General features: G+C 36.7%; 8 protein-coding genes, 1 long non-coding RNA gene and 1 pseudogene across 12 annotated transcripts; 5 read left to right on the forward strand and 5 right to left on the reverse strand.

The window, feature by feature from the left end:
- Positions 1-623: 623 nt before the first annotated feature.
- LOC103964074 (auxin-responsive protein SAUR72) lies at positions 624-1,043 on the forward strand. The gene has a single exon (XM_009376964.2). It carries the CDS (start codon positions 624-626, stop codon positions 1,041-1,043), a length of 420 nt encoding a protein of 139 aa, XP_009375239.2.
- An 11,341-nt stretch (positions 1,044-12,384) lies between these two features.
- On the reverse strand, positions 12,385-15,291 carry LOC103964075 (annotated as a pseudogene).
- Positions 15,292-15,430: 139 nt separating this feature from the next.
- Positions 15,431-19,187, reverse strand: LOC103964024 (omega-hydroxypalmitate O-feruloyl transferase). The gene is given in 4 exon segments (XM_009376899.3): positions 15,431-15,900; positions 15,903-16,650; positions 18,111-18,574; positions 18,723-19,187. Coding segments are annotated over 3 exon segments (1,302 nt in total). The 5' UTR covers positions 18,552-18,574; positions 18,723-19,187; the 3' UTR covers positions 15,431-15,787.
- A 3,178-nt stretch (positions 19,188-22,365) lies between these two features.
- LOC125479738 lies at positions 22,366-23,658 on the forward strand. Its single transcript, XR_007260214.1, has 2 exons — positions 22,366-23,342; positions 23,471-23,658. It is a non-coding gene; the product is annotated as an uncharacterized LOC125479738 (long non-coding RNA).
- A 1,528-nt stretch (positions 23,659-25,186) lies between these two features.
- Positions 25,187-29,603, reverse strand: LOC103964027 (DEK domain-containing chromatin-associated protein 1). Of its 2 annotated transcripts, none has more exons than XM_009376904.3 (11): positions 28,803-29,603; positions 28,688-28,721; positions 27,782-27,861; positions 27,605-27,664; positions 27,367-27,474; positions 27,207-27,287; positions 27,041-27,121; positions 26,123-26,633; positions 25,876-25,973; positions 25,755-25,785; positions 25,187-25,667 (listed from the first exon to the last, which is right to left on the reverse strand). In XM_009376904.3, the coding sequence occupies exons 1-11, from the start codon at positions 29,280-29,282 to the stop codon at positions 25,480-25,482; spliced, it is 1,752 nt and encodes a 583-aa protein (XP_009375179.1). In that variant the 5' UTR covers positions 29,283-29,603; the 3' UTR covers positions 25,187-25,479. The 2 variants fall into 2 exon arrangements, with proteins under 2 accessions (XP_009375179.1, XP_009375178.1); XM_009376903.3 differs by having other exon boundaries at positions 27,367-27,477.
- Positions 29,604-31,027: 1,424 nt separating this feature from the next.
- On the forward strand, positions 31,028-33,842 carry LOC103936169 (60S ribosomal protein L7a-2-like). Its single transcript, XM_009346014.3, has 7 exons — positions 31,028-31,170; positions 31,931-31,978; positions 32,087-32,288; positions 32,799-32,968; positions 33,088-33,216; positions 33,310-33,402; positions 33,512-33,842. The coding sequence occupies exons 1-7, from the start codon at positions 31,168-31,170 to the stop codon at positions 33,641-33,643; spliced, it is 777 nt and encodes a 258-aa protein (XP_009344289.2). The 5' UTR covers positions 31,028-31,167; the 3' UTR covers positions 33,644-33,842.
- A 913-nt stretch (positions 33,843-34,755) lies between these two features.
- On the forward strand, positions 34,756-37,771 carry LOC103936168 (SWI/SNF complex subunit SWI3A). 2 transcript variants are annotated; one of them, XM_009346013.3, is made up of 7 exons: positions 34,759-34,941; positions 35,170-35,717; positions 35,815-36,309; positions 36,576-36,745; positions 36,862-36,908; positions 37,100-37,263; positions 37,407-37,771. In XM_009346013.3, the coding sequence occupies exons 1-7, from the start codon at positions 34,854-34,856 to the stop codon at positions 37,584-37,586; spliced, it is 1,692 nt and encodes a 563-aa protein (XP_009344288.2). In that variant the 5' UTR covers positions 34,759-34,853; the 3' UTR covers positions 37,587-37,771. The 2 variants fall into 2 exon arrangements, with proteins under 2 accessions (XP_048444986.1, XP_009344288.2); XM_048589029.1 differs by lacking the exon at positions 37,407-37,771 and having other exon boundaries at positions 34,756-34,941; positions 36,576-36,732; positions 37,100-37,194.
- Positions 37,772-43,457: 5,686 nt separating this feature from the next.
- Positions 43,458-44,807, reverse strand: LOC103936167 (HVA22-like protein e). Of its 2 annotated transcripts, none has more exons than XM_009346012.3 (5): positions 44,611-44,807; positions 44,489-44,515; positions 44,195-44,317; positions 43,914-44,118; positions 43,458-43,693 (listed from the first exon to the last, which is right to left on the reverse strand). In XM_009346012.3, exons 1-5 carry the CDS (start codon positions 44,655-44,657, stop codon positions 43,682-43,684), a joined length of 414 nt encoding a protein of 137 aa, XP_009344287.1. In that variant the 5' UTR covers positions 44,658-44,807; the 3' UTR covers positions 43,458-43,681. The 2 variants fall into 2 exon arrangements, with proteins under 2 accessions (XP_009344287.1, XP_009344286.1); XM_009346011.3 differs by having other exon boundaries at positions 43,458-43,702; positions 44,611-44,804.
- Positions 44,808-46,674: 1,867 nt separating this feature from the next.
- On the forward strand, positions 46,675-49,089 carry LOC103936166 (palmitoyl-acyl carrier protein thioesterase, chloroplastic-like). Its single transcript, XM_009346010.3, has 6 exons — positions 46,675-47,268; positions 47,450-47,583; positions 47,751-47,864; positions 47,969-48,146; positions 48,267-48,335; positions 48,636-49,089. The coding sequence occupies exons 1-6, from the start codon at positions 46,846-46,848 to the stop codon at positions 48,897-48,899; spliced, it is 1,182 nt and encodes a 393-aa protein (XP_009344285.2). The 5' UTR covers positions 46,675-46,845; the 3' UTR covers positions 48,900-49,089.
- Positions 49,090-65,826: 16,737 nt separating this feature from the next.
- LOC103964032 (heavy metal-associated isoprenylated plant protein 7) lies at positions 65,827-68,111 on the reverse strand. The gene is made up of 5 exons (XM_048589941.1): positions 67,955-68,111; positions 67,572-67,827; positions 67,286-67,491; positions 67,083-67,170; positions 65,827-66,544 (listed from the first exon to the last, which is right to left on the reverse strand). Exons 1-5 carry the CDS (start codon positions 67,961-67,963, stop codon positions 66,075-66,077), a joined length of 1,029 nt encoding a protein of 342 aa, XP_048445898.1. The 5' UTR covers positions 67,964-68,111; the 3' UTR covers positions 65,827-66,074.
- Positions 68,112-69,526: the final 1,415 nt, after the last annotated feature.

Here is a 69,526-nt window from a genome sequence, read left to right on the forward strand (position 1 = left end):
ATATTCTTCTGGCTCCTACCTTAAATTAACTCCAAAATATATGTTTAGTTGTCTTTTATTTACTTAATTTGCAATCAAACATGTGTTGATATTGTTATTTATTTCTATATTAATTATTTGCTCTTTGACATTATCTTTTTCTCCACTCCACTTACCCTAGCTAGCTTACGTTGCAGTTGAAAGACAAAAATAAGTGGCCCTTTCCATTGTCTCCACATGATTTCCTTAACAATTATTATATTTTTCAAAATCTATCAGCCTGTAAGAGTTGACAATCCCCCGTATTATTAAGAGTATTTATATGGTGATGGGGCTTTGTGCTTTATAAACACCTCCCTCGGACCTTCATCTCATTTCCCAACCTCTAAAGCATACACAAGTATATGCATATACAAATATATATATATATATACACACACACACATACACACACACAAGCACACATATATATATACAAGTCTCTTGTGTTTGGTCCTCAGATTCTTCAGTCCATAACTTTGTATTTTCTTGTTAAAATTCATATATATGGATATCGTAAAGAGAAAGTGGAAGAAGAATATGATCGCCAACGCATGGAAGAGATGTAGTTTACAAAGAGAAAGCAGCAGCAAAGTACTCAACTTATGACTAAGAGCAAGTCATGCCACTGCAGTTCCACTACTAGGAAGAGCAAAGGCCAGGTAGCTCCGGACGGGTGTTTTTCAGTCTACGTTGGACCGCAAAGACAACGGTTTGTGGTGAAGACGGAGTTTGCAAATCATCCGTTGTTTAAGATGCTGCTGGATGATGCCGAAATGGAATACGGTTACAACTGCGACGGTCCGATTTTGCTTCCTTGTGATGTGGATTTGTTTTATAATGTGTTGGCTGAGATGGAGAGCAGTGAGGAAATTAGTACTCCTAATTGTGGGTTTGTTAAGGGTTATGGTTCGTTGATGCTTTGCAGTCCTTCTCGTCGTCTAAATTCGAGCATCAACGACGGTTATGGTGGTGCTTATAGGCTGCTTAGCCCGTTGAAAATGCTTAAGATAAACCAATTTTAATCATGTATATATCATCGTTAATACTTAATGGTGATTAATTTTGTGCAAACATATGTAATTCAAGTGCTTCAAAGAAATGCAATACAAGTAGATTAATTCAAAGAACGACGGCTAAGTGTGCTTTGGTCACAAAGACATCGATTTTCTTTGTTCATTAATGCTTGCTTTCCTTGCTCATTAGTTTTGTGCAACAAAATTTGGCCCTGCATCATCCTTATCCAGGTTTTGTTTTGTCCATTTATCTTTTTAATTTGTAGGAAATATTTTAGTTTATTAAGATATAGTATTTGGATTACTTCCCTGGTTGTCAACTGATTGTTGGCTTTTGCTGCTAGTTCTTTGTTATATAACTAATCTGGTTTTGTTTGGATTATCTTATTCACACCGGTCATATGAATATCAGTTTTTCAATTCAAAATTAGTAATGTAATAGGGCTCATTTGAAAGTGCTTTTAAAATGACTGAAAGCGTTTTTAAAGAAAATAATTTTGAGTTCCAGAAACATTTGAAGTGCTTCCTGAAACTAATTATGTGCTTCTTTCAGAAAGTAGTTCAAGTGCTTTATCAGGATTCACTTGCATGGTTGGGTTCCAGAAACATTTGAAGTGCTTTTTCAGGATTCACTTGCGTGGATTCAACTAAGCATTGATCCTAAAAACATTTTCTCTAAAAGCGTTTTCAGTTATTTTAAAAGTACTTCCAAACGAGTTAAGTGAATACTCTAGCCCAATAGTCATGGTTAAGATGTCTGTAATATTCTCTGCACTACGAACGAACTTGACAACAATTGTTCCATTCAATACCTTCTCACAAATGAAGTGATTGGTGCTCAATCTCAATGTGTTTTGTTCGGGCATGATACACTGGATTGGATGCAAGTTTGATACCACTATGATTGTCCCCAAATAGAATTGTTGGCTTGTCAATAGGTAGATAAACGTCGCTCACAAGTCGTCGAAGCCAAACACACTCTTGAGCAGCAAGTATTGAAACTGTATACTCTGCTTCTGTAGTAAATAATGAAACTGAATCCAGGAAAGACTTTGTCGCATGGTATTATTTATTTGGGTAAATTACATTTTCATACCTCAGGTTTGGGGTCTGTTTCAATTCCTTACAACATCTTTAAAACATTTCACTTTCATACCTTAAGTACTATTTTATTTCAAAATAATACCCCCGTTACATTTTTCATCCATTGATCTATTAAATGTTGACGTGGCTGCCACATATATGCCACGTGGCTGCCAAATGTCTGTCACATGGCAAATAAAATATTTTTTTAATTTTTTAAAAAAACTTGAATTTTCTCAAAAAAAGAAAAGAAAATTGAAAAAAAAAAAAGGTAAATTACATTTTACCCGCTCAAGTTTTCGCTCGATTTTAATTCTTTACAACATCTTTAAAGCATTTCAATTTCATACATTTACTATCGTTTTATTTCAATTTCTTACATCCGTTAAGTAAACCGTTAAGTGATGACCTGGCAAATATGGGATCCACATTTGTGCTGACGTGGCAGCCAAATTTGTGCCACGTGGCAAAATAAAAAATTTATGCATTTAAAAATAATTAATTAAAGAAAAGTTAAAAAAAAAACAAAAACCCCCAGAAACCCATCCCTTCCCCTTCCCTGCAACCCCCATCTCCTCCCCCAACCGATCCCTTCCCCTTCCTCGCAACCCAAACCCCCCCATCCTACCCCACCCCCACCTCCCCACTACCCCTCACCCCACCCCTTATCATGCGCACCCCTCACCTGGTGCTCCAGAATCGATTATTTCGCCTCCGTCGCGAACACCTGCACCCCATGGACAGATTCGGCTGACTCAGATCCGGCAGTCACCATTGCCATGACATTCTTGTTCTCATCCAGAGCCTGCACCATGTGCACCACCCTGGGGTGCCTCAGCCTCACCAACCTTGTCGCATCAGCAAAAATGATCTCCAAAAACCCATCTTCCGTCGTATTAGTCAATCCAGCGCACACTGCGCGCCTCCGACAGAGCGACGCATACGGTGGGGTCAGGCGTGAGTTTTTCTGTGGGATCTGGGTGTGAGTTCTTCTGGGCGTCGGGTGTGGAGAGAGAAGGGAGATCTTAAAAACCCCAAAAGGGTTCTTAGATAACCGCTGTATTAATTGGCAGATCGAACGTCGCCGTCCCGCCCTGCTAGGATTTCAAGGTGAATGTGGCAGCAGAGTCGGGGTTAGGATTTGTGGATATTTCGATTTGGAGGTCAAGGGCGAAGGGTGCGACAGAAATAGGGTTTTTTTAGGCTTTTGAGGATTTGGGGGCGCAGGGTTTAAAGAAAGGGAAGTCAACGGCATGGATCGGTTGGGGAGGTGAACAGAGTAGAGGAGAGGGGTGGAGGGTTGCGGGGAAAGGGATGGGTTTCTGCGTTTTTGTTTTTGTTTTTATAAACTTTTCTTTAATTAATTATTGTTTAATGTATATATAAAAAAAAAATGCCATGTGGCACAAATATGATTGCCACGTCAGCTCTTAACAGACCAATGGATGGAAAATTTAACGGATGTATTATATTGAAATAAAATAGTACTTGAGGTATGAAAGTGAAATGTTTTAAAGATGTTGTAAGAATTGAAATTGAGCTTAAACCTGAGGTGGTATAGTGTAATTTACCTTTTTTTTTTTTTTTTTTTTTTTTGAGAAAATTCAGGTTTTTAAAAAAAAAATTAAAAAACAAAATTTTTGCCACGTGGCACACATTTGACATCCACGTCAGCACTTATCGGATCCATGGATGGAAAATGTAACGAATGTATTATTTTGAAATAAAATAGTACTTAAGGTATGAAAGTGAAATGTTTTGAAGATATTGTAAGGAATTGAAATAGGCCCCAAACCTGATGTATGTAAATGTAATTTACCCTATTTATTTTTGTCTACATATATATCATTAGTGGCGAAGCTGTTAAGGCATAGAGAGGGACGGCCGCCCTTCCTCTAGCTGGGAAAGAAGCTTAGAAATCAGAGTTGTCTCTATGATTTTGGGGGCTACGAAATTTGTAAAAGGGCCTCTTTTAAAGATGGTTTTTATTTTATTTTATTTTTTTTCACAAAAAAAAAAAGTAGGACAATGTATTGGTGTTAGAAAGCAATAACTTAAATCAAAACAAACTTTAGGATTCATTGATTGTATGCTTACAAATGTCATTAAATAATAAGTAAAAAGGGTTATAAACATAACATTCACTAAATAATCAAAATCAGTTCAATCTTAAACAACCAAATAAGAAAAAAAAAACTTCAAATATTCTAACTTTAAGATCTATAACATTATTACATATAAAGATGATAACACAAATTTTTAGGGACCCCTTCAAACTTGGGAATGTTGTACGATTGCACCTTTCGCTCCCCTTCAACCCCACCTCTACTAGAAATCTTAGTTTGTTGTGCTGCCGCCCTTCTGGCTCTGGTCTCGCGGGATCTGCAGACTGCAGTTTTCCATTGCTGCTGCGTGCAGCTTTAATATTTTTGTAAAATTCAGGCCTAAACAATGTCGTTTCGGTCCTGGTAAAATAAGAAAATAAAAAACGGACCGTTTAGGCTTTAAGTTAAAAAAAATATTGGGGAACCGTTCATTCCGTTCAGCTTGGATTAACTCGGCACACATGATTAAAAGATAATGATGTAAAATAAAAGTGCCCAGTAGGCAGTAACTAATATTTACATAAAATAAATTTACCTACAGATATATTATAGATTGGAAATTTAATAACAAAATACTCTATATAAAATGAAATTAATTAGATATAATTAAATACTTAATTTTTATACCAAATATTACTTTACATATAAAATATCTTTAAAAATATCTGTCCATATATCCGTAAATTGAGCTATCGATATTTACGTGAACATCAATTAAACCTTGGATATGATATGATTATTGATTAATTAAATTATTATTTAATTAGTTGTTATTCATAGTAGACTCTAGGACCTTATTACGTAATAGAACGATACTATAAAAAACGGTGCATAGATCCTCCTTTAAATAGTACGGTTAGTCCTTCGAGTATTCTGGTTAGTCCAAATTCTCCTTCGAATATTCGGATAGTTCATAGCAAAGTGAAGTCACTTGGTTGATAATTAGCCTATTGTATGATGTTCTCACATGACATGAAACATCATCAGCAACGATTATAACTTGTTTGTATTGATAAATAATAAACTAAGTTAATATTGTCTACTATCTAAAAGGATTGGTTTTTTAGCCAAAATAGTACTTGAGATTTGCATAACTCCTTACTTTGATCCTAGATATTTGAAATCGATAGAATTGGTTCCTGAGTTTGTCTATCATCAATCATTTTGGTCATTCTATGAAAAATATCCATTAAATAAGGATAAAACGACAAAAATATCCTCAATTTTCATCAATTTTGACCTCTTGTTTATTAAATTGGGGGGTATTTTTATTATTTTGATATTTATTTAACATAACTATTCATGGAATAACCACAATAAATGATGGTGGACAATCTCAGGACCAATTTTATTATTTTCAAATCTCAGGGACTAAAGTAAGGAGGAATACAAATCTCAAGGATCATTTTGGCTAAAAAGCCAAAAGTGTTGCAGTCCTATTAGATTAGGAATGTGATTATGTAAATCCTAGTATATCTAGGGATATCTCTTAAATTCCTATTAGGAGTAGATTACCTATTAAGAGTTGTAATCCTAAAGGGTAAGAAATTAACCTTCCCTACTACTATAAATAAAGGCACAAAAGGGTGGAATAACACACACCCACAATTACATATCTCTCTCTTTCTCTCTACTATTGCTGCACCTTTCTATCTCTCTATGGCCTCCATAATTGTTCAGTAAATAATGCCTACAACACGTTATCAGCACGCTCTTGACGATGCGCTAAAGAGAGTTTATTCTTCAATCAGGGGAGTATTACGTTTTAATCATTCTTTTTATGATTAATTTATTATTTTGAATTGATCTACATGCTATTGATTCAATTTAATTTTTCTGTGTTGAATGTGATACAACGCATTAGAGATGCAATTCCGGCTTTCTGAGAAGGATCTTCTACAAATTCAAAGGCTTTTATTGTTTTCTGCCAATCAGGTATGCTTCAAATAAAGTAAGATATTTGAAACGACTGTGAAGCATGTAAACATTCCCCATGACGCATGAACCCCCTATATTTATATTTTCCTTTCGATATATATATTGTATATGTTCATATATTTTGTCATTATATATATTTGTTTCATGCATTACGCAATTCTTGCTATGTGGAATTTATGAGTCAAAGAATCAAAATAAATTAGAAGCAATTCTAGGGTTTTCCTAAGCCTAACAATGTCGAAAAAAAACAAAGAGAAAAAAATATGGGTTAACTTACCCAAGGGCCCGCAGCCCTCGGTTCACCCCCGAGTCCTAAGCACGGGCTGAAGCCGTTTGCTGGGCCCCCGCTTTGCTGCAGCCCACACGCCGCAAGCCTTTGGTTTGCTAGGCTTATCCCAACCTAACTTGGCCCACGTTGCAGCAGCAAGTTTGCTGCTTGTAATATTTTTTTTCTTTTTCTTAGCCCATCTTTTCTGCACGCCTGCAGTCTGCATGCAAATTAGGCTGCTCCTTGCAGCCATAACCGAAGCCCAAACCTGCAACTTTGCTGCAGGCCTTTCTTTTTGGACAACAGCCATCAGATCGTTGTTGGGCTGCCATGAATCTCACAAACAAAATCATTTTTTGGCCCATTCTGCTTTTTGCCTGCACCCAACTAGGTTGGGGTGCCCACGGCTAAGCCTTCTTTAGGCTTAATTTTCTTAATTATTTGGCCTGAAGCCATCTAAAATGATTATAACCCGAAGTCATTATTTTGCTTCTACAATCGATCCCGAATGGTCCCGATCTATTGAATTAATTAAAAGTGACCTACAGTCCATTAATCTAACAATGAATCCAAAATTATTAACCTGAAGTCCACTTTTGGACATTAACGATTCAATATTTTATTTCTTTTCTTTGAACCGTTGACATCCTTTCGTAGTCCCGAAGCGCTCACACTTGAGTTCCCGAAGAACCTTAAATCCACTACACTTAAATCAGCATATTGCATTCTGTGTTCTTACAGGAACCTCTCTATTATGAACTAAACATTCATAAACTAAATTGAACCTGCAGTTTCAAATTTAGTGCCTTTGAAACCCGAAGTTTTCATAAAACAATACACCCATGAAAACCCAACATTTTTTCATGGAAACCATGTCTTAGAACTTGAATATTCTAACTTTGATGCTTATGGATGATTCATTCCCATAACACTAATCATAATCATGTTCCCTCCATTCAGTGGATTGTCGTACCGTAACAAGTTCGATTTTCCTGATTTGGGCGTTTCTAATAGAAACCACTTCATGTGGTGTACAAGACATGAAACTCCACTTGACTATCAAGAAGCTGAGAAACCATTGAAGCCAACAATGGCAAGGAAGAGCTGAATAAGCCTCCGCCATGATCTTTATTCGAAGACTTATGCTCGAAGCATTATCAATGGAAATACCTCTTGAACGAGGATTCCATGGCTCTTTGGCTTGCTCCTATGGACCGTATGATCATGTGACATATTGCCCGAAGCACACCATGATTACGTCCATGAATGAGTACAATTCTGAAGTTTATAAATCCGATCGAATTTTGACCGGAGAATATTTTTCTCATCCTTCCATGTTTCTAACTCGCCCCTGAAGCATTAGTGTAGAAAGTAGAAGTTTACTAAATTCACGGATTTGATTACTACCACAAACGTGAGAGAACGGTACAGACTCAGTTCGGCTGGAGTCTACCGAATAGCTCGACCCAGTTCGGTCAAAACCTAACTGAATGGTGATGCACCGCTTTAGGAGGGATACACCGAATGGCATACTCTCTCACAATCCAATTTGGAGTTTGTTTTTATAGCATATGGTAGAATTAGGGCCTGCCAAGGTGTGGCATCATGCCCGAAGCATGATCCTTGGCACATAAGACCTAAAACTTCAAGAATAAGGGATAATATTCCTGAACCTTAACCCTGTAGAATCTTCTTCCGCCTTGATGGAATCGATTATTGGTTATGCACCTGTTCGTGCCCCTACCAATGTTGTTAAGGAGTACCATTCTAGTAGTCAATATGTGAGACTAATTTTGCTCCACCAAACATTGTTGGAAAAGCAGAATTTTCACATGGATGGCCTTGTTGGCCGAATCCCCTTAGTAAACCATCTACTTTGTGAACATTTTTCCATGTTCTTGGATTCAAGTTTGGTGTATGTTTTACTTATGGATAATCTTATTGATATTGTCCTTGAATATGAGTTAATTGAATCATGTTTCTTAATACATGTGACCGATTCAATTAAACATGTGATTAGGTTGGAATGTGGGAAAGTTAGTTGTGTGGATGAATGGGTACTACGCACACTAACTTTACACCTAAATCACATCTCTAACAACGACTTCAGGTCTATCTAACCTGATTAAGAGCATTTGGCACGCTCCTCGTTGTATGGTACTGAATTACTATTTAAGGGACCTTAAATTCTCCCTGACGTTGAGTTTTTAAGGATATTCGAGATGACAATGATCATAAATGAAACCATTGAAGAAAATAGAGTGAAATATCTTTGCACCACCTCCAAAAATGAGTCTGAAACTTTGATTTGGGGCCAATAGGTTGTCTCCCAACTGGGAATACACCACATGCGGCCGGTTTGAAGCCTGGTGATTGAGTAGTTTATTTGCTTTGGCACGACCTTTTGGGACACTTAGGTCAAACAATGATGCTACAATGCATCTCCTTATCTGAAGTAAGGATATTGTGCCTACAAGCACACTTTTCCAAGCATGCTCATTAGGGAAATTGATTTTCTATATCATTCCTCACAAAGATACAACACGACTCTCTTTTCACGGTGGATTCAAAGGAATATATATAGGACTAATCCAACCAAAATACGGACCATATAAATACTTATGGTTTTGGTTGATGAATCAACAAACTGGTCATATATTTGTCCACACACATTGCTGCTAAACCTTATGGCCAATTAAGGGCTTACCACCTTACTTATCCCTTAAGGTCCGGGAGACTGGATAATGCCGGACAGTTTATATCGAAGGTTTTCGCTAAAGTATTGCATGTCTTTTTGGGTTTCTAATTGAACATCGAATTCTCATGTTCACCCCAAATAGCCTCGCCTAATGATCATAAAGCGCAATTTAAATGATCGCCCGAATTTTGGTGAACATACCAAGTTTTTGGTTTTTGCCTAGGGCTATGCAATCTTGTACGCAGTTATGTTGGTCCGCCTTGAGGCCCATTGCCACCCAATCTATATGACGTTACAATTGGTTACTAGGTACGAACCTGACGATTTTCGTATTTACCCATTTGGGTATGCATTCCATGTGCCAAGTTGTGCCGTCGCAACGTACCACCATAGGTCCTCAAAGAAGGATGTGTATCTTTTGTCGATCATGATACTCCTTCACACTAGCTCTCTTAGAGCCCTTGCATGCAATCTCTTTACCCCTCATTTGTGGGTTGTCACTTTAATGAGACAGTATTCCAGCCGTTAGGGAGAGATAAGAACGTCAACGTTCCTGGAGAACGGTGCGAATTTGCATGGACATTGCCCACTATATCTCATCTCGATCCCTATACCGCACAAGTGTGATAAGCAAGTGCGATGCATTTTAGTTTTCAGAATGTTGCCCCAGACGCATTCCTCTGATTTAGCTAAAGTGACGAGATCATATACCAACTGCAAACATTTCTGCAAGGATAGACGTACTCAACGGACGTCGAGTCAACATCTCTGGAGGGTGTGTTGTCCCTATTGGACAGTTTGGATGCCCCTGTTGGATAGTCCGGTACACCGGCGGATAGCCAATCAATCTGTCTTGGCCTGGAGCACGACAGATCATTTGGTTCGCAGGATTCACTTCCCTGGAAGAGGAAGACATGGCACAACAATGAATCTAAACTCGATCGCTGTCTCAAATCATTTCCATCTCATGAGATTAATCCAGATTTCTCCCGAGACTTAAATTTCTTGGTTCAGTATACTAGTTTAGATGAGCTAAATGGAATTGAAATGAGATTATCATCGATGATGTTTTCACTTATATGGTAGCTACCGACATAAAAGAAAAGAGACGATATCGAACCATGTTCCGTTGATTAAGTGACAATGTAGAACTGATTGGACAACTAAAGTTACAATCTATGTCAAATTCCTTACCAAAGTGTGTATTGGACCTGTCATTCCTACACAGCCCAAGGTAACCCTGTTGTGTTACAAGTAGGAAATGAAGCGTTATGAGATGAATGAAATAGTGCGATATGATGCACGCCTTATAGCGCAAGGTTTATCTCAAAACATCATGTGATTGATAGCAGCATTATGAAATGTGGTTAGTGTTTTCTCCATGGGGATATAGATCCGGAGATTTACATGTAAGTTCTCGAAGAATTACATGGACTGGTTCAAATAGTTCCAAAACCACGGAACACCCTTGTAACTCGTTTTGAGGAGTTCCCTTACGGATTGAAAAATCCGATAGATGTGATATACTCGTCTACATGATTATTTGATCAGTCAGGGATATGAATTATGCCCTTGCGTGTTAAACTATGAAGTCTTATTCCAAATTGCTAGAGTTACAGTTTATGTCGTTGACACGAATCTCACTAAGACTTCGGAAGAGCTTGAGAAAACTGCCTTGCACCTGAAGATGGAATTTGAGATGAAGAATCTTGAGAAAACACGTTTATGCCTTAACCTGAAGTTGAAGCATTGTTCTGACGGTATTTTGGTCTACCAGTCGAACTATACTCCGAATGTGTCACCTTTGAGTATACCTTTGATCGTCCATACGTTACATGCAAATGAGACTCTTAAAGAGGACATCTCCTTCGTTGTACCTAGCTCATTGTATTTAGACAGGACATCTCCTTCGTTGTTGATCTTGGTAAAGATGCAACACCGCGCCTACACGCAACCACTGATTTGGTATTAAAGCGTACCTTGAAGGTACTATGAGGGCAAATCCCAACGCATCTTGAGCAAATCCAACCCCCCTGATCCTCAGAATGATGTTTGCCTTATTTGTTATGCTGACGCTGGTTGCTTATCAAACCTACACAAGGCAAAATCCTCAAATGGTTATGTCTTTACCGTTAGGGATATCGCAATATCTTGGAAGTCCATGATATGACCTTAGTTGCAAAATCTTCGAATCATTCCAAAACTCACCTCACTTCACTGCGCCACAAGTGAGACATGGTTAGAAGTTCTTGGTTAGACATGGTTTGCATAACTCCTCACTTTGATCCCAGAGATTTGAAATTGATAGAATTGGTTCTTGAGTTTGTCTATTATCAATCATTTTGGTCATTCTATGAAAAATATCCATTAAATAATGATAAAACGACAAAAATATCCTCAATTTTGACCTCCTGTTTATTAAATTAAGGGTATTTTTGTCATTTTGATATTTATTTAACTTAACTATTCACGGAATGACCACAATAAATGATGGTGGACAATCTCAAGGACCAATTTTATTGATTTCAAATCTCAGTGACCAAAGTGAGAAGTAATACAAATCTCAAGGATCATTTTGGCTAAAAAGCTAAAAGGATTTAGTTGTCTAAGTTATTTTGGCACCTTTTACCCTTTTAATCTTCGCATCTCCCATCAACAATCAGGCTTGGCCCAGGCACAGTGCAACCGGGGCAATTGTCCAGGGCCTAAAGTTGAAAGGGGCATCCAAAAAACAAAATTCAAATAATTAGGTGTAATTTTTTTTGTTTTTGTCCAAAGCCCAAAATAAAGGCCGGAAGGGATAACTTGTCTAGGTTTTGGGGATTAAAAAAACAATATAACATAAAAGGGATCTGGAGGGGACAAGTCGTCCAGGTTTTGGGCATGGAGGAGCGGCATAAGATTCAAGTTTTTCAGAGGGAGCTCCCTCTCTGCTTGGAGCTTGTCACCCAACTGCCCAAGCCCAAGGTACTACGGAGAACACAGTACCCTTTTCAAATTTCAGCTTAATTTGTGTTTTCTGAGTCGGAAGCTTCGTTTCTTTTGCTTGAATTGTTCTGGTTTCTGTTTTCAAAATTGGGGGTTTTTTTGTAGCTATTAAGAGCTGCAAGCAGCAGATTTCAGATGCAACCGCAAGTTATCTGCATGGACAATCTGAGTGTTTTGAGCAGACTTCAAGTGAGGGGCATGTTTTTGAGGAATTCATTCCATTAACACGGATTTCATACAACTCCAGATACACCACTCAAAGAGGTATAAAAAAAAGACTCCACCTTCATCAATTTTAGTAAATTTTGTGACTGCCCTTTTGTTTGGTTGCTTATAAATTTTGATGTGAAGAAGTGGAAAGTATGGATTTTTAGGTGTAGGGTAATGGCAGGAAGATCAAGTTAAAGGCTATAGTGATGGAGATGAAGAGAAATGGGGTGCTTTTCAGCATTTCCAAAGGGGAAAAAAACATTGGAATGACAAATGGACCGGTGGCTAAAGAACCTTCTTCAGCTCCAGCTACTAGTTCCACCACAGACACTGTGAGTGGAGACAGTGGTGGGAACAACAAGAAAGAAGAGAAAGAAGAGAAAGATGGACAGGGAAACAAAGGCAAAACTGGTCATCGGAGTTGCACCGCCGGCTCTTGCATGCTCTTCTCTTCAACAACTTGGTGGTTCACATGGTATGCAGTTGAGATTAATTTAGTGGGATATGTTGTTTTATATGATTGGATGAATATGTGATTGGATTGGGATGTATTGGATGTGTTTGATGTGTTTTGCGTATATGTGATTTTCCATTTGTTTTTAATCATAATTTGGTTGATGTGAATAAAATTTTACACATACATGACAGAAATTGAAAGGCATTTTGCATGCTACTAGTGATGAATTTTTTACACATACATGTGATTATCCTCGCAAAATATTTATTTTAAACATATGTTTTTGTATTAAAAAAGGGCACATTTTGAACTTTCGCACTAGGCACCAAACTGACCCTGTCAACAATACATGGCTTAGCCACTGCATATCATAACATGAATGAATTGTAAAACACACCGAAAAACCTCTTGTGGTAGAGCTGTTCCTTTTCTTTTATTTTTTTTTGTTTTCTACAAGGTACGTGGTGATTGGCATGTGAAAATTGCGGCCAAGAAATTTTAGCCAATAAACATCCACACTGTGAAAGCCCTTGTGCGCGGTCCCGGCATCTACTGCTCAAGAAACTTGACTGGCGATGTCCTTGTAACCATCCAGCAGCTGATTCCAATCTAAAAACATGACATGAAACATAGCTACAATGATTTGTAGTCAGGCCCAAGTTTGCTAATTTTTCATCGTTCAATTTAGCAGGGGCAAGTTCAAACCAATACAAGTAAGATAAAACCAAAAAAAAAAAGTGAAATTGCTAATTCAATTACAGGTTAACTATTTACTGTTGTACCAAATTCTCACAAATCTGATAGTGGGGGCATCTGTCCCTTGTAGGCCTTGACATTTAGTATCCTCATAGTCATAGGCACTGCAGATCTCTTCAATCTCCATTTCAGAATCATCTGCAAGTGAATCATCCTCCAAGTCATCCACTTTCTCCTCTTGCTCAAGCTGCAACTCAATGATGTCCTCACTTTCCAGATCGCTTTCACAGAAACCATTGTCTGCCATGTCTTCCATGTCACTAAAAGCTTCAATCTTCTTCTTTCCCCTGTAACCGATAAGGCTTTGGACTTTTTCCTTCCAAACCACCAAGGGGCATTTCTCAATCAGCTCCGAATCCTTGTAAGCTTCCCTCAAGAACACGCTAAACCTCTTCCCCTCTCCAAAACATAGAAGATGCCAAACTGCTTCAGCAGAAGCCTCATAAGCTTCTGGGGCATTTCAAGTTCGCATTGAAAATGAGTCAGGTGATCAGTCACCAATCTCTTCTCAACAGTAAAGCTAAGCAGCTATTGCATGACAGCAACTGCCCTCTTGTCAAATTCTTTAGAGCCAGCTTTGAGTCCCCTGGCATCTGCATATGGAGAAAAGTAAGACCTTTCTGAAAATGATCAATTGCTCCTTTATATGTGTATGCCTTTTTGTAATTCGGGGGGAACTTCAACGGAGAAGAGAGTGAAAACAAGCCCGGGACATGACCATCACTGGCCTCAGTGATCCCCATTGTCTTTTTCTCCAGCTCGGTTATTGCCCACGCAGGATTCCAGTTAACAAGTTCCAAATGCTCAACTGCCTCATTATCTTTAACCACCTTGAAATGTTGGGGATATTTATGCAACCAATTGGTCCTGAAATCAACTGGCAGAGCAAAATCCCTCCTGAAATGGACAATCTTGTCCAATGCCAGCCTTTTATCAACAGACATCATAAGAAAGCGTGTCACGAATTCGGCTGCGGTATCTTGATTTTCCTCAAGTATCATGTCCTCCTCTTTTACCAAGTCCTCACCTTGCTTAGTCATCCCACACCATAAAATCCCTCTGACCCTTCCACAATTTTCAAAGTTTTGGCGATTTTTGAATAAAATCAGACACCCTGTGGGGTTTTGGGAGACTAATCTGGCTGCTGTACTGATCCAATTGCCTGACAGTAATGATAATTTGAGGCTATTTTTTCAGAATTTCCATCAAGAACAGCACTTTGGTTGCTATCTTCCATTTCTCAGTCACAATCTCGAGATCATGAATCCTCTTCAATTTGCTTCTGTCACCCGTTTCTTGGTGGTCATGAGCCACTTCTGATTCATTGACCACCACTCACCGGACCACTATCTTCTCTCAAACATATTGTTTTAACAGAGGAAAGGAAATCTCCACCCAGAAATAAGAACTGTGGAGCTCCTCTTCTCTCCCATCAACCTTTATCTACGCCGGGGCTAATATAATGACGGGGCTTATATGGCGGGAGTTTGTTGCCGGGTTCTAGACTTTCAATCGATCAAACGGTTCATATTCAATTATTGCCTCCTTTAGTTAGAACTTGTTTCGTCGACTTGCCAAAATCTCAGTTATCAGATCAGCAAAGTCGAAGCCTAAGTTTTTATTTTAAGAGAAATGACAGCTTTTTTTATTAAGAAAAATTCAACGAAAATACAAATCTTGGTAGAGTTCATTCTTTATATCGTATGAATGCATGTTGACGACTGATCATAGCAATATCTGGGATTGTCTTGGTATTAGGATCATACCCTACACACTCACACACCCCACTTGTTTACATGAAGGTGCTATCAACGATCATCATGGGTGAAATTCAAGTCAATGTTTGCTACAAAATGAAGCTTTCTTAGTTATTAATGGTATGGATATGATGAGTACAAGAAAATGGTAGTACTTATTGAAAAGAAAATCTGATTCAGATGTTGGCCTGATAACATGAAACACATAAAATAGAGATGAAGTTACGAATTTGCACAATAAACTTGCAATTTCTTTCTACTACCACCCTTTTATTCCCAAGATTTCTTTCTTCAAATCTTGGTTTTGGATTAGGGTTTTTAATAATATTGGTTCTCATTCTCCTTAAATCGAGATAGGCTTACACCCCAGAATGTCATTGTGGCATTTGGAACTAATAATACAATATCACGTGGGACAATTGAAACATATATGACATTGTATTATTGTCTGAGATGTCACACATCTAGGTGTATGTAATTAAGTTCTTCCCACTTAAATCTGCCTCGTCAGATCTTCAAAGATCTCCATAGCAGAAGCTGGCAAACCCAAAAGCACATTTATGCTTTTCCTATCTTCTCCACGAGGTAGAAACAAACTTACTTCTTCTCAGGCAAACCCACCGGCCCTGAAAACACAGGCTCTCCCCAGCCAAAGTCAGTTGTGTGGAAACTAAGCTTGGACCAAGCTGTTATCAAAAGGGTTGCTGCCAAAGAAGGCCTAGCTCTTGTCACTTCAAAGTAATCGACCACCGACCTCATATAACTGCTCGTCACCATTTTAACCGCCTTATCAACTAACCCAACTGCAAATGACAACGGATTTTCCAGTAACTCCCCAGCACTGCACAGTGCATGTGTCAACAAAATTGCATTCCCAAAGTACCCTTCTGGTACTGGTGGCTTAAGTTTTGAGCGGCCATCAACGGCGAAAAGGAGCTTCGTTTTTTGATCCGGTCTCATTCTCAAGGCCTTAGTTCTAGCTCTCCACACAAAAGCGGAGAGCGCTTTAAATGTTGTGCAGTTTTCAAGAACCCCATCTTCCATGGCCATTTTCTTCAGCTTTTCGAGCTTCTCGGGGTTGAAACAGAAGGCGCTGTATAGCAGTTCTTCTTCCTCATAGAGCTTGGAGTTTTCCGATATGTCTTCGATCTGAAGGAATTCGTCATGAGTAAACTCTATCTTTGGTGGGTTTCTGGGTTTGAGTATGTTTCTATCAAGAAATGGCTCAACCTTGAGCGGCAAGCCTCTTGCGGTATCCCCCCATGAGTTGATAAATTCCATTACAGAGATACCATCGGACGTACAATGGTTGATACATAGCCCTAGAGCAAACCCTCCGCATGTGAATTTAGTCACCTGAAAAATAGAAATCAGCAAGGCTATTAGGTCATTTCCAACCGAAAGCTGGCCAGATGACTCGTTTTAGTCCTCTGGCCCTTCAAGATATTAATATTTTAATGAACAGTACATGGCTATATTTGCCTCCATCTCCAACCGAGGGCCAAAAGGCTCGTTTTAGACATGTTACAAAAAACCGTCTCCAACCAAGGGCCAAAGGGTCATAGGGCCAAACATAATTTATTATTTAAATTTAAAAACTACAACTTATATCTAAAAACTACAAATTAAATTCATAAAAAAAAAAAAAAAAATTGAATCCAACGGTAACTAGCCGTTGTATTTGAAATTTTGGCTTACCATTATTGTCGGATATAACCGACAGAAATAAGTACAATGTTGTCAAATATAACCGACATGAATAATGAAAATTCTGACTCGGCCCAAGGCTGGCTGGCTGGCTGGTTAGGCTAGCCGATTGGCCCTTTGGTCCTTTTTTGTCTAGTGGGCCCCACGAGACCTTTGGCCTAACCCTCGGTTGGAGACAGTTTTCAGGCTATTTTCAACCCCTTTGACCCCCTGGACTCCTCGTTGGAGATGGCCTTAAGCGGTGCCTAGACGGCCTAGGCATCGGCAGTTTTGCAACTTAAAAACAAAATCTCTCTCGCTCAAAGACTAGCTTCAAGTTTCTCCGTTTCGCTGCGATATGACAAGAAGAGAGAGAGAGAGAGGGAGGGAGGGGGAGAGAGAGAGAGTGAGGGAGAGCTGTGGAAGGATCATGCAGAGAAAACCAGGGGGGTGACGGAGTAGAACTGCAGGAGGAAGGTGACGCACTTCATTATTTAGTTAGGGTTTTTTTAATAGGAAATACACTTTATTAGTTTTTGTCTTAGTTTTTTTTATGAGAAAGCAAGGCTCAATATTTTTTTATTAAAAAATGAGGCCCCACACAAAACCAATAGAAATATTACTAAAATATTACACATATATTTATATTTTATAATATATAACAAATTTATTAATAAAAAATAAAAATAAAAATAAAAATAAAAAAGTAAAAAAAAACTGCCTATGGCCTGCCAAAGCCCTTAGGCACCATGTCTCTTCTCATCGCTTGATTTTTAGTTTAAAATTTTGATCTCCTTAACATTATCTTTATAACATTGCTCACAACAACTTGTTACTCTAGTGTATCAAAAGTACACAATATTTAATCTGAAAAAGTGATGCTGATAGTATTATGCATAAAGTTTAGGTTCTAAATTTTGTGATCTATTTTGAAGCACTGGACATCATTTTATGAGGGGATATATTCTTACAAAATTAAAGAGTATGCCCGTGACGCAGCATTAGCCCTACTCAATACTCGTCATATTAACATGTGACGGTGTTGAGTGAGATGTTGACCATCAATGGTGGATGAGCAAAATTATCTCTCAAAGGGGAAAGAAGGCATGGAAATTTTTGGAAACTCGAACCTGAACTGTCAAAAGAGGAATCTCAAGTATGTTCTTGGCACCAGGAATATCATGAACCAGATTCCCAAGAGTCTTAGGATCAGGCTTTGTTGTGTCACCTATCTTTTCCATTTCGCAGTTGGCTTCAGCTTCAACAAACACAGCACCGTCTCCTGTGCAATCGATAATCAGCTTCCCTTCTGCGCTGATAGTTAACTTTCCTGCAAAAGGGTAATAATGAACAAGAATTTTTGACAATGCATTCTTTATGACTTCCGCAGCTTCTTCGTTCCCTTTTGAATCCGATTTGAAGCAGTACATGGTTCGGACTATGACCGCAATGTTCTGGTCCAGGTTCGAGAGGTAGTACAGACCCTTCTCCGTTTCGGATTCAGGAGGCACCAGAGTAGGTTCTTCTTTCTTTACAATAAGCTCAAAGGTATGGTCACTGGTATCCCCCATCACTCAACACACCTTTGTATAATCTAGAAAAGTAAGAAAAACGTGTCAACTCTTTAAGAAAGAACAGACGTCATGTCCAAAAAATAACTGTAAATATGTGTATGTAACCAAGAACTTAGCTTTAAAAGTAAGAAACGTGAAAGGGAATAAGAACTACAAATTGACGTGTACCTGCAATGCTTGAATGAAAGATATCAAGGGGTGAGGTTATGATGAAAACTCAGATTTTGTAATCCCTTTCGAATGGGGTTGTAATTTATATAGGGAGCAAATGGGGCTACATATTATATGTTCCTGTAGGCCGCAGCTCTGTGGTTACATATTTTCTTGTTTTTCAATTCACTAGTTTATGAATTTATTGTTTGCTACCACGCCATTGATTGTTTTGGTTATGAAAGTTCTGCAGCATCAAAAGGAATTGGTGGGGGCTTATACGCAAAACACTTTTAGTGGAATAGCCCCTCTCTAAGAAAAAGAAAGAGTCCAAGAAACCATTTTCTTTATTTATTGCTAACTCATAAAGTTTGAAGTCTTATCCAAGTATTTTGCACACTGGTGATCTTTCTCTGCAGATTGAGCTGTGGGAACGCTGCTGTATATTGACCGGAACATACCGGCAATGGAGTTGGGTGTAGGGAAGAGTGATCAAGGGGTTAGGGTTGGTGTGGTGGGCATCTAGAAGTTATATTAGGTTGCTTGGTACACTTGCTCTTAATATTAAAACCCAAAATACCTCCTGCAGCATGATTAGAGTCAAATTATATGAACTCATTGGCATTAATATATGACTAATTACGGATCTTGATTGGAATTTGAACAGCTCACAATGGCTTGCTTAGAGGTATCAACGAATCACAGAGTTAAAATCTAGGAAGTTTCAATTAGATTTGGGTTGGGATCTTCTAATGAAAAAATGAATGAGAGAGAATCTTGCAACGAAAAATTAAGAGACATTACAATTTACATGTGCTTATAAGGAGTTAGGCTAGTGCCAATTGGTTTTACGATAGAACCTTAACTTTTCTTCTGGTATCAGAGTCAGGTTACATGTCCTTACAAGAAGTTGGGCCACACTCCACATTTGAAGAATTAATTTTATGGTAGAACCTCAACTTTTTTCAATTACTAATCTTGGATTTCGTTCAATGTCGCTATTTGATCTTAGTGGAACTTACATTGTGACGGTAAAGATTAGAATTAAGATAAATCAAATATTCGAAAAGAAAAAAAAGGGAAATTTTATTTGAACACATATAACCTCTTTCTATACCCAACTTACATTCTACACCCATATTATTTTTAATTAAGCTATCAATATCTCTTTAAACCCAAATTTACTATCTAAACTACCCTCACAAACTCAATTCAATACATAAATTTATTTTTACACCTATTTAAAACATAAAAACCAAAAATCAATATTCATGAATGGTTTACAGGTTCTGACCTTGAAATATGAAATGATGGTTTATTGGAAGTATACTGCAATAAACTATGCTTTTGAGGACTGAAAGTATATTGCAATAAAATTTATCGGAAGTATAAGGAAATCAATGAAATTATGTTTTCGAGGATTGGAAGTATACTACAAATTGAGTAGCCAAGATGGTCACCAGTTCATCCTCATTCTGGCATTGAAACTCTCCAAGCTCACGAGATGGCCAAGATAGCTTCTGGGTAGGGCAAGAAGGTTGTCTTAATTCACCAGCAGGGCCCATCCCAACTTCATTAATTTCAATCTTACGAGATCGCCAGTATACTTCCAATGCTCAAAAACACAATTTCATTAATTTCAGTACCGTTTTACCTCAAGTCTTAAGGGTTGATCTTAAGATTGCGTGATGCTAAGTTAGTAAGTTATTGCATTGGGTGTGGGTTTATTGATCAATTTTAGTTATATTATTAATTTCATCTTGTACTTAACGGTAATTATGAAATAGAATAAAAAAATTTCATATTTACATTTTAAATTAGGTATAGAAATAGATTATATGGGTTCGAATAAAATTTTTCAAAAAAAAAAAAAAAATTGAACCCATCCAATGCAACTCACATAAAAAGTTAAACATTATCCTCTCCTGACTCTCTCTTTCGAACTCCCTCCTTCCAATATACCCCTATATGATTAACTTAGACTAAAATGAGAAACTTATTTAAACTTAGAAATTAGGGTATTAATTGGTGGTGGGGTCTGGAAAGAAGTGAACTAGGTGGTGGATGTGGAGAGGAGATAGGTGGGGGCGTGGAATAGCTAGTGGTGGTCTGGGGACCAATTGGGTGGGGTTAGAGTAAAAGGGAATTGAAACTGGAAATTACGTACTCAATTAGGGAAAGCTGAACTGCAAAATGAGATTGAGTGGAGATCTCGGTAGGAAGAAAGAGACTAGGCTTTTTTCTTTTAATTAGAAAGGGTCTCCCTCAAGTGACTTAGTAAAAAGACTTGTTTTCAAATTTTTTTAAATGCCTTGACTAAAAACGACGTCGTTTTGACAGTCTTCTAATAAAATATAAAAATCTTCGTCTCCTTTGTTAATCATTTACAGAACCTTCAGCCGGCGACATGCTGCACTCTCTCCTCCACCACATGCCCAAACTTGGGTGGTCCTCACAGCCATCTAGGTCCCTTAATGGATCTGCCCGATTATATACTCATTTGACACCTCTTGTAAATTTGGTTTGTGTTAATGAAATCTCTCTATTGTTGCTTGTCAGAAAAAAAAAAAAAAAAAAAAAAAAAGTTAGCCCTACTTTGTAATGATACGATACTCTTATAAATCGTAATCACACGCCTCTAAATTTTGCATCAAACTTGAATATTCTGCCACCGAAGCTATAAGTTCGTAGCCTAATAAGACATCTTCGTTGTTTATTCTGCAAGAAATTGCTTTAGATTATAGGAATTAGTATATTAAACACAAAAATATACCTAGTTGGATGGAACTTTTCAATATTAAACACAAAAATATACCTAGTTGGATGGAACTTTTCAATCAATCTTTAAGTAACATAGGGTTAATTAACAATGTGGAACAATTCTTTGCTCAGCTATAAACTCCACCTTAAAAGTAGGCAAATCAAATTTCTAAAAAGGATAATGTTGACTAATCTGTAGATTTTGATCAAGTGAACAAGTGAAAAAGATAAGGACAGGAAATCTGGACATCCTCAATCATAATGTGAACCCAAGACTCGAGTTTAAGGGAAACACCCTAATTAGTTGAGCTACAAGCTTATCACAATATTTGTTTGTTTAAAACAACAAAACTGAGACCAACTACTTCTTAATGTTTTGGTTTTCTCATCTTAACCATATGTTAAGAGATTTCAAGTTCGAATTCATTTCTTGCTGGTAACGAAACAAGAATATCCGAAACACGTATGCAGGAGTGGATTACCAAGATTGAAAGACTAAGAAGGTTTTAGGAGAAAATAGTTGAGAGTAAACCAATTTCTTAGAAAAACTCCATCTAATTATGTTTCGAGAGGGAAATAATGCAGATGGTGAATGGAATTAGGTTTTCTGTTTTCCGTTTCGGATTCAGGAAATACCAATGTTGGTTCTTCTTCTTTACAGTAAGCTCAAAGGCTTCGTCATTGTGTTTGGACCTAATTTTACACTATCGGTCCAAGAAATCAAGGCCGTAGAATGAGTAGAATTCTGAGCTCGTTGGATCTGATATTGAAGAATTATCTGTTGCATGGCAGGTTAGCGAGGAGTCCAAGAACTGCAATGAGTGTTAATATACATTTTTATGTGTATTATTTAAACTGAGTCTTGATTGCTTTCCAGATTGCATAGGATAAAGATGGGAAGTCCAACTTGGTACGTGACTGCAATTTGGGATGATAACCATGACATCAGAGGGATGCTAAGTTAATCAAACTCTTTTTGGTGGGAATTAATTAAAAGATTTGGAATCCATCTAATTGTGAAGTAATCAGCTGCATGTGGTCTCTTGTTTGGATAAGGATCATGATGTGGTCAGTGAGACTGAAAGACTTGGTAGAAAGATCAAGATGCCTTGGTTGAGATGCATGGCTAGAAGATAAAATTGCATGCTAATTATTTTCCAGCACTTGGAGGCCATTAAATACTTGGATTAGGATTGATTTGCACAAAACAAAGAGATAAAGATGGATTCCGCATGGATATGGTTGCTTTCAAATACAATATTCTCAGGAATATTATAGTGAACGTGGATTTACGGCAACAGTTGGTTATGTGGTCATCAAACTTTTGCGTTCTTATAAATACAAAGGCAGTGGCAACGGAAAAAGCCTTTCCAATTCAACATACAAACTGCCCTGTGCAAACTCTCACTCTACGCAAAACCTCTCAACAATCTTGAGATTTTTATTTTCTTTTTCCGCCAACACATCTTCAGTTTGGATAAACAGCACTGCTTCTCGGCCGACTGATTACCCATCCAAGTTTCAATCGACAAGGATTTTTGAGTCCTTGTTGATAGAGGTCACCTCATCAGCCTTCTCGGTGAAGTGAGGTGTTACCATGTTACTACATTCGGCACATTGAAAGCCAAATTTGATATTGAACTTTGCAGAACTAACAGCCTTGTCTTCAGGCTCTAGAACCCGAATGCCGATACGTGTTCCTTTCTCGACTGCAGTCACAAGATCAAGAAGTCAGCAGCCTTCCCGGCCGAACTCGGCCGACTAGTTGGCAGGCCCCGCACACAACCAAATGACGTAATTAGCTTATTAATTACTCGGCCGACGAGTTGGCATGCCCCGCACACAACCAAAAAAGATAATTAGCTTATTAATTACTTGGTCTGCGCACCATATAGGCTTGGTAGTTTTTAGGGTCAACACACTGATATGCCCCCATCACACACAAACATCCTTGTAGTAAGTACTAACTTAAAACACCTAAAGTGAATGACAAATGGTTTCCTCAGATTTTGCAGATTCCATTTCGGATGGGAGGGAACAGCTGGGGCTGCATATTATCTGCGCTGCAGCTCTTTAAGGTTTGGTTGATGTTGTTGGGGTGTGTATAAATTTTTTCTGTGGTGTAAATTGCCTAGTTTATGGATTTAGTGTTTGCTACCATCATTAATTGTTATTGTTATTATTGTCGAGACCAGTACTAATTTTTTGTGTAGCCGTTTTTATACGACGAAGTCTTAAATTCGAATTTTTTTTCTCTTGATTAAAAAAAAATAGCGGCCTTGTCATTTCTAAACCACATGCTAGAAACTAATAGCCACGATTGAAGGATTAAGAAAATTTATAGGGAGAAAAGTCGGTTCCTAAAAAAATCCATCTAATTTTGTTTTGAGCGGGAGATGATGCACATAGTCCATGGAAAGTCAGTGGTGTACATGAACATGTGTAATTCTGATACATATACATTTCATGTTGACCGAAAAAGCTCGTCAATCGACAATTTTAAGTGAAGTGTAAAATACTCATCTTGATCGAAAGATGTGAATAATGGATGTAAATTTTCATCTTGGTTACACCTCAAACGAGAAAGAAAGCAATAAACTCCATCAGTTTCAGAAAAGGTTGGCCCACACTCTTTTTTTTTTTTTTTTCCCCGAATTGCATTGAAAGAGGAAGGCTCATTAGAAAAACAACAAATTCGCCCAATAAAATGGAGAAAGCCCAATTAACAAAAATGCAGAAAATAAATAAACTACTCTGATTTGAAAGATTTTGTTGCGGCTTGTCCATGTGTTTTGGCCAACTTTGTATGATGACGACTTTAATCGCTATTATGGAACTCTTATATGCTATTATGCGCAGTTGGATCAATGGAGATTGATTATTTCCTAATATGCATTATGCATGTTCTTCTTGTCTAGATGCAATGGCTTCAATGGCGGCATGATTTTGATTTGTGGTGGTAGTTATGATTCATTTAGGGTTTTGGGTTGTTTTGATATGTGGTTTCGAATATTAGATATGCTAAATTTTGGTGTTGTAAGTTTTTTAGTTGTTTGTGCGGACTTGTCTGCTTTAGTTACCCTTTGCTCGTGCTGCTTTTACAACTTTATTAAGATCCATGTCTTGTGTAGGCAAGAAAATTTTCTTTGGAGCCAAACTAGATATATTTTTGCCCACCACCCTAAAGTGGTGGTTAGGATTATCGTTAGATGAATTTGATTTAATCTATCTATTGCACAAATCTCAAAATATAAACTAATCTAACGTAATTGATATGGTAGTGAACATAAGAATTGACCCCTGCTTTGTATAGGAAGTTTGGCCAAGTCAATTCTTAAATACTGGAGAGATTAATTAGTTAGAATTGACTTCTCACTCACTTCCATTGTCTGAAATCGTTTTTAGAGATTAGGTTCATAGAATTAGCCCTCCAGGAACCGTTCTGAACTTTCATGTCCAAATTTCATATTTCAGGTAAGGCAGGCAACCATCGAGCCATGGAACCGCAAAGACGGTTTCATGGGCTAGTCGAGCTCAACTGTGTCCGCCCAATGAACTCATGCCCCAACCGGATTTGATCAAACTTTCCAGCATAAGCTTTGACACGGGCTTTGCTGATGAGGAAATCTGTATCCATCAATACGAAATCGTTGAAGTCTCTAAACTCCGATCTCATCTCAATTAGCGAAGTCAAAGAAACTAAATGAGGGGGAAAGCAGAGATTAAGAAAAAGAAACCCACTTACTACTCTATTAAAAGTGAAAACTAAGTCATGATTACAGCTAAACAACTCTCATAGGAAGGGGTTTAACTTAAAAAAACCAAACCTAACATATGAATTTGCGGTCAGCTCAACACTACAAAGAAGTTAAATAATATGGTACAGGGCCCGGGTATCACCAAAGGTATCGATTCTTAAAAACTGCTGATGGCACACACCTCTGAAGAAAAGTATAAATTATTTGGTTAATGCACAGCATGCGACGGTCATGTATAAGCTCTGGCCAACTATGATTTAAGCATCATCGTTGTCCTTGCCATCGTCATCCTTTTCTTCATCCTTGTCTGAGTCATCACCAGCTTCCGCATTCTCCTCTGCTTCTTCGCCTTCATCTTCCTCGTCAGTCATGTTGTTAATTACATCTGTAATTATTGCCTTCACCTCTGCTTTTCTATGCATCAAATCAACACTGAAGTGGATACCTGGGAAGTAAATCACGATTATACAGTTAGCTAAATAAAAGAGTAGGTTATGAAAATAAAACTGAAGCACACAGAAAGGAACCTTACCAAGTTGCCTGAGAATGTCCGATAAAGTTGCCTGCACAACGTAAATGAGGAAGTGTTTAATAACAGAACTAACGCATCTTCAACCATCCACTCAATGTCATGTTGCAATAATGAAACTTACAGTATTGAAGTCTACTTCCTTTAGAATATCAACAATTACTGCATGCATATCATCTCTTGTGGGCTCTGGCTTCGGTTTCTTGCTAGCTTTCCCTTTTCCTAGTTCATGCACGAATTTGATACAATCAAAAGAGAAACTCCTAAAATTCTGAAGACATAAGCATTTTATGGAACAGATCCACAAGCCGATATCGAAGCATCAAACTAAGTAGGGAGAATCCACAGCAAATAAACACAAAGAAAATCACCTTGATCCTTTGCTGGAGCCTTGGCTGGGGACTTGCTCGACTGTTTTTTGCCAGTGGCTTTTTCCTTGGTATCCTTTGGGCTTTCCTTCTCAGTCTTCTGTTTTTTCGCTGATCTCTTTGCTTTAGTTGTTGAGCCAGAAGGTCCTTCAGCATCAGTTGCACCTCTTTTCGAAGTAGAACTAGATTTCTTGGCAGATTCTGTAGGAGTTTTTGCAGATTTTGCTGGGGTTTTCTTCTTAGAAGGTGTTGTTTTGCTACCAGCTTTAGCCTTTGAGCCTTCTTTTACAGTCTTTTTGGATGAACTTTTTGGACTCGAAACCTGGTCCTTTGGTTCTTTTTGCTCTTCATCAGATTTCTCTTCGGGGTCACTTTCTTCATTAACCATATTATGGTCATCATCTTCACCAGAGCCATCCTTCACATCTGAAGTTTCAACTTTGTCATCATCCTCCTCTTCATCAGCTTTGGATGACTCCTGCTTTTTGTCAGAATTGGGTGTTTCTTTTTGTTTCTATCAAGAAAGAAGGCACAAAGTTAGACTACAAAGTATCGACACAAGAAGAAAATGCATGACCCAGTGGCAAAGCCATATGCATTGCAATACATCATCATCAAATACAAAGTGCACTGCCAAAGTATCATAATCAGAGTATCAATGAGAATAGGAGAAAGTTCAACAAGTAAATCAATCTAATCAGCAAACTACAGCCAAACAAGAAGTAAATAATTATTTTTCACTGGGTCGAATACTTGGGTATAAATCCATACTATAACACGGAGCACAACCATGCATTTAACACAGGGATCAATTAAAATAAGAGAAAATGGATTAACTAATGCATCATGAAAAAATATTCCTTCTACATCCATGGCGTTGGTGAGAAATTCATAATTTAATATTGACTAATGAATACGCACCTTGGCTGATGTCTCTGGTGATGCTTCCCCAGAACCTGCAGCCTTACTCGGTGTAGCCTTCCTTCTCCGCTTTTGCCCTTTCTGAAACTCAGAGATGATCCATGAGTTAACAAGCAAGTGAAAATGCACATAGAGCAAGTAAAAAACAGTGGGAAAGAAACAGAACCTGTTCCTTTTCAGCAAGCAAAATATCAGTTGTAGCATGTGGCGACTCCAAGAACTCCAATAACTTGACAGAAAGATCTTCCTATAAGCACAGCCTGTCAGATTAGGGATCACCCATCAACTTTTCAAGCAATATAAAAAACGTTTCTTGCAATATTTACCTTCTTTGTAGTGCCCTTAACCGGAATATTAAGCAAGTCACAAAAATCCATCAACTTCTCTTTAACACACTTATCAATCTTTTCCTTTACCCTTGCCCGATGTTTTTCCTGCTGCAAACAGATAAAAAAAAGAATAATAAGAGTGAGCATTGCTATAATATTGTACTGCGTGAATATCCAAGAAGACCCTGCAGAATATGCAAAATTGATCAAGGGGGTGAGCATAAAACATTAATACCTCATTCTCAACCCACACATAACCTGAAAACTGACTTATATTTTTCTTTAAACTATGAGGCTGCACAAGAACATCAACAATTAAAACACATCAGAAGATGATAAGACTACCATAGACAAAATGAATAAAAAGCACCTGAAATCACTAAATAAAAAGCAGACACAAACAAAAGGTCACCTTAGCCTTTTTTCCAAAAAGAATTGTGTGAAGTAATTGAAGGTTGTCATCTGCTTTTCTCTTTGACATCTTGAAGGCCACTGAAACAGTTCAAATATCAGACAAAAATAGGCCACGCTGCGGTAACACAAAATTTGAAGATAAGTGAATAACAATTTATATGCATACTATATTAGTTCCCCACATACAACATGAGCTAGTAACTTCCACCTCACAACACATAATTATTTTTTGGACATGTGAAAATGTGTAAGAAAACACGATGAAAATGTGACAACACTAACTAGAAGAACTAAACAAACAGCACAATGAAACTCGTAACACTAAAATTTTGATTCTTGTTTTCCAACTTATTTATGTTCATTGTTTTTGGATAGTACATAGCAGCCAGACGAACATCACTTCATTGGTTGTATACACTCTAGGTTCAATTCTCCATCCAACGGAAGTTCAAATCAAAGAAAGCCACTACACCTTATAATTTAAAACCAATTAAAATCATCAAAACAAATTTTTGTACCACCACTTAGCTTGTTAATAACAATGAATGTTAAAACGTTTTCCATGTCTTAAATGAACTGGGTAGTTCACGTAAATGTTAAATTGAAGCTAAAACAGAACCACTGTCATATTACACATGAATCCAGGTAAAATAACAAATGAACTACAAGCCTACAGGGAATTCAAACTGCTTTCTTTTTGGCTGGATCAATGTGCATGTAAAATTTCTGCCGAAATCTAAAACTAAGATCCACTACAACAACTTAAGATTCAATAACACTAGATGGATGAATCGAAGCCAAAAGTACCAGGACAACATTCAGTACCACTATATTTCAGCAATTCAACCACACCACCAAACAATTTAACAAGATCAAAGCTTTTGAAAACTTAAGCAAAACGTACCATTTGGGATATTCTTAAGTTCTGTACCGTGACCCTGAAATCAAAGAAAACAAGCATAATTCAAATTAGACCAACAAGGAACAAATAAAAAAATCAACTCTTCCCACCACCATACCTTCTCAATGCTCAAGGATTTAGTCCCGGAAGACCGCCCACTCTCTGGAGCTGAGTAGCGCTCAACTAGCTTCCTCTCCCTTGTGGGCCTCTCACTCACCGGAGTCACCGGTTCCTTCTCTTTCTTCTCCGCCTTAGCTTCTTTACTCTTCTTCGCAGCCGAGTCCCTGCCTCTTTTTTTCGACTCGGTCTGGTCGTTCTCCACCTTCTTCAAGCTAGCCCTTCGACCCCTCGTAGTCTTCTTCGGAGTTTCCTCACTCTCTTTCTCCTTCTCCTCTTGGCCTTCTTCAACAACTTTCTCCTCCTTCTCAGTGACCTTCTCGGAAGCTTCCGAAACATTCTCCTTCTGCTTCTCTTCCTCTTTCTCTTGCTCCTCTTCCTTAGCCTCCTCCTTCGTCACCTCCTCGGCCTCAGCCTCCGGCTTCTCCGCCACCGGAGCTTCGTCCTCGGGTTTCTTCTCCTCTAGGGCTTCGGACGCCATGGAACCGAACAGCAAACCAGGGATCAGGATTCGACGGAGAATTGTTAAAACCCTAGATTCGTGGGTTTGGGAATTGGAAACCTAGAAATCACAGAGCTAGGAGGGGGTACTAGGGTATGTGAATCTGAATCTGAGAGAGGGACGGGTGGTGCAATTTAGCAAATTAGGGCTTGGGAATTTGGGGGGAATTGAAAACTTTGGGGTTTTAATTTTGGAATTTTCGGGGTTGATTGGGCGGGCTGTGGAATTGTAAAGGGAGGGAGGGTTTCAAAATTTCATGCCAAAAATTTTGAGACAGCGGGGCTCTGTCTCGAATGAGTATAATTTTCTAATTACATTCGTTTATCGTATATTGATTGAAAATTATTGTAAATCTAAATTTAAATCGAATGCGATTTCTTTTTGAATTTTCTTTGTAAAGATTTTAAAAATTATCTAATTATATTCGTTTATCGTATATTATGCGGTCGAAAATTATTGTAAATCCTTTTATTTAAATTAATTATAAACATTACTTAACAAAAACTAACTGCACAATATACAATAATTAGATGTGATTGAAGAATTTTCGAAATCCTGTCTTTTTACTACTACACTCCTACTTGTCAGCTACTCACTAGGCTCCCAAAAATTTCATAGGGTGTTTGCCACGTGTCCATGGTGATGTGGTCAATTTGGTCATTGTGGGCTGGAGATTCCTCATTTTTGAATCTGGATCTCAATTTTGTGTTTTCTCGATCACGGTCGGATCTTGGATGCATAACTAACCGTTTTTTAAGCACTTTGGTTGGGAGAACAAAACAAGCAATTAATGTTGTTAAGGAGTTTTGCATTAGTTATTCAAGGCTGATGTTTTTTACGCTTTTTAAAATTGTAACTAGTAAGTTCATCGTTGGGTAAAACATACTTGAAGTTATAACTTTTTGTTGTAATTTGAGTTGGACAAACCTCATATGGCTTTAGCCATTTACTTTAGAAGATGTTGATGTATTTAGTGAGTCTCTGAAAAAGAAAACAAGTAATTTGGTAATAACTGAATTCATCTGTACCCTTTACCATTATATTGACATTTGTCTCTTGAAAACAAATTTAGGTTTGGATTCAATGAGAAAAATAAAGGGAGTTTTAACAAAAAGCCCACGGTACAGTTCACTTTAACGAAAAATCACACTTTGACACTAAAAAGTCAATTCTGGTACTATTTACTTTACCCTTTATTTTGTCCTTATCATTAAAACTCAAAGTTTTCAAACCCTTTTCATTAGTTTTCTTAACAATAAAACGAATCACCTAACAACATCTTTTCACAGACCAAGAACTGTGAGATCGCTCCTTTGATTGTGCGATGACAGAAGAACCGTTCCATACAAGCCTCTTTTTTCATGTTTTCTCTAAAAGTATGGTGAAAAATTGCAATCATAACAATTTTCCTAATCCTCTCATCCCGAAAGGGAAGGACGTGAAACTCCTTTTCCTTTTTGCAATGATTAGAAGGTTGGATCTAACCGTAAGAAGAATCTTAGGCTGATAAATTACCCGTCTCAGATTGTCTCACAAGTTTTTTGTGGTCAATGGCCCCATTTCATATCTTTTATCTCAAAACCATATGGTCAACTCAGATTGGATCAACACAAACAGAAGCCCAACTCAAAAAGATAAATGAGGCCCACGATTGCGGCCCGCCGCAAAAGCTGCACAAACTCGAGACGAACACTCCCAGTAGATCCGACCCGATCCAATACTAATCGGAAAAAAACCCAAGTTCCGCAATTGGGCCACTTATATGTAGTTCACACTCAGCGCCACCCCGAGAGCTTCCGCTTAGTTTTAGGGTTTCATTCGCCGTAAACCCCAGAAGGCCACTGAAGATCTCACCAACCCGAAAATGGTATACTCCAAACCCTAATTTCATCTCCTTCTTCTCGAATCGTGTGCTCTAATCGGCTATTTTTCAATTGTATGTATGTATGTATGCATGCCTGAGGCCTGTATTTGCTGATTTTTCATTCGTTGGTGTGAAATGTAGATTATCAGATAATCTGTGGGCTTGAAAATTGATTCAATTAATTTAAAATATAGTGTTTGTTCGTTTTAATTTGTATGATTAAGCTAATCTCTTTTGATGTTTATATTGGATGAAAGTATGTCTCTGTGTGTACGTAATAGTGAGATTAGTGAGGTGTCTCAGTGAAAAAAGAGATTAGTAGTTGAAATAATAATTTCTTAAGGGCTATGTTGGAAACCAGTTGCTGAAAATTTGTTTTCCGAAAGGCGGAATACCAGGATTAATTACGATGTGGGAGACCCCCGGAAATGTGTATTTAATCACGATGTGGCAGGCTGCTAGGTGCTCACTGTGTTCGAAGATTTTTGAATTATGAATTTTAATTCATTTGTTCATCCAATTAAATAGAATTCGAATGTTTGTTTGCGCAGCTTTCTGTTGCCATTTTTTTGTTACAAACATCCGTAAATGTAATGACTTCAATCTTTCACAGAACGCACGTTTTGGATGGCACTTGGGTTGTTTCATTTGCGAAATGTGATTTGTTTTCACACCATTTAACTTTGGTGACATGATCAGAATCATTGCTACTTTTTGTTTGGTATCATTTGTTTTAATTCACTTATATTCTCTTGTCTTGCAGGCCCCAAAGAGAGGTGTGAAACCTGCAGCACTTGCCAAGAAGAAAACTGTATGTTCTATCACGCTTGAGTCTTTCATTTGTTTATGAAGTTGTAACTTATAAAAATTTGGATGTAACTTGTGTGTTACTGAATATTTCTCCAATTTCTGTCTTTAGGAGAAGGTTGTGAACCCACTATTTGAGAAGCATACCAAACAGTTTGGTATTGGTGGGGCTTTGCCTCCTAAGAGAGATCTGCACCGATTTGTTAAGTGGCCCAAGGTTGTTCGTATCCAGAGGAAGAAGAGGATCCTTAAGCAACGTTTGAAGGTCCCACCAGCACTTAACCAGTTCACCAAGACTCTGGACAAGAACCTCGGTAGGACCCAACCATTATGATTGCTTGTTGCTTGAGTAATGTAATAGTCTAGGATTGTTTTTAGTTGATTGGTTTGATCAAGTAAGTAGAAATGTAAATTCTTAACATTTCTATAAAATGTATTGTTGGGTCGATGAACATACCTTCACTTCCTACTGCTTACACCTCTGGGACTGAAAAATGCTTTCCAACACTCCCGGTTTTCTACCTGTATGCCCCTTATCACGATTCTTGGTGAACATCCTGCTTCGTATCTGATTGCTATAGTACACATTAGTATTGATGGTTGAGTCTTTGATATGTAGCTCTACGATTACTGATTTTAGTGCTTCCGCTATAACTATTCCATTCGTCTTCTTTGTATGCTCTGATAATAAGAAACTTAGAAGGTGGTATTGTAGAGGAGGTCTCAAGTATTAAATGATTTTTACTACTGTTTTCAAACCATATCTTTTTGTGGGTAAACTCTTACACCACAGACAATTCTAATAGTTGTAACACTGCTTGCAGCTACAAGTCTCTTCAAGTTGCTTCTGAAGTACAGGCCCGAGGACAAAGCTGCAAAGAGGGAACGTCTTCTGAAAAGAGCTCAAGAGGAATCTGAAGGAAAAACTGTTGAGGCAAAGAAGCCTATTGTTCTGAAATATGGACTTAACCATGTCACCTACCTGATCGAGCAGGTTGGTAATACATCATTTTAATCTGTTCCTTCTAGGTTTCAATGAATGAACATTGGCATATGTCATAAGTTATGATAACTAATGAGATGGTTTCCTGTTCTTGGTTGTCTTCCTCGCAGAACAAGGCCCAGCTTGTTGTTATTGCTCATGATGTGGACCCTATCGAGTTGGTTGTATGGCTTCCTGCCTTGTGCAGGAAGATGGAGATCCCATACTGCATTGTGAAGGGGAAATCCCGTCTTGGAGCGGTATAGATCTGTAGTTATGTCTGTTATTTTTCATCAAAAACATGATTGTATGTCTTGCGGAAGATATTGATGTGTCTACTTCTTTGCTGACAGCTTCTCCACAAGAAAACTGCTGCTGCACTTTGTTTGACCACCGTTAAGAATGAGGATAAGCTTGAGTTCAGCAAAATTCTGGAGGCTATCAAGGTATGCTAAAAGATTGATTTTTTATTTTTTACTTTGTTTAACAAATTTATTCGTCACAATGTGGATATACTTGTTTACCTCTCATGACTGTTACTGTTATGTGATCTAGGCCAACTTCAACGATAAGTACGAGGAGTTGAGAAAGAAGTGGGGAGGCGGTATCATGGGTGCCAAATCACAGGCCAAGACCAAGGCGAAGGAGAAGCTCTTAGCAAAGGAAGCCGCACAGAGGCTGAACTAAGAGTATCTTCCAGCGTGGAGGGTGCTCGTCATTTGGTTGTCTTTTGTTCTTTCGAAACTAGTCTGTTCGCCCCCTATTATCACTTACAAATCAACTTCAACTTTGTATCACTCTGGTTAGAGTGTGACCTTGTAGTATCTATTGTTTGTCTGCCTTTGAATCCTTGACCAATGGTTATTGGACTTAATACTTTAGCATACAGAGTTGGTGTTATGCGACGGGTGAGAAAGAACCCGCTGTACAATTTAGGAAAAATTGTAGCAATAATTTCTCAACTTTAATTCAAAATTAGTGTAATGGTCATTCAACTAAAAATTCGTAGTCATTGGTCCATTAACTCATGAAAACATGTAATCATGGTTCTTTTTGTTAACCTTATTAGAACTTCTGTCAAAATGAGTCATGTTGACAAAAGTATTGCTACAATTGAGTTAAAGTTGAGGGACTATTAAAGAAAGGGACCACTTATCTAATTGGATGGAAGTTGAGAGACTATTGTTACAATTTTCTAACTTGGTTTCCATATTTACTCTTGATTCAGTTTCATATGACGTGACTCAGGGTTGGTTTGGTGTTGTGTTTTGAAAAAAAAATTGTTTCTGCTGTGTTGTGAGAAAAAAACTTATTTTTGCTGCTTTATGTTTTCATTTTTTTTTCACCAAAAACTGTGAAAATAAGCTGTTTTTAAATGTTTACCGAACACTTTTTTGAGCTTAGCTTTTTTTTATACCCATTTTTATAAAAGTACTTCAGTACTAAACCAGTACTTATTTTGATGAAAGTTATAACGAAGTTGAAGAAATGACCTAGCTGTATATTTTGATAAATTAAGAAACTAATGAATCACAGATTTGTAGTTGAGAGACTATTCCTTTAACTAAGTTAAAATTAAAGGGAATTGCCACAATTTCGTCTTTAAACATAAATTAAATTTGTATTAATATGTTTTATCCGTCACGTGATGTCACGTGGACTCTCAAGGTCGTGATCACGTATAATCCGTACATAACACAACTTACGCCCACAGCCGCAGGATATACCGCGAGCCAGAATCTGATTGGTCCGTGACCCCAAGGCCTCGCGAATCTCTGACCACGCCATTGACCGAAGCACAGACTATTGAGATTCAGAGAGAGAGAGAGAGAGAGAGAGAGAGAGAAAGAGAGAGAAATCATTCGGACCCAACTCAACGACGACTCGGTCCGAAGTAATGGAACTCGCTCCACACGACCCGGCTTCTAATCCGCTCCGACCCGACGAACCAGAGCTCGACCTCTACTCCATCCCACGCCACTCTAGTAAGTCACCCACCGCTTCCCCACCCCCCCCCCCCCGGGCCCCCCTTTTTCCTCTTTTCAAAAACCCCAGCATTATTCCCAATTCAAAACCCTAATTGCTAATTGCTCCTCCCGTTGGAACAATCTCCGCGTTTGGGCACCTGGGTCTGTTTAAATTTGATGAAATTGTTGTTTAATGTATGTGACTGAGAAAAAGTCTGAGCTTTTGTTTGATTTGTTTGTTGTCAGGCTGGTTTTTGTGGGATGAGATTCATGAAAATGAGAGAATTGCATTGAAAGAGTATTTTGATGGGAGCTCGATATCTAGGACTCCGAAAACGTACAAGGAATACAGGGATTTTATCATTAATAAGTATAGAGAGGATCCTTCTAGGAAGCTCACATTCACTGAGGTTAGGAAGTCGCTTGTGGGTGATGTTAGTTTGCTTCATAAGGTGTTTAATTTCTTGGAGAAGTGGGGGTTGATTAATTTCTGTGTGAATTCGGGTGGCGGAGGGGGTTTTGTGGCCGGGGGTGAGGAGAGGTGTAAGGTGAAGGTTGAGGATGGAGTCCCCAATGGGGTCCGAGTGGCTGAAATGCCGAATTCCATTAAACCCATTTTGCCAGTTTCAGGTCAAGCTAAAGTTGGGAAGGTTGGGGGTGGTGGAGGTGTGAGGAGAATTGGGTTTCCTCCATTGGCATCATATTCTAATGTTTTTGGTGATGTGAAGAAGGAGGCGTTGGTTTGTGGAAACTGTGGTGGGCATTGCGATTCTGGATATTACAAGTATAGCAAGGTATTTTTCGTTCAATTTATCTGTAATAAATTTGCCCCTAGTTTTCTGTTCTGAAACTTAATAATTTCTGTATCTGTTTGAATTACTATATTGGCAGGGTGATTTTCTAATTTGTGCAAAGTGTTTTGAAAATGGAAACTATGGGGAAAACAGATTGAGGGATGACTTCACGTTAAATGAGGCAGTTGAGAAGAGTGGTACTTATGGAGCTGAGTGGACTGAATCAGAAACCCTATTACTTTTAGAATCTGTTTTCAAGCATGGGGATGATTGGGACCTTGTTGCTCAAAATGTTCAGACCAAGACCAAATTTGATTGTATTGCTAAGCTCATTGATCTGCCTTTTGGGGAGCTTGTGTTGGGTTCTGCCTACAGAAAAGGCAATTCTAGTGACTTTAGTGCTAATTTGGACTGTTCAAAGCAAGTTCAGTTATCTTCGTCTGAGGATCAAGAGACTATCATAACCAACGGTCAGTTGCATGAGCAGACGGATGACAGCAAGCAGAACGGAGACACTTTAAATGAAGGCCCCCCTTTGAAAAGACAGCGCATTGCTTCTCTTTCGGATGCTAGTAGTTCACTGATTAAACAGGTAGCTAACTTCCCAGCGTAATAAATAAAGTTTAGACTAAAATGGTTATGAGGGATCTGGTTAAGTTGCTAATGCTTCGGCATATCTTGGCTGGAAACATGTATATACAATTATACATGCACGCATCAATGAGGAAAGAGAAATGTGGAGATTGATTTCATTATTTTACTTCTTTGACCTTTTTTTATAACAGTTTCATATTATCGTTATCATACGCTAATTATGGCGTTTTATTCTATTACGAAATATTAATGTTGTTTCATTAGGTAGCTGCCATATCAACGATGGTTGGTCCACAAATTACAGCTGCTGCAGCTGATGCTGCCGTAAATGTGCTTTGTGAGGAAACCTCATGTTCAAGGGAGATATTTGATGCTGATGACGATTCTCTTACTAATGGCTTGTGGTCTCCTGCTAAAAATTGTGAGACAGAGAGGTTATCCATCTACTGGAATATGCTTTTCCAACTAATGCTCCAGATATAGTTCTTCTTGTTGTTGTATTATGTTTGGTATTGCAGTTCTGAAATTTCCTGGTTCTTATCAATTTCAGAGACCAAGATGGGGATTCGGAAATGCAGGAAAAGCCAACCGAATCAGGTACTTGCAGTAAAGCCAATTATACGACATGATTTTTACAGTTTACTACAATCAATTTGGAATAATGACTAAGGGAGAAGTTTATACTGTCAATAGTATTACATATTTTGCTTAACTAGTGTTAGTATTTCGTGATTGTTGTCTTCAGTCCTAACCATCTCTATTTGAATTTGCGTTTTTATACTTCTCAGAGAGTCAGGATGCACTCTTCAGAAAAGATGACATACCTCCAAGTTTGCAACTTCGAGCTGCCATTGGAACAGCTCTTGGAGCAGCTGCTGCTCACTCAAAATTATTGGCTGATCAGGAGGATAGAGAGATTGAATATCTGATGGCAACCATAATTGGGACACAGGTATATTGTAGTTTTGTTTTCTTCTAGTTTGGCTTCCTTGACTTTATCTCTGTATTTATCGTAGTTTTTCTCCCCATTTGCTGCAATTCTTGCTGCTTATAAACCTATTCCTTTCCCCTTTTTTGTCCTGAATGTTTATGTAGATGAAAAAGTTGCACTTCAAACTGAATTACTTCGAAGATCTGGAGCAGATCATGAAGAAGGAACACGCTCAAATTGAAGATGTAGAAGATTTTCTCGTCCAAGAACGGATTAATGTCTTGCAAAGAACATTTGACTCCGGCGTACCTAGATGGATGGGTCATCCCTCAATAAAATCTTGAAATGCTTTTTGTATTATTAAATGTAGAGTAGAGTAGATTAGAGCAGGATGTTTCCTTTGTATCTTTAAGTGATTTCTAATTCTTGCTGTTGAGGTTGGCAAATTAGGGTTGAGGAACAGAACAACTTTGTATCAATTAGGATCTTATCATTTCTTCAAATGCTAATGTTCTAAGATTCAATGCAATTCCATTATCTTGCCTCTTCTGTGGTGTTTCAGAAATGACTAGGCGGGACGTTTCAAGTTAGAGATGTCAAACGAGCCCGTTTATGCTCGCGTTTTAACGGTAAGTGCTGACCGGTAGTTGAACTGGATATTAAGTCAATTATGTATTGTCATGTGTATTACATTGATGCCTATGCCTGCCCTATCGTTTTGGTGTTGAAAACCTCCATTTTATTACAGTTCGGTCCAGTGTTCGTCGTAGCAGGGAAAGTCGAGGACCAGAAAATCATACCAGAGATTTTATTTTGAATGACTAGGATATCACTTTGATGAGATCCTCAGATGCTGTTTTGAATGATGAGGACATCAATGTGGTTAATAAGGTCGATCTGAGTGATTTTAATCGCATTCAAACCCCTTGTCATGTTATTATTGCTCAAGGCACCCTAGAAAACAACTTGAGTTTATCTCGACACCCCTTAACTGATATGGCAGCAAACAAATATAATGTTTAAGACGAGAAAGGTGGTCCGCTCGACTTGTTCTCGAGAAGTCTATGAACAAAGGAAACTAGGCAAATATTTGCAATTTTCTTCTATTGTACGTATTACTGAGTGGTCCAGAAAATCAACGGTTGTATCTTGTATAGAGATCGAATGAATCTTTGCAAATGTGACATCTTGCATAAAACTCGTATCAATGAGTGCGATATATCAAGGTTAAATCTTGCATAAAACAAGTATAATGTTTGCAATGCAATTAAAACTACAAGGTCGATCAAGTCTTTTCCCACATAAAAACCTTGATGAGGGAAAGATAGATGGATGGATACCATTAAAAAAAAAAAGAGGCAAGAGTCTTTTGGCCTCAAAAGAACGGCATTTTTAACATACCATATTTTAATAGTTGTCACAACAGTTCGCACATTGTCCAACCAACTGGCATAACCAACATTTACTTTGCTATAAACCTACAACTATTCTTTGCTACTAAAGACCATCAATAAAAAAGCAGTTCAAACCTCCTCCTCTCATTAACCCTTGCAATGAAATCATCAGCTCTTTGGTTTAATTTCTGATCTTCGTCAGGTAAATTGAGCTCATCATCTTCATCTATATCCTCTTTCACCTTCACTACTTCCTCACTTCCTCCAACCAATGCTTTCTCTTCCACAGCTTCTAATAAATCTCCACAAGGACCACAAGTCCGCTTTTGCACTACCCTTTCTCCAACCAAAAGAGTGTTCAAGGTATTGTCTTCCCTTTCTTGGTGGGCTGAAGAGCTGTGGTGGCTTTGGACCCTCTTCATACTTTCATATTGGTCACCTATATTTGATGGACAAGTCCGTGTGGAAAAGATTTTGGATTGTCCCACAAGGGCAACGACAATGAGATTCCCTAGAATGAACACAAACTTGGAGCTCAAGAACACTGAACTGATTTTCGGGATGGAAACGAAGACAAAAACCTTCGTGGAAGAATATACAGGGGGAAGCCACAGAGAGCAAAAACAAAATAAACTGCAAGTTATTGCTGTCAAAAAATAAAGGAAGAAATTGCTCAAAGGATGATGATGGTGTTTCTTGTATTTGTGGGTTGCTTGGAACTTCAATAACTTGATTGGATCCATTTGGAGGTTATATATTCTACCAAAAACAAGGGTGGAGTAATAGGTAATTCTAATGAGGAAGAGCTAGCTCAAAAGCCAATCTCAGAAAAATTGAGGGAGGTCTTTCATCTGCCTGACCATAATATATTTGCAAACACTGGTTTATATAACGGTGAGATGGGGTTAATTTGGTAATTTAGATTCATCGTACTCTTACTTTATATGGTAAAATATAAAGGATCTCAAAGGATTGAGATCCTTTAACTAAGTAATCTGGAATATTCAATTTAAATTTTATTAGCACATCCTACTAGCCCACCTAACACGTAATCTTTCTCTTCAGCGCCCATATATATATATATATATATATATATATATCTCTTTCTCTTGAACATTTCAAATTACCTGATCCGTGGATTCTACAGTGTAAAATCCAGAGAAAATCTCAATCCCATTGTTAAAAGGCTTTTTCCCCAAAATGATCCCTGAAATTTGCATAAAAAATCACTTTGATCCCTAAGATTGTCCACCATCCATTATTTTGGTCATTTCGTTAAAAACTCAGTTAAAGTGTTCCAGAGCTCTTGGCCTGAAGTTTGGGCAATTTTCAAAGCTTCGTAACTCAATCGTTTCTTAACAAAATTTGACCCATAATATATCAAAATGAAGATAGGAAAGTATAGAACAAGATTATACATAATTGGAAGGCCAATGGTTTCCGGAGATGGTCGAAAAATAGCCTGAAAAGTGACTGGTCTGCAAGAAAATTAGAAAACTCGCCGGAAACTGGGTGAACTTTAAACGTTCATAACTTCTTCAATACTCAACGAAATCGAGTGATTCAAAAACAAAAATCATACTTCACAACGAAAAAAAGAGAATGGTACCTTTCTTGATGGCTAATTCGTAGTGGTTTGGCCGGAAAACAGCTCAAAAGTGGCTAACTTGAGACCAAGTCAGCCACTTTCGAGCTGTTTTCAGGCTAAACCACAGCGATTTAGCCATCAAGAAAGGTATCATTCTCTTTGCCTCGTCAAGAAGTATAATTTTTTTTTTTGAATCACTCGAGTTTGTTGAGTATTGAAGAAGTTATGAACGTTTAAAATTTACTTAGTTTCCAGCGAGTTTTTCAGTTTTCCCACGGACCAGTCACCTGTCAGACTATTTTACGGCCATCTCCGAAAACTGTTAGGCTTCCAAATACATATAATCTTGTTCTACACTTTCCTATCTTCATTTTGATATATTATGGGTCGAATTTGGTTAAGAAACGATTGAGTTACGAAGCTTTGAAAATTGCCCAAACTTTCAGCCAAGAGCTCCGGGACACTTGATGGAGTTTATGACGGAATGACCAAAATAATGGATGGTGGACAATCTGACCATTTCTATTGATTTTCAATCTCAAGGACCAAAGTGATGTGTTATATAAATCTCAGGGACCATTTTGGCTAAAAAACCTTGTTAAAAAGTTATGTGGGGGTTGATTGGTGTTTATTGGTTTCCTTTGTTTTTCAGGCTAAGCTAACTTTGCTTTTCCCCCTGCTTGCAAATTTTTAATAAAAACTAAAAAGTAACAAAATCTTACAACTATTCTTTTAGGTTAACCAATTTATCAGAGGATTTATATGCTCTCAATACAGAAAAACCTGCGACTGAAGAAATCTTATTCTGTCATCAGATACAGTCAGTCAGAGAGATCAAATTCATGCAATTCAACATGACATCAATAGCAGCTAGATTAACGGGTTTTTACTTTTTAATAAACCTCGACGGCACGAGAAGAATAGTAAGAGCTATAAAGCTTGTTTAATTAAGGTTTTTTTTTCTGTGCAATGAGTCTGCATGTTTAACCTTTAAGGCCTTTGAGATCAGCTCCACGTAAAAAGCATATGAATAATTGTATCATTTCCTTCTTTTCCTGGTTGCTGGATAACTTGGATTAAACGCTTTGTTGGCTTTACCTCTCATAAATCCTCAACTAGATGGGACATTGTTGAGTGGAACCAAAAAGGAAACCCATCAGCGGAGAACATATGCCATGCCGCAAGTTTTGCTGTATCTTATATTTTTAATGACTACAGGCCTGAGATATTTAGATAAATAATTATATATAGTCAGTGAAATTCAAGAATCTTAGCGGAAGGATGTAGAAACGTTATTTAAATCTAATAGTTTTTGTTTGAAAGTGAATTTATTCATTGAAAATAACTCTGTTAGGTAATGAAAGAGGCACGCTGCTTATTAGATGTGTATGTGGAAGATCTTGTTTCATTTTATATGAAATGTATAGGTAGCTAATTGAGCACATATCTCATTTTACATTGGTGGATATATGATATGAAACCCTTTGAAGATCTCTTTTTTCCCTTCCACTTTGCTTCCATTTCTGAATATTATTTAAAACAATGCTTGGATACTCAAAGATGAGTAGAACTTTTACTTAAAGTTCTTCGTGTTCAAATCACAAAACTTTGTACTTATGATCAGAATCGTTCATATTATGAATAACTCTGTAAAGATATCTCTACAAAAAATGAATTGAAAATATGGTTTCATTTAATCAATCTATTGTAGTAAATACATAGACGGTTCGTTATACTTTACCGATTTCATTAATCTGTTTTTGTACAATTTGATAACTAAACAACATTTTTTATAGTTGATTTTTGCAAAGACGGTCTTTGTAGAGTGATTTATAATATGAACAGTTCTGATCATAAACATAAAGTTCTATAAATGGCAATAAACGGATTTGAGTAGAAACTCTTACTCATCATTCAAGTAGTCAAATATTATTCTATTATTTATCAAACAACATGATATGTAATAAAAGAGTATTAAGTACATGCATTAGTTTTTTTTAATAGCCCAACTTGGTGTCTTAAAGTTGATGCTAACGCTTTCTAACTTAAAAAACACTTGAATATGGGGATTTCTTACTTCTTGGCGCCTAAAGAACCGAAAGATTTTATGTGTTGGGTGCATTTTTGCTACCCGTATTCTATCTCCTGTATATGTTACTCATACACGAGATTAAACTTTGTGCATTTAAAATAGGTGTGGCCTCTCTGTGGTCCAAATTATTAACTCATACGTATTTATAAACTTAACTTTTCTTAACTTTATTGGCATAAACTTAATATATGTCAAACAATGATTGAGATCATAAAAAAACCTCACCTATTTTGGATGCAGAATATTTGATCTCCTCATAGTACACTTACAGCCTGTCACGTGGCCTCTTACTTAACCAGAGTTAAATTAAAAAATAAACTAAACATAAAAAATGAAAATAAATAAATAAATAATTAATTAATTCCAACAGTCACTCAACTTAATAACACCAACCCTGTTGGCCTCAATTTGTCGGCGACTACCACCTCATATCCTCGCCGCCGGCCAACCATTCTCTTCAGGCGCACTCTCTCTCTCCTCCCCCTCTCACATCTACCACTGAAATTGTTGTGCCTTGATTGGTGCGATTCAAATGTATTAAATGATCTGGATGCATAAATTTTTGGATGTATTTTTCTTTATGAATTATGCGACAGATTCCAAAGAATGTCAAAGACAAGAAAGCCATGAGGCTAAGCCACAGAGAAGAATCCATGAAAGGTGGTGGTGAGGTGGGTGTTTGTCGCCGTTGTTGGGGTTGGGGGATGATTGGTGATAGTGGCAAAGTCGGAAATTGCCTGGGCAAGGCCGAAGATACATAGGCGCAAAGAGGGGCCTCTCTGGTCGGTCGAATCTAGGCGGAATTAAGCGGAGCTAGGCGGGGCTACGCGGGGTAAAACTGGTTTATGTGAAGAACGGAATTTGAAAAGCTTAGTTGCAGAACAGTGGATGCAACACGTGAAAATGATGAACATGCAATGTGTAGAAATATCACACGTTCACCTTCTCGCCAGCCGCTGAACTGCAACTAAACTTCTTCAAATTCTGTTCTTCATGAGGTTGGGTTGGGTTGAGGCTGTTGGTTTTCTTAATATTTTTGTTTATGTATCATTCATTTTCTAAATTTTTACAATAAAAATTATATCCAAGTTAATCCTGTTTAAATGAAAGGGCACGTGACATGCTTAATAGGTGAGTCCCATTTCATCAAAGTCATAAACTAATCATATATTGCACACTAATTAATGATCAGTAATTACAGATGAAGAAGGAACACAAGAGCATCAAAGTCATCAACTTCAGAAGTTGAACATGGGTAGGGTTAAAAAGTCGAGTAAAAGAGAAAGCAAAGGTTGAAGAAGTTCCACTCAATGCACCCATCCACACCAGTCAACTAGGGAAATTAGATTGCTTTCTCTGCCTTTCTCAATAAGCCTCCTGCTCCCCCTAGCCATCAACCAAATCAAGGATTAATTAGCATAAATAATAGTAAACATCAATCTCAAAAGGTAAAAGAAGAAGAAAAAAAAGGCACAGTTGGGAATTAAAATAAAAATTCAACTTTCTCACTCCATATCTTTTTATGGGCTTTTAAATTGAATAAATCAAACGAGAATCAACGAATGAAATATTATGAAGCTTGGAATTTAGCACTCACATTCTTGGGGGTCAGGAACTGCATAAACTTCTTCTTTGCTTTGCCAGTGGGGGATGTCTTGCCGGATTTGGGATGGTCTTTCAACCCTCCATACTTTCTGACTTGATCTCTCACATATCTCTCATACAAGAAAGCTGCCCCCTTGAACTGTGGCAGCACCATCCATGCCACAAACACAAGCTTCACATCATACCAGATTGGTAACCTACAAAAATTCCATCCCCAACAAACTTAATATGTGGTATCTAATCTTGAGTTAAACTTTCTTGATTTGTTCTTACCACTCAAGAGCTGGTCGGAGCACCATCTCCATAAGAGTGAGGAAAGAGTAAATAACCCAATAAGCAAGCCACTGCTCATCATCTAGTTTGGATGTGCTCTCTATTGCTATCACTGATGCATATCTACAAATCATACACACACACACACACACACACACACACACACATACATGCACGTTATAACAAAAACCAAAACTTAAGAACAACTTCTTCTTCGTCCCCTTATTGGGGTTCATCAAATTAATCAAAAGAAATAAACTTCAAGAGAGAGAGAGAGAGAGATGAGCTACTTACAAAGGGTAAAGCAACGTCAACGCTGGCCTGCAGAAGTTGTCAAGAAAATAGCGGGTCACATAACTGCTCGTGCCAAAAGAAGAAACACAAATTAACACAAGCAAGAAATTATGAAGTTTTACCCAGCAAGTGTGTGAAGTTGGGTAAGAAAGGTCCAAGCTTTTCCCATTTTTTCTTTGTGGGTTCCAACAAAAACACCAAGAAGTTGAAAACTGAAGCTAAAAACAAAAGAGGGGTTTGACTGGATTGGTTGCAGTAAAACGAGTCAGTGAGAAAAACGGTTTATTCAGTTCAGAAATCCAGAGTTAGTTGAAACGAAGACAACTGGTTCTGCATTTATATACGATGGAAGGAAGGGGACACGTGGCAAGATAAGAGCAAGTATCGGGTCCTGCCGTAAGCGTGTCGAAGTAGATTAAATTTAAACTTTTCAGATTTGATTTAACAATTAAAAATTATTATAATTTTTAAAATTTTTTATTAATTTATCTATTTCTAATTGGTAGATTAAATTTGAAAAACTCGAATCATTTGTTTCTTAGGGTTTGAAGAGAAAAATCCGAACGAGATCTCTTTCCCGCCGCCCAGTCCAGTGCGGTCAGGTTAGTCAGGTGCGTGCGTGGCTGGAGGCCGCGGGGCTCTGCCATTACATCAAATGACAAATGGCCTTGTTCTTTGCCCCAGACACAAGCCACGTGGTGGTGTTTTGTGGGTTTTCCGTAGTTTAATCGAGTCGGTCACACGTGCCGGAGGATGAGGATCCGAATCTAATCAAGTGTTAAAAAGGACATATTTTCCCCCTTTTTTTTCAGGGCCGGTTGAGACTTGAGACGGATCAATCCAAGGTGGGGTCATGATTATATTTATCTTAGAATTATAGAGAAGCCAAGGTCCATCGATGATCATTATTGTGTCCCGATGTCGGTCGTCAATCGAGAAATTGGTTCGATACCAGTGTTAATGTGTTATCCCCCTTTTACATTGGATCGGGAAATATATATTTCAAATAGAAAAACATACTCTGACTTTAAAACAAAAAATTTCTTAAAAAGTATTGTTATTCGTATATTTTATATTAATTTTTGTTATTTGATCATTTTTAATTTATTCGATATGACGTATGAAAATTAAAAAAGATATGAAGAAAGTAAAAAAAACATGCGGATAACAACACAACTCTTCTAAAAACTCAGCACCATGTATTTTAGGTCTAATACCAAAAGCTCTAATTTGCTACATTTATGGGTCGAACTCATATGATCTTTAGACATTATTCAACATCATGGCATTATCTTCAACCATCTTGAGGTGTTGGAAAAACTTGATTGAAACATCAAACCAACACAAGTGACCCTCTACCACAATAGTGGAGAAGAGTGTTGTTTTTGCACTATGGTGTGAATTCGAACCCCGTCAATTTCTTAATCTAACATCTAATCTAACATATTTATCGTTTGACACTAAAAAAAAAAAATGTCAAACCAACAACTTGGGAGCTGACTAAAGGACAACAAAGTATTCTCCTGCGAACCCATCGCTTCTCCTTGAGGATGCTTAATTTGAACTTGATACATAAATGAGAAACGTGAACATGAAGGCTTTCATTTATTCCCATATGGAGGTCCAACAATCAACAAGCTTAGTGAAGCCTTCTCTCAAATGACACCAACAAATGATGTCGAATTACACCATGGCAGCCTTACCTTACCCAATAATGTGGGTTAACTCTTATTTGGGGTTTTGATGCCCAACTTGTGTCACTATTGCAATTGAGCTTTATTGACGTGAAAATTTTATTACTTGACCGAAAGCATCTCCATAAAAGTCAGATACTCTTCATGCCTAAAATTGGAAGACAGATTACCAACACAACGATTTAAAAGGCTTATTATTTAGAGGCATACCTTTTTTCTAGCATATCATGATAGCAAGACCAAATTAAACAACATGATTGGTGGTAGAGTTATTAATCCAAAATTACTATTGTCCAATTAATATATTATTAATAACTCCCTTGTAAACATGCACAAAAACACCATTCAAAACATTAGCGTGCAAGCCACTGGTGCAAACCTCCCCATTTCTCCCCCACCCATAGAAGTGGTTGACCTAAAACTTTCAAGCACAAAATGTTCCCCTTTTAGCTTCATTCTTTGTTCTAAATTGTATAACTAGATCTCCTATTCCTTCCAATTAGTCGTTGCACCTAATACTAATATTTGGCAATTTTTTCTTTGATCTTCCACAAGACAACAAGTGCTAAAAGCTTCGCCACCCTCCTTTATCAAACTTGAACTTTGTTGGGTTTATTTGTTTCCAAAATATCTGATAACCCAAATGAGCGCTTAGAGATTATTATGGCATCAATGGCAGCAAGAACTAATAATATCGCCACACTACGCCTCCCTGGGGACGTGTTCAAGGTGGGGAAGAAGAATGAGACGGGGACGAAATTAGGGTGTTATCCTTCAAGGCATGTAGCAATGATCAAGAGAAAAAATGGAAACTTTGTGGTGAGGGCCGGTGCCGGTGGAACTCCTAGAAGCGTGGAGACAATCAATGGGAAGGTCAATGGTGTTCATGTGGGAGAGGCTAAATTATTTGGAAACAAGAATAGTATAGAGCTGATTAATGGTGACGGCGGTTCACCTCCTCATTCCTCTTTGCATGGAAAGTTTGTGGAGGAGAGGTTTGTTTATAGGCAGACCTTTGTTATTAGGTCTTATGAGATTGGACCTGACAAAACTGCCACCATGGAAACCCTAATGAATCTCCTTCAGGTGCTTTTTTATTTTTTATTTTTTATTTTTAAGCTTTTGATTTAAAGGAACAAAAAGTTTACCTATTATTCAAATAATGAAATTTTGTCCTTAATTAGGAGATATTAATCATGAATTATTTGGATTTATATGTACTTTCATTGCACTTAGTAACCTTTATATATATGGTTTATGGGGGCAGGAGACAGCTCTAAATCATGTGACAAGTTCCGGCCTTGCCGGAAATGGATTTGGGGCTACCCGTGAGATGAGCATCCGGAAGCTCATTTGGGTCGTCACACGGATCCACATTCAAGTACATAGATATAGCTCCTGGTATGTGACTAATAATGATAAAATGGACTAAAAAAAAAGTGGTTCCTCTACGTTACTCATATGCCTGTATTGTAGAAATATGAATACAACTTTAAGCTTAACTGAACTTTATGTGTACAAGTTCAAACCTCTCACACAGGCCATGTGCAAAAAATGCTATGTGACAGGGGAGATGTGGTCGAAATCGATACTTGGGTGGATGCAGCAGGCAAAAACGGAATGCGAAGAGATTGGATTATCCGAGACTACCAAACACAAGAAATCATTACCAGAGCTACAAGGTCTGTAATCTTTTACTTACTGTAATTGAACCAATTATATTAGCGTTTTATTCCAAGTTTAAATATCTTCTAATCACCTGATTTCGTACATTATCCTCATGCAGCACCTGGGTGATCATGAACAGAGAGACAAGAAGGCTGTCCAAGATACCTGACCAAGTGAGGCAAGAGGTGTTACCATTCTACCTAAACAGATTTGCAATTGCTACAGAGAAAAATGACAGCGAGAAAATCGACAAGCTCAACGACGATACTGCAGAGAGGATCACGTCAGGTTTAGCAGTAAGTAGAAATATTAGGTCAACAAACTTTTGAGTTTACGTTTCATTTCATACAATAATTGGTTAATATAATAGTTTTTTTTATATTAATTAACTCATTCTTTGCCTGCAATTAATCCAGCCAAGATGGAGCGACATGGATGCCAACCAGCATGTTAACAATGTGAAGTACATTGGATGGATTTTAGAGGTATTTCACTAGACTAATGCACAAATCTTGAAAGCACCGAAAAATAAGTTAAATAACACAAGCTAGTGGATGATGTTCTCATGCGAAACTTGCCTAGCCAAACAAATGCTTATGTTGTCAGATTGTGAATCTAGGTCACATATTCAGACAAGAATCCACTTGATCAATGGTTCAGATTCCTAGTATGGAGTCTTGATAGAAAGTCCGGCAACAGAACATTTTGCATCTTTACCTTAGCTACATTGTTACATACATAATGAGTGTTACTAACACACACTTAATTTGGGTTTTCATGAGCAGAGTGTGCCCATCAATGTGTTAGGAGATTATGATCTCACAAGCATGACATTGGAGTATAGACGTGAATGTAGGCAATCAAATTTGCTAGAGTCCCTAACAAGTACAACATCAAGTTTGGCTGATGACTCCAACTTCAAGAACAACTCCATCAATCGTAGACCAGACTTAGAATACACACACCTTCTTCGGATGCAGGCCGATAAGGTGGAGATAATACGAGCACGAACGGAATGGAATAGGAAACAAAAGCATAAACTGCATTGACCTCAATATTTGCAGCAGTTTCAGTTTGTTACCCCCCCACATCAATTTGTTTTCAAGCTTTTTGGCTTCCCATCTGGGTTTCCTTGATTTTTATCACTTTTTTTCTTTGGCGTGTTGTATTATACTATTATTCATGAGGCTGGAACAATATTTTACAAGTGCACTACATGTTTGACAGGTGCAGTGCTTACAGGGTTTTGTGCTTTGATAAATTATATAGGCCTTATGGGGTAAGATATTTGTTTGTATGTTTATGAGAAGCCTTAAATATTGAAGGGACATCAATGGATATAAGGCCCTAATCTGAATCTGATTAGTCAAGACAACCATTCGAGTTGAGCACAGAACCAACTCAATGGTAAGGCCCAAATCTCCCATCTCACTTCCTTGCAAGGTTTGGGTTTAGAAGCCAAACGACTACTTAAAACAAATGATTAAAATAAAACCTAAAACAACATACTATTAGTAATATAGCCCTAATTATATACATTCTTTCTGTTCGGACAGGAATTTCGCTGGGGAGGATCCCTGGCGCGAGCACACAGCTCCTCGAGGAGTTGGCACTTTGGTTGTTTGTCGGGCTCCTGCTTGTTGAGAGGCTGACAAGAGGAGAACATAGTTAGTTTTGAAAGGTGCATTTGTGGGGCCTTAGGTGTAGGCCTTGAGGCTCACAATTAAAACTAACTAAGTGCTTCGGCGTGCCACTGTCATCTCAGTATGGCAGATGTAGAACAAGTGTGTTTAAGTCGATTATTTGCGCCCTAAGTTATTTTGACTTCTTGTTATCAAAGGATTGTCGTAGATGAGTTAAGTCTACATTAAGTTATTTTCTATGCCTTGAGATCAATGACTTTTAGTTCATTATCTTGTATGCTTTAAAGGGTGGGAATCCAGATCTGACTAAGTCATCAGTTCGATCCTCATTTTGGCTTTTATGATAGTAAAACCACTAAGTGAACCAGATCTGAAGACCAATGGAACTTTTGATCACCAACTGACTGGAGATAACTTGAATATACTGGAGAGTACATCATAATACCAGATCTACTAATTAAAAGATGAAACAAAGAGAGTCGGGCAAGATTTCACCTTGTCGGGCAAGGTCGAACATCTTGCAATCTCTTTTCTTTATGATTACAGAGGGTTGTCTGTTTAAAAGGGATGGATGGTAAACAAGTTTGCATGAGAGAATCGATAATACGCCACTAGGGGTGATAGTAGAGCTTTAAACTAGACAAAAGATGGCTTTTGTAGGGAATGATCCTGAAAAGGATTGAAATCTAGGATGATTACAGCTTTGAGATGCAAATCTAGCTTGAGAGCAGAGTTTGTATGTTTGTTTGTTCGATTGGTTGAGTGTCCTTATCTCTGGGGCTTCTTCCTCCTTTTATAGACATTTTATCTTGACTGTTGCAAGCTTTGCCCGAAAGCATTTCAGTGAATCATCACCTTTTTTACATGTTCTACCATTAGAAAGTGTTTTTGGGCTGAGAGTAGGTTGATTTCCATCGGTTGTCACTCCTCTTGTAAGCACATAACCTTTTCATTAATGAGGGGTCGCCATATTATCTTGAGATGGATGGCTGGTGCTGGGTCTCGGGCGAGTTCCTTCACTTTAGCTCTTTTGGACTTCCATTCCTTGAAGTCCAAAGTTCCCAAACACTTTCTTTATTTCTTTTTTCTATGAAACGGGTTGAACATGTACGGTGAGTATATTTTTCTTTTACTCGAGTAATGGTCTACAGTAGTTAATTTAAATTAAGTGAATTTGACATGAGTGCATATGAAGGAGCCTATTGTTGTAGTAAATTTGTCTGAACCCTAATATGGCTATAAATTGAGTTCTGTTCTGGTTATCTTTGGGGCGTGCAAGAGTTTAACCTAACTCAACCTGGAAAATTATCGGGTTTGAGTTGGTTGGTTGTTTTTTTTTTTTTTTTTTTTTTTGTGGGACTAGTTTTGACCTATTTTCAACTCGCCTAATCGAGTTAAAGCTCGTGTTGGGTTCGGCCGGGTTACCAAACCTATGTTACACCGCTAATCTGCAGTTGTTTCAATTGACGAAACAAAATGGTTTCTTTGATGAAGTATATATGACGGGTAACGCAGACCAACCAACCAGGCAATCCCAAAACTTCAAAAGAAAAAGAAAGGTGGAAGAGGAACATGAGATGGAAAAACAAGGTCATGTAGTACTTCCAGTCGAGCAAAACCATTTTTCTTTTATGTTTCTCCAACTTTTGCACAACAAAAACCCTTTTTGCAAGCCAACTTCAAAAACCCTCCAACCAAATTTTCTTGATTCGTCAGCAGAAATCTCTGGAGTCTTTCTGTTGACAATAAGAATACTCGATCAAACTTTACAATCAATAAGTGCCAAGCAAATAAAATTCTGATATTTTTGCAGCTAAGCAACATGTGTATGTGAATATCCCTATATTTTGTAACATATGATGACCAAAGAATGATTAGAGAATTAATATTACCTCAACAATGTTCCCCACCATCATCTTTATATATATGTTTGGAATATCGATAACATTAAACAATTGATCAAATCGTACATTATATTCCATTTGTGGAGGATTTGATTCCAGGATTATTATTTTACATGCAAGTTTTTAACCCTTTTCGAGCAAGTTGTTGTGGAAGTGGGCAGACAGTTCTGGAGTCGGCAACCGTTTAAAATATTTTAACAACGGACATATATTACGATATTAAACAAAACTCTTAAAAATATAGTACTTTGCAAATCTTATATTTCTCACTTTTTCTCCAAAGGACCCACCATTCGTAGAGCCACTCATCTTTTAAATAATTTAATGGGAACCTTCTATCCGGTCCTTAGTTGGTAGAATTATTTAACTAATATCTTGTTGAATTTTCATTTCTGATTAAGGTCTTTGGGTTTCGTACACATAAGCATTTTTTACTATTCATAAAGTTTCAATCATAGAGTATTGGTAATCAGAGACTTTGATCAGAAACTGAAATTCAACAAGGTTTCAATCATAAAGTATTGGTGACCAGGGACTGGATTTCAATTTCTCCTAATTTAATTAGGTTACCTTCTCTGTTGCATTAGATTTTTTTTTATAGTCTGATAACCGATGCTCAACTTTGCTCAAAACATTAACTTTTTCTTTGAGGAGAGTAGACGAGGAAAGCAGGAATCTTGATGGAAGAGGGCCAAGTGTTCATGCACAAGCTTGAGATCGTGGATGTTTTTGCCGAGTTTGTTTGAACCATATAAATCGAGTACGAAATTATTAACTAACCCTAAATTGAGGGCCACTCAATGAGAGACTTCCTCCAGCTTGGAGACCAATCATGAACAAGAACACTACCACATTAAACATCTTCAACTCCGCATTGGCGAGCTCCACGAAGTCCTCCAACTTCACCTCTGTATAAGGAAAACCACTAATTACTCTCTTTTACAAGTAATAGTTAATTACTAATCACCACTAATTATCACTAACCACTGTCCACGTGACATCTAAATATACTTTGCTAATTTAAACATCGAAAATTCTCTTTGGCCAGTACCACGTCGTTGTCCTTCGATACTTATCTTCTTCTCCTTGCCAATCACTTAGTATCTTCATCGATTGACCACATCACACTTGCGGAGGTCAATTTTACCACAAAATGTATTTTTTACAGCCAAAAGCGTTTATGTTTGTGTTTGACGACAAATTTAGAAGAGTTTCTTGTTCCTAAAAGTGTTTTTTGGATAAGCATTTTCGAAAAAAGATCAAATGTAATTTTACTGTCACGCATTTAGATTATTAATTATTGTAAAAATTAACAATGGTCAGTCCGTGAGAGTAAATCTAGCATATGTGGTAGCTGTTAAACATTTTACTACTTATAGGAAAGTACATGCTACAAGCCTACAACTAGGTTCGGGGATACATGACATTGAAACTATATGATGGTGGTGACAAGAATCCTAAGAACACGGACACATTATTCCTGCTTAATTAGTACGTGATTAAGATAATGTTGTCCTTCAAATCATGTTTTTGTCTAATAAGACATTTTACCTACGCTATTAATGTATTTTAAACTCGTTGGTCCCAGTCATTTTTCGGAGAATGCTTCAATGCAATTAGCAACCGAATGATTACTACAACAGATCATTCAAACAAAATGCCGGGTGTGGTAATTTGAGAAATTTTAGGGAAAATAATTTGGGTAATGATCAAGAGGGTTGAGATTTGAGGAATACTAGCAATCTTTTATTTGAACAATTCTTTTTCTATTTTACTAATTTTGGTCTCGTTCTACAATGTTGCACTACTAATAAAATCGTCTATTAATTTACCATTTTAAAAGTAATTATCTACAATTGTCGAGAGTATGAACCTTATATTGGGCAAATGAGGAACATTGCATTTGCTCATAAATAATTAAGTTACTTAATATGTTGTCAATTGGTTTTATGGTGAACCTTAACTTTTTTTATGGTATCAGACCAAGATGTTCCATATATGAAGCCAAACAACCACACCTATTCCACGTCATTCAATTCGTGTTTACGTGCTAGACTTGAAAATTAGACACATGTAGTAAAAATAAAATTTCACACCAGATAAAAGAGGGATCTTTTCACTTCAAATATTATCCTTTTCACTTAAAAAAACAAATTGTTTATACAACCGTTATTTGCTTTTCTCTCTCTAGTGAGAGTCGTTCTTTTTTTTTTGAGAGATTTTCTTACCCCTTCGTGTGAGGCCTTCAAATTTCAGCAAAATAAGTGGCGCCAACCTTAGCTTCGGTCAGGGTTGATCGTCGTCCTCCCCTCTCTCTCCTTCTTGTCTGTTTTCCTTAGTTCTACTGTTTTTTAGCCTTGGTTGTTATACTGATATGTCCGGTTTCTCTTTCACAGACAATATCTATCCTATGTGTTCATCCATAGTCCGATCTTCAGCCATACAACCTACTGAGATTGTGTGTCGAGTTCCAGTGGCTTCACTGGCTCAGATGTTTCCAACACCACCACTTTCTCCTTGTTATTTGCCTTTATTAGCGGTGTTGTTCATGAATCTCCACGGACTTCATCTTGACAGTTGGCTTTTCTCGTTTGGTTGTCGACTATCTTTACTATATGTTTGTGCTCGGGAAGCAGATTGGAGTTTGATGTGACATTTGGTGAGGTATTGCTTGACTGTGACAAAGTAATTGGATGACTTGGGACGACCTCTGGTGGCAAAGGAAACGGTAGAATTTCTAGGTTTGGTGTTCGTGTTTTGTGCTTTGGGCCTAATTGTATCTTAGCTTTTGTGATGTGTTCTGTTGTGGCCCCTTTTTTGGATCTTAATATGTTAGCTTTGGGCCTTCTTAGGTTGTAAAGTTTTTTTTTTTTTTTTTTGGTAATAAAAAAGTACTTTTGACCAAAAAAACAAAATGTTCATCCGTTCAGAGAGGATATGGTATGATCGTTGCTTTACATTAGCAGTTTAACAACCTTAATTAATAGTATGTTTTAGTTAATAGATTCTGTACATAAGCATGCGTAGCAGTCTAATTTGTGTCCTTAGATTGTGAAGTCAGTATTAAATCTTATTTTCCTCAAAAGTAATAATTAGATTGCGCCCATCACATCGCATCGCATCACATGGTCACAATAGTGGGTTGGCTAAGTGGACGGGACACCTCTCAATAGCGTTACCACGTGGAGACCAATGTCACCGATTGTGCGACTGTTGGACGCCATGGAAAGCCACACTAGAACCCTTCTTATGGGTTCTTCGTCATTGTTTAACTGCGAACGTCAACAAGAGAAGGGTTGGACGTAGGGTGTAGACTCTGAAAAGATTTTTCAGTGTGATTGGCACACGAGATTTTTCTCACGGCATGAATGTGGGGGATGCTCACCACTATTTTATAGAATTGTCACGGGTCTATTATTTAACTATAGTTGCTTATACATTAAATTGATATAAAAATAATAATTTTAAAAATGTCTATTAACGAAAAAAATTTATTAACTGAAAAATGGTAAAGAGATAATTTGTTCTCTATCACAATATAATGTAATTTTACAAAATCCACACTAGTAGTATATAGTAAACACACACTAGAATTTATAGTGTTGAGCAAAAATACATTTATGTATATATTACTGTTTATGCATATATGTAGTATATTGTGTATGACCATTTTATTTACTTTCAAAATTGTCAAAATTATTTTGCGTAGCTGATGGTCAATGAAAAAGCTGTATATACTTTCACATAAGGCTGGGTAGCTATTATTACTCCCATACTCTCAGTCTCACTCTTCCATTAGCAGTCTACTTTTATGCATTTTAGTGTGCAATTGTATTTAGATCAATATATTGGTCATTTAAGAATGTACTTATACGATAATCTTTCTAATTGTGCTCTCGTGTTTTAATAGAATCTATCACTTCTTGTAAAACTTCACTCGTCAAGTTTGAAATAAAATTGATGCAAATAAGGAGACAGAGGGCTAGTTTGATATTGCTGTGTTTTTTTTTTTTTTAAATTGCTTATGTTTTGCTATGGGAATAAACAGGTGTAAAATAAAGTTGTTTAGTATATGGTGAACCCTTTATTTATTTATTATTTTTTTTTTTGGTAAAAGTCCTTGTAACAAAAAAAATGTCTAAGTATTTGGTAAACTTTTATATAAATTGGTGTGAATATGTTAAAGGACTAAAAAAGAGAGGGTATTTAATGTGATATATAATTGTCCAAGAAAATAATGTAGGGATAAAGATTGTAATTTTAAAAATATATGGGTGTATATTATTTGCCATTAGAAAATTTCATTAAATAGATACTCATCACTATGCTTTAAAAAACAAAAAAAACATTTTTTTTAGAAGAATGGTAGATCCTGCTTCTGGTTTACTATACTATTCTACTGTCATTGACAACATTCTTTTAAAAAAGTTTTGTTCTTTTGTTTTTGTTTTTATTTTACAAACACATTTGATGTTCTAAATTTTTTAAATAAGTTGCTATTTAAAAGCACTACAATCCCAAACTACTTTGGAATAGATTGAAGATGAGATTGCATGTCGGAAATCGGCAACAAAAAAATGCTCTACAATTTGGGCTCTGTTGTCCCATTAGGGCCAATAACTCGGTGTTTCAAAGATAATAGCAGCACAAGTCCACCACATTCACATTGCTTTGCTGTTCAGAATAAGTAATTTTGACCAAATTTTCAAAACTTGTTATGTTTTTATTAGCATTTTAAGTCATTTAAGATATTAAATATATTATTTTTTTGTTTAATTTTATTTTAGTTTGAACTCCTAGAGTCTAGGAGTAATTTATAAAATACGTATTTGATGTTAGGTTTAAAATTGTCTATTTAATTAGATCAAAATTATCATTGCATATCAGGACTTAAAAGTAATCTGGTTACTGACTTCTTGCCACATGTATACGCGTGTGGCAATTGGCCTTTTTATATAGTTTTTATTTAAATAATTAATTTACATATTTATAAATAAAAAAATGAAAGACGTGAAACCACCCACTAATGTGGGAGGTTTGGTTTTTTTTTCTTTCTATAAATTTAAATATTAAATTCATTCAAAATAAAAATATGGTTAAGTACTTTAGCTTCTTTTGGTTTAATTGTAATTTATGAAATTCTTAAACGATAATTTATAGTATTTTGAATGTTTCACCATTTTAAGGTGCTCACTTTATATATATAGATAAACAGTCTACGAGTGAAATAAGACGACAAAGAGGACCATGAAAAATAAATAGGAAAAAAAAAAAAAAAAACAGAACTGTACAAACTTTTCGGTGTCACGTGGGCTGGCCAGTAAACTGTTGGGCCCACCAAGTGGACCCCTTACCAACCCATCATGCTCCAAGTTCCCAATCCATCCATGCGAATAAGACAAAGCGCTACACCACGCGCTTAGCGTACGCCTGGGTTCGAACTGGGGATGTAATAACCTAATAACGGAATATTCCAACGACGTCACAGTGAGGGCTGCAGCTGCAGAACCAGAGTTTCAGGTTATGGGCTGCTTCGTATGAACGAGAGCGGTGGCCCCCCCCCTAGCTCCAATTACTTTATGTGCATTACGTGTGAATTTTTTTTAATGGAGCAATTATTTTAATTTTAATTTGATTTTGGTTCTAATTTAATAAAAGAATATTATCACTTAAATTTTAATTTTTTTTTTAAAACGATAAGTTAATTTCCTCTAAATATATTTAAAGTACAAAGAAGAAAATTTGAACACAAGACTTCGTGTGCAAATGCAATACTTTTAAGAAACTGAACTACAAGTCAATTACAGTTTAAATTTTAAGATGGATTCATGTTTTATATAACATTATTAGTCTAAACTACACAAACAGAAAAATGATAATTTCAACTTGGGGACAACAAGTTGAAAAACAATCCTATTAAATTTATTATTTTATTAAATTTTATTACAAGGGAAGATTTTAAAACTATTACAATAATTTAGGAAAATGGGTAATTTCCAACCTTGAAATATATAGATAAATACCTAACACCCTGTTCACTAGAATATTGGATCGCATACAAAGATAATCAATTATTTAATTTCACGATACATTTTTTATATTAAATAATTACTTGACATACGTAAAATATTATGGATGTCTAATCAACAATATTCTTAAATAATTTTCATCACGGATGATTAAAACATTATTGTCCATATAATATTTACGTTGAAATTTTTGACTTACTATTCTAAAGTTGAAAATGACTGTACCTACACGTTATTTATACGTTTGGGAACCAATATTACAAATTTACAACCCATAAAGTCTTAACAAACTGTTAATTATAAATATAAAACAAATCAAATAATTGAGGTGCATGCATTTAGTTCCAAATTCAAGTAGTATGAAACCTGCTTGTTGTTAATTAGCTAGCAGCCAATTCATGTTCATCCGCTTTCTTGAAATACACGAATCTTTATAGAAAGTGAAGTTACTGTTATCCGATGTTGCAATGCATGATTCTTAGCAGATGTCGTCGTCTTGATTGATTGCTTGAGTTGAAAGGCATCGTTATAAACTTTGTAGTGAAGATATACAAAGTCCTCATGTGAAACGAGATAGAGGAGGTTTATGTAACTTGAATGTAAAGGATTGGATATGCCCTTCTTCGTATGCATCGCTTGTTATAGTAAGATAAATACAAAGAAAAGTGGATTAACATGTCAACTCTCGATTTGGTCCCTTAGTTATTATATGAATGAAAATTAAGTCTCTAATTTACTTTTTCTTGAAAAACATAAGTCTTCAACTTGTAAAATCTATCAATCTTATCTGTATTATTAGATTCAAAGATATTCTCTCTAGTTTTTTAACATTTTAAGTTACGTGTTTTGCACGTAAGACTCTTCAGAAGATAATACATTATTTTCTCGCCCATAAGACTGTTGGACATATTACAAATCTAAAGGACAATTAAAATACATTATTTTTCTTGAAAAAATAAATCCTTATAAAAATTACCAACAATTCTCAAAAGTATATCACATGCAAGTCACATGAATTAAATTGTATGAAAAAATAGATAAAATAACTTCATTTCTAATATTAAGAATAAATTAACAATTTTTTATAAGTTTAAGGACGTGCTTAAAAAAAAAAAAAAAGACTTTAATTTTATCGAGAGTGGTGATTCACAGACTATGTTAATTTTTTTTTTTTTAATAAATGATATTATTTACACTAAAAGATTATCTACACTAAAAAGCATGGGGTAGACTAAGCCTCACAATGGACTAGCAATCATGTAATTCAAATTCGTCTTTGGCGATAATCGAACCTAAGACCTCTCACTTATAATTGAAAAGGAATACCACTAAATCATAATACTAAATGATTATCAGACATTAATTTTAAAAATGAAAAACTCAAAACTATCAAAAAGTAAGAGACAACTCTCTAAATTATAATAAAATAATACAAAAGATAACAATCTTGAATGCACAAATAACAAGATTAACACCTACCATAACATTATATAGGCTTACAAGAAATTCTAATTGAAGAAACGTGAAAATAAAAAACTTCTAAATCTCCTCAAAACTTAAAAATACATAGTTTAACAGTCAAATTTGACTTAAATAGTACATATGTCACATTACAAAAGTGAGCTTGATTAGTGACTCCACTATCCTCAAACTGGGAAGATAATTGTATCTTAAGGGCTAAATTTGAGTTTGAAGTATAAATATGCAATGCTCAATTTTGTTGCCGGTTTGTATTGTTTCGTTGTCCATTCTATCATTTGTTCTACAGTTTCTTCTCACGCAGAGAACCGAGGCGGTAACTTGGGGTGCACCCATGATGATTATATATACACATGGCGCCACGTATAGTAATACATGATACGTAGCAATACCAATGTATAAAGTTATTACGTAGACTCCAACACGCAAGTCCCAAGCCCAAGCTTGATGCTCTCTCTCTCTCCCCGAACGTTGTACCATGTTGACCACTTTCCTCCCATCTCTCTCAATAAGATAAGAGGAAGAAATTGCGGCGTTCAGTGAAAATTACAAAATGTGAATCAATCTGCATCATTCATCATCACTCAGTAAATAAGTCCAATAAATATTCGAGCTCACCACATCAATGCAGATAAGTCAGTACCCACAAACTTTCTGACACAAAATTGATCAAATCTAATCTTTATTTCTTTCCTTTCTCTTCGTTCAGAGGTCTGGTAAAGAAAATAAAATTTAGCAGTGACTGCACCCAGTGAATAAAGTGTAAAAAAGTTATGGCAAAGGCTTATGAGTGCCCCACTAATGTCCTTGGTTGTTAGTATTGCATACTTGAGATAGAAGTCCGGAATGTCATGGGTTTTAAATTAAAAGAAAAATTAATAAAAAAGATTTGAAAACTTTAAATTTTAACAATAAGAATAAAATAAAGAGTAAAGTGAATATTACCAACTTTTTAATGTAAAAATGTGGTTTTTCATTAAAGTGAACAGTACTGGGAACTTTTCGTTAAAGTTCCTTAGATTAAAACCAAAATACACCCATTTGGAAATATGAGACCTAAATTCTAGTAAATAAAAATGTAAGTGCTTCGTGAAAAAATACACTTTGATTCTTAGGAATTGATGTTGAGAGCATGAAGCCAATATTAAGAAACTAAGAGATTTTGCATGTGCTTATAAGTAATTGAGTTACTCTTCATAAAACTAATGAGTTTTATGGTGAAACCTCAACTATCTTTATAGTATCAGAGCCTAGTTGTCCCATGAGTAGAGCCCTACAGTCATACGTGTTCCACGTCACCCAATTTGTGTTGTTCGTATGGGTGGAAAAAATTCCCGAAAATCCCGAACCGAACCGAAAAAATCCCGATCCCAAACCAAAAATTTCCCAAACCGAAATTCCCGAAATTTTTGGGATGCTATCCCGAACCAATCCCAAAATTTCGGTATGGGATTCGGGATTGGCTTCTCGATATTTCGGGAATCCCATACCAAACCGAAAATATATAATATTAATTATTATATATATTTATACATATATATATATTATTCTTTTATAATTGATGCTAGTAGTTTCTAATTCATGCTCAGCAACCTAGAATGCCCTACACCTTGCATATTTTTCATGTTCTGTTTGATATTCATGTGGATTTTATTATTGCTGCTGCCATGGCTGATGATTTCAGAATGCTTGATTTTTTTGTCTCTCAACAGATTGCAAAAAGAGTTTAATTAATTTGAATTTTTACTATGATAAAAAGAGTCAAGCATGCCAGTGTTCAATTAAATGGTAGTGTGAATGAAATGAAATTCCTAGTTCATAAATGTGTTCTTGAATTATACATTTGAAGAACAATTCATAATTTCATATTTCAATTTGGGATTCCCGATTTGTCCCAAAATCCCGAAAATATTTCGGGATTCCGAAATTTGGGATTCCCAAAAATTTGGTTTGGGATTGTCTTCAAATTACTGTCCCGAAAATTTCGGTTTGGGATTCGGGATACTAGTTTCAGTATGGTATCCCATACCGAACCACCCCTAGTTGTTCGTGTGTTAGGCTTGAAAATTCGCCACACGAGAGGAAGCATGTTGAGAGTAAATCTCACATCAGAGAAATAAGAAACATTACATGTGCTTATAAGTAATTTGATTATCCTCATATAGCAAATTAGTTTTATGGTAAAACCACAACTTTATTTAAAAAGCAAATGCCTTTCGGAACACAAAAATGCTTTTAGTTTATTTTATCAAACATAATCAGAAGTATTTGTAACTTTATAATAATCTAAAAGAACTTTGAGTTATTTTATAAGCACGTCAATCATACACTTTAATCACATAAAAAAATTCATAAATTTATACTCTATTAGTTTTCATCCATCTCCAATTCACTTCTAGATTTATTTGAACAAAAGAATGTATAATTACTTTTCTTTTGTACATAATTGTTGCCATACCAGGTATGGTTGTCCAGAATCCCAAGTTTTTTGTTTAATCATCACCTGTTGAAATTAAGGGGTGATTAGTGAGATTTCAGTTGGCAAAGGATAATCTACCTAATCTTACCCACTAGCTTCCAGCTTTCCACCGCCAGAATTGGTGCCTACATTGAAATTTCTTTTGCGTACCGAAAGGCTTGGATAGTTTGTGAAAGCGAGTGTGTGGTTAATTAGGTTGGGTGCATGCAAAATAATATCCAGGAAATGAGTTGTCCATGAACTCTAATACATAATATCTTGTTTGGCACCGCAAGGAATGGGAAAGAAAAGACAAAGAAAGCAACCACAAAGTGCTTCCCATTTTGAGATTATGATATATACTCTAGGGAAAGGGAAATAGGGACCTTATATTTCTGAGGGAATGTGAAATTACACAAGTTTGTACTAGGGCTTCAAAGAAATAAACACATGGATTCCTTATCATGAGCAAATGACGAAGCATGGGATAAGGACATACCTTACTCTAAGAAGTAGAATTCAAGTTTTACCCTGAGTATGTTCTTATGTAATTATGTTGACATCTCATTTGAGCGATCAATTCATGTTTGAATTTGCAATAATTATATATGATCTGAGAATGTTATATTTACGTATTTTATAATCTAATAATGATTACGCGTATTTTATAATCTAATGATTAGGAACATGCTTTTGTGGGCTCAACTTCAATTAGGTCCAACAGCTTCTCTCTTGGTATCTTTGAAAACCCTACGTAAAGAAACAAAAACAAAGAACCTGTAGCTGGAATGATGAAATTAGCATGTGAGGTGTGGAATCTGATGTGCAGAATATATAAACCAGTCATGTACATAAACTTTTTGTAAAGGGCAAGCTGCAGACCGTCCTATAATCTAATATTAACCATGATTAAACTGTATTAGCAGTGTTGGTACACCCCTCGACATGCTACTTTCAACCTTCATTATCACTAATACCAAAAGGCATTGCATGTGCTAATATCCTTATATTATATATCGACCACCATATATAGTACTAGTATGATTGTTATGCATCATATCACTGAATCCCTATTTGTATTATTTGGTCCAATGTGCCTCCACCCATGTCCTTATTTCACTTTTATTGGCAAACTTTGTAAGATTTTAGAACGGTAATTATTAATTTGGGTGCTGGTAATTTCTTTAGCTTCTTTTCTCATTACAAAGAAAACCCTTTTTTTTGTTTAACAAAAGTTTAGGGAGACGTGAGGCTATCCCATCTCAGGTTAGGATATACTATAAGTTTCTTTGAGGACTTACAAAGGGTCCGTGTCCTCTTTGTTGGTTTTTACAGATTCACCCACCAATACAAAACTACTGACAGCGGGACTTGAACCTTGATGGGGCGGCACAATATTGGATTTGAAATGTTTTTCAATAATGGTAACATTATAAAGGGTGTACATGTGAAATGTGTCTTTTAACATTCTATATGCACATATACGAATAATTAAACAAATGATTTTTCTTGTGTGGAATTATACTAGGGCACTTCTTTTGACGTTGTTCCGAGCCTCAAAAATCTCAAGACTGGCACTGCATCTTAACTAACCTTTCCACAATAGTTTGAGTAAGAGTGATACATACTTATATATAGGAATCAGGCACCCTGAGTTTGATAATATAACAATACTGCTACACTAGTGTGAGTTTAAAGCCTACTAGTTTATAAGAATAACACTCATGAATTTAATACATTGTAGTACACTCACTTTTTCCGATCTATTGTGAAAGAGCTTAACTTACATAGATGGTATTTCAACTCTATTAGAAAAATGGTTAAACTAGATGATTTGCTGAGATCGTACAAATAGCAGCATTTGTTTAAAACTAAAGATTATAGACTTGAGTGCTAAAACCATGGAGAATTGTCTCATTTCTCTGACTATATTCAAACTAAGTTTAAGCAGTGGGTTGGCCTGGCCTCTTAACTATATAATATGGAAAGCCAAATATATGGCAGGAAAAGGTACCCAGAAACCGCTCATTGGAACACGGTTTCTTCTGCCCCAACTATGAATTAAATTTAAGTAGGAATTAGAATTGGAAATTTTGAGGAAAGTGTGGTCTTCTAAAAGTGGCAATTTCAAGATTTAGATGCAAAATAATTATATAGATTTTGAGGAAAACTAGATGAGATCAAGAAAGGAGAAAAGGGGTAAAAATTAAATTCTTAGAAAAATGGAACAGAAAGGTAGATGCAGAAGAAGGGGAAACATTAAAAAATTGATTTTCTTTCAATTCATTTGATCCGAACCCAAAAATTAAGAAAATTATATGAGAAGTAAAAATAGGTGTGTGGATAGCACTACCCAAATAAATTGAAACAAGGGAGGCTATAGGTAAAACTAAAAGGTAAAAACCACGTACGAAATTCACCATAACAAATAAGGCGCAGAAAAGCACAAGTGATTAGCAAATGGAATTTATATAAGATTAGGCTTAGATTGAAGTCAATTTTGTCATTTTGGATGGTAGTTTATGCTAAATTCAAAACCTAGCATTTTTCGAGAGCTATAGAAAATCGTTGGATTCACTTCAAATTTGGACCACCAAATCATTACAAACCCTAGCCATGTCCTTAAACATCAACCCTATGCATTAAAAAAAGGAAATTGTTATTGGCACTCCAAAAATCTCATTCTACACTTCTTCATAAGTGTATTTTTATTTCTAAATATACAAAGTTTGGAGTGTAGAATGAGATTTTTAAAGTGCCAATAACAATTCTAAAAAAATTTGTTATTACCAGTGTCAAATAATGACTGTTTGTCTCAACTAACATGGACCCTCTTAATTTTTTTCTCTCTTTTTTTATTTATTAATCATGGTCAATGCAGAATCGCACATTTCACAACCACTGTAAGTGCTAATATAGGAAACCCTAGGAGACTCTGCTTCATTCATTTCAATCACCTTTCAACCCTCCTACAAGGCTACAACCACCACCAAAATCCACTTGCTTAATAGTGAATGAGAAGCTATTTAGTACTACGGTTAAGTGGTTTCTTCTTTACTGGTAAGTGAAAGGTCTTAGGTTCGCCAAAAACAAATTTAAACCATGTAATTGCGGGTCTATTATGAGGTTTAGCCCACTCTCTCCCCCCTTAATGTAAATAATATTATTTGTCCAAAAAAAAGTGAATGAGAATACATGTACCCCAAGAAATTCCAAGAAAATCGTTTTCTCCGAATTTTTACAATGAGAAATTTGAAGTACACGTCCCTAGACTGTCTTAAGTGAGCTTTCCGTTTTTTTTTTTTTTTTTTTTTCTTTCCAAAATCCTTAATTAGTCAATAAACTCGTCACAATATAAAGTAGTAGTGGTTTTCTGAGTGACAACGTTAGAACTTCTGTTTAAAATAAGAAAATTGTTATCGATACTCTAAAAATCTTATCATACATTCCTCACAAGTGTAATTTTTTTTTAAATATAGAAAATTTGAAGTGTGAAATGAGATTTTTGGAGTGCTAATAACAATTTCCTAAAATAAAAAATGTTGACAGACCAATAGAAGATGGAAGCTACTCTACAAAAGTTCAAGATTCGAAAAAATACTAGACACTAGTCGGGCGGTGAGTTGAGGCCTAGCGCTTAGGCGGCTAGGCAGGGTCTAGGCAGGTGGCTAGGTAGACTAGGCGGATTTAACTAAATCCATTATATTTCATGTAAATAAGTGTATGTTTATACTTAAAATATATATAATTTCATCATAAACTACAAAATAGAATGACACATATATTATGAAGTATTGAAACATAATGAAAACATGGGAAACAAGCATATAATGTGTGCTCATTTAAGTATTCAACAAGTCTCTTACAATTTATTGAAAAAAAATAAAATGCAAAATGAAAGTTATCTATTTTTTGCCTAAGTGAGTTGCAACCTAGGCGGGTCTGGGTGGGCTAGGCGGGTGCCTCAGCGTGTCTAGGTGTCATTTCTTAATTTTTAAACGCCTAGGCATTAATCGGGCCAGTTACCAACCGCCTAGTGCCTAGGCGGGACCTAGGTGGCGCTAGGCGGAGATTTTTAGAACAGTACAAAAGTTATCCAGAAGGACAATAATGAGTTATCCAAAAGGACAATAATGAACTCAGAGACCGACCTCACAAAATTTTAATTTAGAAATCAAAATTCCTAGTTCAAGAACCATACTTTAATTTTCTCTTTTACGATTTATATGCACAGAGTGTAGAATTCTAAAAGAAAGGGTGTTAAAATCAGTTGCTAGCCAACTCCAAAATTTAGCATGACGAGAAAGGTTTTCCATTCTTTAGCCAGAAAGATATGCGGTCATAAAACAACAATTAAGTAGAACATAATTGACTGGGCTATAAAATTGTAGAAACACCTATTTCTTTCATTTTTTGGATCAAAAGGATCGATATAAAAAAGCACAAAGATTTATAAACATATGTCATTATAATATGATATAATTGTTATTATTTTATTCTTTTTCATATTTATATACGTAACAAGTTACCAACTAAAAGGGAAAATAAAATGCAGCAGCCTAACAAAATTCCACAGCTTATCTCTGTAGATAGATGATATAGTTCACTCCAGAGCAACAAAGATAACACAGGAACACATGAACAGGACAGGGTACTTGACAATTGAACATCGTTTCCCATATTCCCATTCTACCCTTGACATCGCTACTTTTTACATGATAGAGCAGGCATTAGGGTTCTCATCACTGAAGATCTGAGGTGGTGGGTAGGCATACAATTCCATGGCATACCTTGATGGGTGATAATAGTACTCATTCTTCTGCATCAGCTCCACCACCTTAGTCTCTTCTGTGGCAGCTCCTTCCGGTGCACCATCAGCGGCCGCGGCTGCTGCATCTTCATTGTTGTCGGCTTTATTTTCCTTGTTCTCTTCTGCTTTTGCTTCATCACCACCACCACCATCTTTTCCTTTCTTCTCTTTATCATCACCTTCCTCACCACCTTTCTTCTCATCTTTGGCTTCTTTGGCTTCTTCTTTCTCTTTCTTCTCCGGTTCTTGCTTCACGATCGCCGCTTGCTTCCCGGTTCTTTTGCGTACATAATCAATTAGCTTAGCCGGATCAAACACACCCTTCACTGTCACCTCTGAGCTCTTAAGATCTGCTTCGGCAGATTCCACTCCTGAAAAAATGACACAATAGAAAAGCACACAAATATGATCAATCAGAATATCGCTCGACTAAAAAAAAAGTATTTTTTTGAAGCCAACGAAAATTCAGAAAATAAATAAAAGTTGGGATTGGTGGGATTTGGTCTTGGAAAGGAATTGAATTGACTTTAATTGGACCTGATTTTTGTTAATTGAAGAGGAAGAATGTATTGACAATGAAAGATTGGTCATTGGTGAGAGAATAATTATTTTTTTAAGAGATTCACAAAAATAGAAAAGTGATTTTCTTTTCAATATTTTTCTCTCTTTTTTTTTATTTTTTATTTATAGAGGTTGCAGATTGCATTGCACAGCTAATAAAAGATGAGGACCGTTAATTGCCAACGCATTCATAGTCCAAGATTTCCATTTTTTTAATTGTGGAAAGGTGCAATATGCATGAACCCAAATCTGAAAAGGGATCAAAGAAATAATTACATTTTTCTTTTTCTTTTTCGGGTTTTGTTTTTTCTCTGAAAAAAGAAAAATAAAATAAAAATTCGAACACACCTTTCATTCTCAGAATGCGTTTCTTGATTTCTTGTGCACAGGCATCGCAATGCATGTGAACTTTCAGCACCACCGTGATGACTTGAGGCTGCAAAAAAAAAAAAAGAAAAACGCCAATAAATTAAAAAAAAAAAATTTCAATTAAAATGGCAATGGAAAAAAAATATTATGAAAAATAATTAATCTTTGAGTGAGATGAGCACCTCCTCTTTCTTTTCTTCTGGCTTGGGCTTCTCTTTCTCCTCCGCCTTCTTCTCCTCCTCCGTCGGCGGTTTTGGGATTGGAGACAGCAGCTCCACCTGCCGGTGGCTCTTCCTCTGAACTCTTTCAAGAACCTTAATTGGATCAGCCTTCTCTCCCTTCACAACCACCTTGTGAGTTTTGCAATCTGTGCTCACATCTTCCACCCCTGAAAGTTAATATCAAAATTAAGTAAACATCAACCCAATAAGATTAATACAAAAACAAACCAAATATGAAAATCCAAACCTTGAAATCCTTTGAGGCACCGCTTCACCTTGCGAGCACACCCTTCACAATGCATATAAACTTTGAGCACAATTTCTTGAGGTGGCGGCGGAGGCGGTGGAGCAGCGGCGGCGTCGTCACCCTCCTTGGCCTCTATTTTCCCATCTTTTCCCTCCTCGGCTTTCTTCTCCTCCTTCTTTTCCTCTGCAGCTTCAGGCTTTTTCTCTCCCTCTTTCTTCACCTCCTCTGGCTTCTTCTCCTCCATGTTCTTCTCCACCTAAACCAACACAAACCCAAATACAAGAACAAACCCAATAAACAAAAGATGCAAACTTTGAGAGAAACAAATCATATACAAAAAGAAGAATATCAAATCAGAAAAAAGATTATTAAGGTTGTAGGACCTCCCCCATTGGTTTAGTTCACTTGTCAAGTTTTACTCTGTTTTTAATCCCTCTCTCTCCTCTCTCTCGAGTGCCGAGTGGGATGAGAGCTCAGCTTTCCCTGTATTTATGAGAAATGAACGGGCAGTCTCTCTTTGTACTTTGTATTAAACTTCGAGTTATATCTTTATATTTTGTATTAAACTTTGAGTTACATATTTGGATCCACCATATCTGAAGCCAAAAGCCACTCGGTTCTCTCTCTCATCACCCAATTTTCTAACCCCCGTGACGTGGCATTTTCGGAAGGCCACGTGTGCCCTCTGTTCATTTGTTTTTTTTTGTGCATTTCTGGAATTTTCTACCACTTGCTTCTGCTGCTTAATTTTCTTGTGCTCTTGTTCCTTTCACTCAACTGTATTTGTCTGGACCTGGAGTTAATAGAATGGTGGGGATGAACTTCATATAGTTAGCGAGTATGAATGAGTGAGCGAGTGGAATTCAAAATATGAAAGAAATTATTTGACAATCACTTACAAGTCAAACGTATAAGTGAACTCGAGGGTTTAGATAACGAAAACTTAATTGGGTAACGTCTGGGTATACAACTCATCTTAATACTTATTTACATAACTTTAATGATTACAATGGTATTATTTGTTAGAGTATACACAAACTAACAACAATGTATACAACTAAGCTTGGGTGTTGACCTGATAAAGTTTGATTTGATAACAAGTAACGTCTAAATTTACAGTTCATTCTGAATACTTATTTTTTGTAATTTGACTACTTGTAAGGCATGCACATAAGAAAAAAAAGTAAAACACCCTAAACTTTTTTTGGCGTTGACTGCCAAGTAAATTTAGGTGTTGCAACAATTAAGATTGGATTAGGTAACAAGTAATGTCTAACTTTACAACTCATTTTTAAGTTGGACTAAATCAAATGATGTGACTGTCTACATCAAATGCTACCTAAAATGGTATGAAAATGTGGTACAAAAACATAGTATGAATAGCATTACTCAATTTAAATAGTTGATTCAATGGTTTGCCAGCTTAAAAGTTGGATTTGGTCCAACGGCTAGTATTAGATTATTGGATGGTTATGTGACATGTTAATTGTGAGCGTTAATTTATTCTTCTCTGATACCGGTCAAAAAATTGGTTGGTTTCTGACCTATTTTCTATTTTATTTCCTCTAAATAGTAAATTTTATTAATTTCGTAAAGAACATATTGTAAAATTACAGCCTTGTCATATGATGCAGCATTGTTGATCCCAGCTAGGTCAAAATTGGAAAATGATTTGTCCAACACTTGGGCAGTGGGCAGGGCACGTGAGGCGCTGTATTGGCAAATGCATGGCAGGCTGGTAAAGTCCCACTTAAATTTGATATTTATTACTTATATCTGTGGATTTCTAACTTCTAAGTTAGGAAAATTATAAATCTAAAAGTTTGATGAAATTAGAAAAGAATAATATTTAGGTACCCAGGAAACGCAGCTTATATACTCAATTTTGTTGTTGTGGTTCAATGATATTTTAACACAAGGTTCTTTTTTTTTTTTTTTTTTTTTTTTTTAAATTT

The sequence above is a fragment of a genome, unplaced genomic scaffold, assembly GCF_019419815.1.
Source record: "Pyrus x bretschneideri cultivar Hongxiangsu unplaced genomic scaffold, Pyrus_bretschneideri_v1 Contig3, whole genome shotgun sequence".
NCBI lineage: Eukaryota > Viridiplantae > Streptophyta > Magnoliopsida > Rosales > Rosaceae > Pyrus > Pyrus x bretschneideri.

Excerpts from the sequence above, each read along its gene's own strand:
- LOC103964074 (XM_009376964.2), top strand. The coding sequence starts at position 624 with ATGACTAAGAGCAAGTCATGCCACTGCAGTTCCACTACTAGGAAGAGC.
- LOC103964027 (XM_009376903.3), bottom strand. The coding sequence starts at position 29,282 with ATGGCGTCCGAAGCCCTAGAGGAGAAGAAACCCGAGGACGAAGCTCCG. Across the intron at positions 28,722-28,802 it reads AATCCTTGAGCATTGAGAAG|GGTCACGGTACAGAACTTAA; the intron begins GTATGGTGGTGG and ends CTTTGATTTCAG. Across the intron at positions 25,668-25,754 it reads GGACATTCTCAGGCAACTTG|GTATCCACTTCAGTGTTGAT; the intron begins GTAAGGTTCCTT and ends TTTACTTCCCAG.
- LOC103936169 (XM_009346014.3), top strand. Across the intron at positions 33,217-33,309 it reads GGAAATCCCGTCTTGGAGCG|CTTCTCCACAAGAAAACTGC; the intron begins GTATAGATCTGT and ends CTTTGCTGACAG. Across the intron at positions 33,403-33,511 it reads AAATTCTGGAGGCTATCAAG|GCCAACTTCAACGATAAGTA; the intron begins GTATGCTAAAAG and ends TATGTGATCTAG.
- LOC103936168 (XM_009346013.3), top strand. The coding sequence starts at position 34,854 with ATGGAACTCGCTCCACACGACCCGGCTTCTAATCCGCTCCGACCCGAC. Across the intron at positions 36,746-36,861 it reads AAAAATTGTGAGACAGAGAG|AGACCAAGATGGGGATTCGG; the intron begins GTTATCCATCTA and ends TATCAATTTCAG. Across the intron at positions 37,264-37,406 it reads CAACCATAATTGGGACACAG|ATGAAAAAGTTGCACTTCAA; the intron begins GTATATTGTAGT and ends ATGTTTATGTAG.
- LOC103936167 (XM_009346011.3), bottom strand. The coding sequence starts at position 44,657 with ATGGGAAAAGCTTGGACCTTTCTTACCCAACTTCACACACTTGCTGG. Across the intron at positions 44,318-44,488 it reads TTGACGTTGCTTTACCCTTT|ATATGCATCAGTGATAGCAA; the intron begins GTAAGTAGCTCA and ends TATGATTTGTAG. Across the intron at positions 44,119-44,194 it reads CTCCGACCAGCTCTTGAGTG|GTTACCAATCTGGTATGATG; the intron begins GTAAGAACAAAT and ends GAATTTTTGTAG.
- LOC103936166 (XM_009346010.3), top strand. The coding sequence starts at position 46,846 with ATGGCATCAATGGCAGCAAGAACTAATAATATCGCCACACTACGCCTC. Across the intron at positions 47,865-47,968 it reads ATCATTACCAGAGCTACAAG|CACCTGGGTGATCATGAACA; the intron begins GTCTGTAATCTT and ends ATCCTCATGCAG. Across the intron at positions 48,336-48,635 it reads ACATTGGATGGATTTTAGAG|AGTGTGCCCATCAATGTGTT; the intron begins GTATTTCACTAG and ends TTTCATGAGCAG.
- LOC103964032 (XM_048589941.1), bottom strand. Across the intron at positions 67,171-67,285 it reads CAGAAGAAAAGAAAGAGGAG|CCTCAAGTCATCACGGTGGT; the intron begins GTGCTCATCTCA and ends TTTTTTTTGCAG. Across the intron at positions 66,545-67,082 it reads ACGCATTCTGAGAATGAAAG|GAGTGGAATCTGCCGAAGCA; the intron begins GTGTGTTCGAAT and ends TCATTTTTTCAG.